This window comes from Cannabis sativa, chromosome 1, assembly GCF_029168945.1.
Source record: "Cannabis sativa cultivar Pink pepper isolate KNU-18-1 chromosome 1, ASM2916894v1, whole genome shotgun sequence".
Lineage (NCBI taxonomy): Eukaryota > Viridiplantae > Streptophyta > Magnoliopsida > Rosales > Cannabaceae > Cannabis > Cannabis sativa.
This window is the reverse complement of record NC_083601.1, coordinates 29,300,850-29,372,938: the sequence shown is the minus strand read 5'-3', so window position 1 is coordinate 29,372,938 and position 72,089 is coordinate 29,300,850. Positions and strand designations below refer to the sequence as shown.

General features: G+C 31.1%; 4 protein-coding genes and 2 long non-coding RNA genes across 7 annotated transcripts in view; 5 read left to right on the top strand and 1 right to left on the bottom strand.

The window, feature by feature from the left end:
- Positions 1-1,720, top strand: part of LOC115704252 (ubiquitin C-terminal hydrolase 12-like) — a 2,278-nt gene extending 558 nt beyond the window's left edge. The window contains exons 2-4 of the mRNA XM_061101690.1: positions 1-17; positions 377-501; positions 598-1,720. The exon at positions 1-17 is cut by the window's left edge and continues 144 nt beyond it. Coding sequence (XP_060957673.1) covers positions 1-17; positions 377-501; positions 598-675 — 220 coding nt within the window. The 3' untranslated portion in view covers positions 676-1,720. The remainder of the gene's footprint in view (positions 18-376; positions 502-597) is intronic.
- Positions 1,721-2,872: 1,152 nt separating this feature from the next.
- LOC115705032 (uncharacterized) lies at positions 2,873-5,280 on the bottom strand. The gene has a single exon (XM_030632266.2). The coding sequence runs from the start codon at positions 5,047-5,049 to the stop codon at positions 3,244-3,246; it is 1,806 nt and encodes a 601-aa protein (XP_030488126.2). The 5' UTR covers positions 5,050-5,280; the 3' UTR covers positions 2,873-3,243.
- Positions 5,281-23,532: 18,252 nt separating this feature from the next.
- Positions 23,533-28,014, top strand: LOC115705407 (U4/U6 small nuclear ribonucleoprotein Prp31 homolog). Its single transcript, XM_030632742.2, has 8 exons — positions 23,533-23,814; positions 24,522-24,587; positions 24,679-24,816; positions 25,220-26,112; positions 26,446-26,516; positions 26,871-26,973; positions 27,095-27,170; positions 27,612-28,014. The coding sequence occupies exons 1-8, from the start codon at positions 23,773-23,775 to the stop codon at positions 27,711-27,713; spliced, it is 1,491 nt and encodes a 496-aa protein (XP_030488602.2). The 5' UTR covers positions 23,533-23,772; the 3' UTR covers positions 27,714-28,014.
- A 10,849-nt stretch (positions 28,015-38,863) lies between these two features.
- On the top strand, positions 38,864-40,614 carry LOC115707527 (uncharacterized). Its single transcript, XR_004009752.2, has 2 exons — positions 38,864-39,114; positions 39,904-40,614. It is a non-coding gene; the product is annotated as an uncharacterized LOC115707527 (long non-coding RNA).
- Positions 40,615-43,875: 3,261 nt separating this feature from the next.
- LOC115715002 (uncharacterized) lies at positions 43,876-48,109 on the top strand. Its single transcript, XR_009685396.1, has 3 exons — positions 43,876-44,288; positions 44,449-44,673; positions 46,386-48,109. It is a non-coding gene; the product is annotated as an uncharacterized LOC115715002 (long non-coding RNA).
- Positions 48,110-58,633: 10,524 nt separating this feature from the next.
- Positions 58,634-61,098, top strand: LOC115707368 (uncharacterized). Of its 2 annotated transcripts, none has more exons than XM_030635312.2 (3): positions 58,634-59,168; positions 59,995-60,104; positions 60,252-61,098. In XM_030635312.2, exons 1-3 carry the CDS (start codon positions 59,162-59,164, stop codon positions 60,957-60,959), a joined length of 825 nt encoding a protein of 274 aa, XP_030491172.2. In that variant the 5' UTR covers positions 58,634-59,161; the 3' UTR covers positions 60,960-61,098. The 2 variants fall into 2 exon arrangements, with proteins under 2 accessions (XP_030491172.2, XP_060963266.1); XM_061107283.1 differs by lacking the exon at positions 58,634-59,168 and adding an exon at positions 59,177-59,864.
- The last annotated feature ends 10,991 nt before the right edge of the window (positions 61,099-72,089 follow it).

Genomic DNA, 72,089 nt, shown 5'->3' with positions numbered 1-72,089 from the left:
AACAGTTGAAAATGAAGGTATTATATATTCTCCTTTACAGCACTCTTTATTTGAATAATACCATTTGTTAAGTAAATAATATACACGTAAAATTGCAAAATAGCTTTCATTTCAATTTTGTTTAAATGTATGGTCTTTTTAAAGGATCAAATGTGTACGTTTTACTGGTTGTCATTTTTCACATTGTTGAAATTTTATAACCTTATTATATGTGTATAAATATTTCGTCACAAACGTGTACAATATGATGGTATGTACGTCCTTATAAAAACACTAATTTGATTGTGTTTGTGTGAATAAATGAGTTTTGTTGCATATTAACATATTAATCAACATGCAGTCTCTTCCTATAATTGTTTTTCTTCACAATTTGCAGCAAAAAATCACGTGTTCAATGATAATGGTGAGAGTTGGGGCTTCCATACAGTCATTCCTTTGAGTGAATTAAATGATCCTAGCAAAGGTTTTCTTGTAAGAGATGCGTGCACAGTCGAAGCAGAGGTTTTCTTCATCTTAATTATTATGTTAAATAAAACTATTATTGTTGTCAAGATCGATATTAAGAAATATTAATGGGGTTTTGGAATTACGTTGCAGGTAAGGGTGAATAGTGAAGAACATGTCAAAAGAGAAAATAGAGAAGCTGATCAGGTGATTATGCCTGATGTTTACTAACTAATAGTTTCTTTACAATAATAATACAACTAGAGATATATAAAAATATATATTTTTTTGTTTATATTAAGTCATGCATCTATAATTCTTAAGTTACATTTTATCGATCAGAAGTCAACTTCCTCAGAAACAAAAAGAACTACTTCAAAATTTGACCCTTTGTTTGTTGAAATTCAAAGTATAATAGAAGGAGGGAGTTTTAAGCCAGACAAGTTTGTAAGCAGCTTTGGCACTTCATTGACAATTGAGGAGATTATCTATTCAAAAGATATCTTCAAACAATGCCTAGATATTGATCTTGATAATGTCATCCAATTGGGTAGAGATTTTGAGCTCAAGAAATCACTTTCAATTTTGCTAAGTAGCAATGCCTTTCCAAAGAACATGGTGGATGAGATAACTAAGTTTGTGGCTAACTTTGTTCAAAGTTGTGAGCAATATGAAGTTGCCAAACAAGACCTAAGAGAGGTCCTGGAGAAGGAGAAGTCAATAGATGATCAGAAAAAAGCTATGAAGGAATTATCTTCTAATAAGTTCTTGCCAGTAAGGAAACAAGCAGAGTGTGTTGATCGAGAAGTAGACGAGCTTGAAAGTCAGCTGACTGAAAGGAAGGCGAAGAAGGCAAGACTTAGTAAGGTGCTTGAAGTTTTGGCTGATCAAGCAAATGCTTTAAAACAGTCACTTGTTAGAGATGAAGAGGATCATGTGAAGTTTTGTGTGCTTAAAAAAAACAAGGCAGAGAAGGTAATTGGTGACATTAAAAAGTCGTGGGAGTCTTTGAAACTTGGTTGTTCTAATATGCGTTTGTAAACCATTCAAACAAATATTAGTTCTTTTGTTGTTTTCTAGTTTTTTCTCATAGTTAGAATCTACTTTCACACAATTTGTTGATTGAACTATATGGTTGTGCTTAATATCCCCAAGTGGACAACATTTGCATTTTAATACATTGTCTTTTTTCATTACAAAACTCCATCTTTGTAATTAGTTAAAGAAAGGCTCTAAGAAATCCATCAATACACATGGGATGTGTGAACAATGAAAATTGTGTGCCATACTAATCTATTTTTTCTGTAAATCCTGAGATATTATTGCAGTAAGAGATGGTCAAACTCAAAGGTTATGTTTCAACCAACTTGTACCATTATTTGCATGGCCGCACAAAATTTTTTCTTCTTCTTGAGACTACTTATAAAGCAATTTCATGACAAAATGTTTTGTAAAAATAACATGAAAACTTTTATTAGCAAAATATGTTTACAAAAAAAAATTATTAACAAAATAACCTTCTATGATCGCAAAAACAACCATGAGTTATATTGTGCAACCATAAAAGGATATTATAGTCGCAAAAAGACAATTATGGTCGCAAAACAACCATGGATTTACACTGTGTCTATCATAGTGGTATAGAGTAAATTAAGTGTGATTATTTTGTAAATTTAATATGTCAAATGGTTAGTTTGGCAAATTTTCCTTCATAAGATCACTTAGGAACTAACTAGTACAAGGCATATCAACAATTACTTGGGTCTTAATTACTTTTAATGTGTGAATTGGCCTTTTTCTCTCTTCAAATCCTTTTTTCAAACTTGGCAATTCCCTTTTAAGTTCTTCTACTTGATCTAAATCTAACCAGGAAGGTGTTTGGATTTCTTCTTTCTCCAAGAGTCTTTACCGGAATAGCAATTGAACTCTGCATAATTTCATCAACTTGTTCCTCAACATGCTCCATCTTTGCATTAACCAACAAAGGATCATCATCTACCTAATGCATCATATCATATGCTCAGTTTGAACAAGTGTCTCTCATTCAGTAAAATTTGTGTTAATTTTTTCTTTACAGTACTACTATAAAGCAATTTAATAAATAAAAGGGGGTACTTACATAATTAAAGATGGACTTGAACGAAAATACAATATGATTTTTAACATTTTTAATGAAGAAATGCTTGCATTTGTGGTATCAGACAATTAATCTTTGTGATTCACTATGACTGATTAATTCTGAAATTACTATGTGACCAGGAAACAAATCATACAAAGTGAATATTAACAAAAAAAAGGAGCCTCAACTTCTAATTCACAAGCTTCTCTCCATGTAGTTACCTCTGCTTCAGTTTCCTTAATTTCCAACAGGAATTCCTCCAACCTTATTTAGCCATAGAAAATGAGAAACTAGTATAGTATAGTATAGTATAGAAAATAACCATAACATATTTTGATCAGTCAAGGAACTAAACTACATTTTGAGTCAGCAACGTCTCTCTTTCCTCCAACTCCTTGTATAACATCCTCAAATGCCAATCATCTAGTTACAGTTTAAGACTATGACCATTCTTAATTAATTAACTTTCAGTAAGGTAATCTGTCTTTGTACATACCAGGCTAACAACCTCTCTTCACACTCACTACTATCTGAGTTTGTTCCTAAAAAATTCAAAACCAATTCGCTGCAAACTTCGTTCTGCAATCTGCAAAAGGGCAAAACTCTCTTCTTCAACCTCTTCTCCACAGCTTCCTTCTCCAACAAGTACAAGGCATATCAACAATTACTATGGGTCTTAATTACTTTAATGTGTCAAATAGCTTTTTTCTCTCTTCCATCCATTTTTCAAGCTTGGTAATTCGATTTTTAAGTTGTTCTACTTGATCTAAATCAAACCCAGAACGTGTTCGGATTTCTTCTTTCTCCAAGGCAGTCTTTACAGGAATAGCAATTGAACTCTGCATAAATTCATCAACTTGTTCCTCAACAGGTTTTATCTTTGCAGTAACCAACAAAGGATCATCATCTCTCGGAATCTCTCCATTAGCACTTTCATCAGTCTCTACACCATTAAACATTTCCTTGAGTGTTAAGTTGTCTTCTGGATCAGATTCTCTACCTTTAACATTACCACATTTGGGAGGAAAACCAGGAGGCCAAGATAGATCATTCTCTTCTCTCCATTTACTTGGCTTTTCAATACTCTTCACATCATCTTTCCCACCGAGTTTCAACGTATCATTCCACCAGTTGAAGTATCTTAACGTAACACATGAATTATAAGACATAGATGGGATGTATAGCTTTCTAAAGTCAATTGGCTTATTATATTGTTTCCAAGCAGTACTAGGAGTCTCATTGAACCGAGCAACATTACCTGGCAAATCTTGATCCATGCCAAACTGCCTAGCTACACGATGTGGGAGATATTTCTCAATACAATAACCATCAAAATGTTTTCCCACCAACTCAGTTGGCCTCAAATACTTAACAAGTGACAATAGTTGTTCACTTGAATCTGAATCAACTGAAACCCAATCTGCTTTTTCTCCATAAATCTGGCTTAGAGCACAGATACTATCCATGGTTGTGGCATATGGACGCCATGAAAAGGTTCCTCCATCATAATCAAAAGGAGATGGTGGTTTTTTCACTTTATGCCACTGAGCCAACCTTTGCTGGCCGACTTGAACTAAATTTCGTTTTGGCTGGAACGATGAGAATCTCTCCCAAACCCAAACAAGGACTAGTTGAAAAGGAGCCCAGAGAATAAGTTCTCCTTCGGACTCACTTAAATCTACCATTTTTCTTTTCAACAAAGTTAAATCCCTATAAATAGTTGCCAAAACAGCAGGAGCCAGAGCCACTCTAGTTCCGTTTGCTAGAAGAATAGCAAGTGGGAAAAGGTGTTTTGATATGGTAGTTCGTGAAGGACTAGGTAAAACAAACCTGGATAGCCATAGAGAAATAAAAGCCACATGCTCCAAATCGCTCTTTTCCCCCATGAAACGCGTCATCCATGCCGATTGACAAGCTTTCTTAGCTTTCGACCTGACGATTTCCAAACGAGCTTCCTTTAGCATTTCCTCCATTTCTTCCATATATGATGACTCGAGAGGACTGAAAACAGGGCACCCCAAAACTGAGTAACCCCCACAGAGAGCTATATCTTCTAAGGTAACCGTTGCTTCACCCCAAAGGAACAAGAAAGTGTTGGTCTCAGGGCACCATTTTTTCGCTAGCTCTAAAACCACTTCTGGGTATTTGTTTATTTTGTACGTGGACCCCATAATCGCATCAAAAATTCCAGCTTTTTCCCATATTTGTCTGTGCTTGAAACTCAAACTTCTGACCCACTCCTTCCATTTATCTTGTGGGAAAAGCCACCCATCGAATGCCACCTCGAATGGTAAGTTCCCCCATTTCGTAGTGGTGATCGAAGAGTGACTATGGGTGTCTTTATGGAGGAGCTTAAAGGAAGGATCTTTAATGGAGGTTACAGTGGGTTTGAGAAAATGGGCTGTTTTTAGAAATGGGCCATTTCCATTGGATGAAATCATAAGCTCTTCTCTTGCTTCAACAATGGATTTTTCTAAATCATCCATTTTGAAGAAAAATGACTCAGCTAAGGATTGTATGTTTGTCTTTTTTAGTTTAAAATGTAGTCGTTTTGGTTCCCTTCTTTAATAGAAAATTAGAGCACCATGATCACCTCCGTCTCAGGATTTTTTGTTATATGGGAAAATATTCAGCAAAATATATATACAAATATGTGAAAATGGAAAATAATAATAATAAATAATAAATAAACATGTGCGATCAAGTAGACTATACTAGTTTTGTCAAAAAAAATAAATAAATAATAGTAATAAAAAAGAAAGTATACTATAATACGGGGGCACTGCATTGTAGTTGCTTCTTTTGATTCTATACTGGTTCACGTTTTATTTTCATATTCACTGTGTAGAGGTTCTAATCAGTAACAGTGTGTACCTTCAAGAGTAAATAATAATAATAATAATAATAATAATAATAATAATAATAATAATAATAAATAACAGTGTGTACCTTCAAAAGAAAAAAAATTCAAAATTCATGATAAAGATATGCTAAAAATTTGACAACAAAAAATAAGTAAATGATATATTTAGTCAACTCGTTCAAAAAACAAAAGAAAAAAAGATATATTTAGTCAACTTTTACAATTTTAATTCATAACCTTTAACATATTAAATGCTAACATTTTTATTATTATCAAAAAATATAATATTTTATTTTACATTATTTTTAAAAAATTTTACATCAAAAATTCAATTTACTCAATTTATTACAAAAAAACCCTTATACGCTTACATCATCATTTTTACCTTTCCTCTTTCTTTTATTACAATTATACCACTTACACATCAATTCCATGCATGCAGCCACGTCATTGATTGATGACTTATATCAATCACACCTTACATCATTCACTTATCTTTTTCTCTTCTTCCTTTTTTTTTTATTATTTTCAATTTCTTTTCAGTTTTTTTTTAAATAAAATCTCCATAGCTGAACTATTCTCCTCCCCCTTTGCCAAAGAAAAGTTCTAAAATGGGGTTGAAATCTGTAGCTAATAGGAATAAGACGATGACTCAGATTTTGCTTCTCAACTATCGAAACGTGAGCGAGCTCCTCCTAAAAAAAATCAAAGGTTGCTGCCCAGGAAAAAATTCATCAAGATAATGCTCAAAAAATGATTAAGATGGAGCTGGTCTTCGATCTCAGGTTTGTTTTCGGTTTCTTTTTCGTTTCCTCCCTTTTTGAAATTTTTTTCGTATTTGACATTAGTGTGTTTTGTGTTTATCGATTTTACTATTTTAGGTTTTTCATTTTAACATTTCTTTTAGTTTTGTTTGGTTTTTTAGGGCTTCTATTTTTTTAGTTTAATTTATTTGTTCTTTTTATGAGTTTTTCATTTTTGTTTGTTTAGTCTTAATTTCTGTTTTATTTTGTTATTTTTTTTTCTGTTTTTGTTTTTTGAGATGTTTTATTGTTTTTCATTTCAGTTTCTTCATTTGATTATTTCTCATTTTGTAATAGTTTTTTCATAGTTTTTTAATAGTGTAAACTGTTGGGTTTTATGCCCTAAATAAAACTCATTTCATATAATCAGATTTACTTATTAATAAAGATCAGAAATAACATTTTATGTTGCATGGTTCACATGATTTATTTCATGATTATATGTCTATAATGTATGAATTTTTTTTTAAGTCCAGAACATATGAGTTTGTTAAAGATTATAGTGTTGTCAGCACAGTGGAATATAATCTTTATTATATGTTCAAAAGTTTATTCCCTGATTTGTCAGAACACTGGATTTAGACTGACATGATATAATCAGCGATAGGTATTCTTACACCTTGGAAAAGTGTTATGTCCTTTCCAGGACATTGGCAAAGTTTACCAGTATCGGATGTATGGAGTATACATCGGAAGGGACCGATATTGAACTTTGATTAGATATATTAAAACTTACCGTAATATCTATTCAATTCAATATCACCTGTTGATCCTAGATCAAATGATCTTAATCCTGATATGGTTAGGTTCAATCTCAAGAGTGTTATTCGTGTTCTTTGATTTGTTAGTTAAGCCTAATTTTGTGTCAGGATGATACGTACATTTTGGGAACACGGTAGTACAATTGAGTGGGAGCGCTAACATAAATATGGAATCTATAGCTTCTATCTGGCAAATAGAAGTAAAGGATGATTTCCTTCGAGCTTAACCAAACGAAGATAAATGGTGGAGATCTCATTTCACTTAGGTGAAATATCATTTATACAGGGTTAAGTGTTTTAAGGATAAAATACATTGAAGGTGTAGCGGTAACAGTAGTGCCTTTTCAATGTAGATCATCTATATAGAGGATCATTGATCACATTAGGGTTATAACAATGGATAACTAATGACGTGTCTATATCGTGGAACATATAGAGCGTTCTATATGACTGAGAGTGCAATTCCAAGTTCTAAGTGTGGATTCAATGAGGAATTAATAAGTTAGGGAATTTACTTGGTAAATTCGGTTCGACTTATTGGAAGCTCGGTTATATAGACCCATGGTCCCCATACTAGTTGAGACCATACTGCTTGTAAGACTCAGTTAACTGATTTTAATTAATCAATTATAATTCTAAAAGTTAGACTATGTCTACTTTATGAATTCTCACAGTTTAAGGATGAAATTGTAAAGAAAAGGGTTTCTAGGTTTAATTATTAATTGAGAGACTTTGCATGTCTAAATTAATAATTATTTTAAATGACAATATTATTTAATAATCTATTTTAGTTATTAAATAATTAGTTTTGGCATTTAAATGATTAGAATTGGAAAAATTGCATTTTTGGAGAAATAGAAATAAAATTGAGGAAACTGCAAAATCCAAGTGAGGCCCATTTCCCTCTATGGCCGGCCACTCCCTTTGCTTGTTTCCCAATTATTATTTTCAATTTTAATTGCCATGTAATTGCTAATCAAAGCCTAGCAATAATAGGAAAGTGGTGGATCACACTAAATAAGGCAGTTAATCAATTACACAGTAAAAGAGGAAACTGTTTATTTGGAAAGTTGTGCTCTCCCTTTTCCCTATATAAAGCAACCTTGTTCTCTTCTCTTGTAAGCATCATAAGCCACGAAATTAAGAGAGAAAAGAGAGAAAATTTTGAAATCCTTGTGAGATGAGTAGTGCCCACACACATCAAGTGGTATCTCAATCATAGTATGTAAGACTATGGAATTTCTGCATCAAAGAAGGAGAAAAGAAGATCCAGGTTCAGATCTTGGTGATGCTCTGCTACAGAAAGGAATCAAGGGCTAGAGATCTGAACGGAAGGAGTCATATTATTCCGCTGCACCCACTGTAAGGTTTTCTAACTTTATATGTGTTTATTTTCATTGTTTTAGAATTCATATTAGGATGTTAATCCAACATACTTGTTAGTAAATCTAGATCCTGGTAAAATAATTTCCAACATAAACACCTTCTGTATGTATTTTTTTTTAATATGTTTTTTGTCTAGTTGTTTCCTGTCCATTTTTATATCATCAATGGGTAACAATGAGATTTATCATGGATGTTGATGTTCAAAGAGTTTTTCCTGTATTTTAGTTTGTATACAGTTATTTTGTAGTTTTATTATAGTTTTGCTACTTGCATATGTTATTTCATTATAAAATTAATATGCAACTATTTTGCACAAAACTTACTATGTATAACTACTATTTCTTAGTCCCTGTCAAATTAAATTCCTGCATAATATATAAACTAACATAAAACGATAATGCAACTATAAGGCAACCAAAACAAAAACAAACTGACTTATATGTACCTTAATTCGAATTTACTCTTCTTTTTGTGTTTCTAAAAAAATATATATATTGGAAACCAGTAATCAATCAAAATGCAACTGTATATAACGTAGATGTATTATTCATGAGATTTTTTTTAAATTTTTCACATCATACATTGTTTTGGATTTGGTGGGAGCTCCAGATCTGTTTGTTACAGATCTACATTTCATGAATATAGATTTCGATATTAGGGGGAGTTATTTTGATCGAATAAAATAGAAAACAAATGTGTAATTTCAGTTTCTTCACAGTTTTTCTGATTTTTTTTTCGTCATTTTATATTTAGATCATTGCAGGTCTTCTTTTCCAGCTGATTTCGCCAGAATTAATAGTTGTATTTTTATCATTTTGGTTGTTTTGCGGTTTTGAAACGATCGCGGTATTTTCACCTTCATGGTTCGCTCTGTACAGCTGAAGGCTTAGTGAATGTGGTATTTTTGTAAATATTTGTATGTGGACTGTATAAATGTTTAATGGGCCGGCCCAAAGTATTTTTGTAATTTTTTTTTCTTTTTTGTATTTTTCTGTTTTTCCCTTATTTTTAACACTTTTATTTCTAAAAATAATTCAATAGTATAACATTCATCAAAAATATTATTATAAATTTATTATTTGTTTTAATTATAATTTGTTTAACTTTATTTACTTTAATTTTCTATTAAAAAAAGATAGCATCAATAGTATTGTATGACATTAATACAAATTCCTAAAATGGTATTCATTTCTCTCCAATAATATATCAACCACATATTTTATTAACTAAGGTGGTCTTTGGTAACACTTTTTTAATCAGTTTTTTGTTTTTAAAATTGGAAAAGTAAAAATATTTTTTAAAAACATATTCTATAAAAATATTTTCATTTTTTAATTTTTTAATTAAGAATCAAAATTTTAAAAACAAAACAAAATCACTTTTAATATTTTTGTAAACAGCTTTTTTTTTTCTTAATTAATATTTTAGATTCTGACCAGATTCAGACCTAAATCCCTCCCCATGGCCCTGGCGCAGAACTCGATCTCTGACCCGAACCCAAATCTGACCCCAGACCTAGACCCGACTTAAACAAAAAATAAAAAAAAAATAAACTTTACATAACACATTTTTATTTTTTGTTTTTAAAATTGAAAAACAAAAATGGTTACAGAATGTATTTTTATTTTTCAAAAATAAAATTTTTTAAAACAAAAATTTTACTTTTATTTTATGATTAAAAAATTAAAAAATAAAAGTGTTACCAAACGGCACCTAAGTTATTCACCTCAACAAGCATCCTCTAAAATTTAACCATTAGAGATGTTAATTAATAAATGAAATAATTATGGCATAAGTACCTAAATTTTTTTTTTTTCTGATAACTTTATTTAAAACAATTCTTGTGCAATTACATCACTAATGTTATTTGGAACAGTGTCCACCGAATAACTACGCTCAGCATATAACCATGAGACTCGGGCAAGACCATGAGCCACACGGTTAGCAGAACGTTTAACAAAACGTAAACAAACATGATTCAAATCTGAAATTATTCTCTTGCATTCTGCAATGCAACAACCGAAAGGAGAATTAGTATTCACCGGGCTCCGGAAAGCTTGAACTATTATGAGGCTATCCCATTCCACATTGACATGATAAAGCTTTGACTCCTTTATCCAACTTAGTACCTCTTTCACACCAAAAGCCTCAGCAAGGGCCGGATTAACACAACCATTCCAAGACTAGTACCTAAAATTTTAAGTTTGTAACCGACATAAACTTAACATTTTTTGAATAAATATGATTTATCCTCCTGAACTATGACTCCTGTAGAGTTTCGCCCCCAAACTTTTCTGTGTTTCGAAAACTCCTCCTGAATTATAAAAATCACTGCAAAATATCCCTTACAAATGCATTCTACTCATTTTTTAAAATAATTTATTGATAAAACACTAATAACATTAATTTAGCTCGATTATAGAGTCCATACAAAAAATAAATACATAATGTTGCTTATAATTTCTCCCAAAATACGTGACAGTTCAGGAACAAGTCAGGTGACAATGGACTCCGCACTACGAGATAAGCCATCTTAATTACTCCAAGAGCTTATTGTTTCAAATGAATAATAACCTACTTGTTTTCTCCGGGAGGGTCTATCTGGACGATGGGTATTTCTTGTATTTTCCTCTCCGCGAGTGAACTCGACCTGAAGAAGGATATGGAAGGACATGCGGAGTGTAGCACACTGCTTGAGGTCAAATCATTGTATACGCATTTAATGCAGCATGAGAAAGATCACTTAACACCATACGTTGCACAGACGTGCTCGAGGGTTTAAATCCATAATTATTTGATTTCATGATGCCCCATACATCGATTGACGGCTATAATACATTATCAAATCACGAACAAGAGACAAATTAAATCTCACTAAACACCTATAACCAGCCCAAATACAACATGAAAAGTAGACAATCATGCCCTAAGATCAAATTTGAAAAATTGTGCAAATCATGGTTCATACAAACACAACAATAGTGACCTTTTACTACTATTACGAACCAATAAATACCCCAATGAAGCATAGAAAAAGGGATTAGAAAATTCTTTGCAATAAATATTCCTATTAATAACAGTGACTCGTGGATTAAAACTCATTAATTCCCAAACTACGTAAAAATTCTCTTCTCGAATACTCATTTATTGCTTCACACAACTTTAATTAATAGTGTCAAAAATCTCAATCAACACATAAATAACAGTCTAATAATGAATTGTGAGAGCATGTATGTGCATTATTAAAGTTACTGTCATGTATGTTTAATATCAACAAACTGGATTTTAGGTACCTTAAAGCTATTAAATGCCCTTTTACTATAATTATTCTTGCAACTTATAGCAACATAAGAAAATTGTTTTAAAAGATGAGCAAAAAATAACTAGAGGGGGATATTTGTAACGATTTACATAATTTAGGAAAAAGCCACTAAGACTAACTTAGTGGTGAGGGAGGGATGAGAAAAAGGGAGAGGTCATAGGTTCTAACCCAAGACCTTTAAACTATTAAGCTAATATATGATTATAAAATACTATTACGCTACACTAAAAAAAAAATACATAATTTAGGAAAAATTTTCGCATCAAAGAAAAGTTCATAAGACAAAATTCTATAAGGATCATAATTTAAAGAAAAAAAAAATCATATTTATTCTATTTTTTAAGTGGCATACCAAATGTTAATATACTATAATTTTTGTATTAAAAGTAATTGATACATTTTTCTTTTCAGACTTAGTGATTAAGAAGTTGATCCTTATATTACACGTGTATACTGACGAAAATTATAATTTTACAAATATGAGATACTTATGTCGCTATAAAAAATTAGTTGATTTATACTGTTTATAATTCAAAATTTTAATTATTTATGCCACTATTTATTCATAATAAATTAAATATATTATTTTAAAAGAATATTATATATAAAAAAAGTATTAAAATCAGTTTTAATATTAAATAACAAGGTTATATTTTAGATAAAATAAAAAATGTATAGTGATACGTTAACTTTAGCTCAATATTATTGCTAGATTAGATCCCTATATGCCACTAGTCTATATATTTTAAATTTTTTTTATTCTATTTTTAAAATTTTGTAAAGTTTTTCTATTTTGTTTAGAAAATAACTACAAAAATACATGAACTAAATATCCCACATTGTTTATAAATGATGTAGGCATTATCTATGTAGCTTATAAATATTATTCTTTTTATGTCATATTAATTCATTCAAAAGTATTTTTATTTATGGGTAGTTGATTAATTTCTTACCCTATGAATTTTTATTATTTTATTTTTAAAATCTTATAATTTTTTATCTTTCATCTAATATACATTTTATTATTTATATTTTTTAAAGTAATTATTTAATAAATATTTGTTTTATACGTTTTTTTATATTTGATGTAATATATAATAATAATATACAATTTTATTAAATTTTATTTTAAGATTTTATATATATAATTCAATATTTTTATTAGCCCAAAAAAATTCGAACTAAATTATTTTAAATGAAATTAAACATTATTGTTTTTCTCAATATATAAAGAAAAATATAAATCAAATGAGATGTCATGAACATTTTTTTACTATTTATAAGTAATATATATATTTTGTAATAGTTTCACATTATTTACAAACTATGTGAGTATTATACTTATTAACTACAAGTAAACATAATAGGAAAATTCTACAATGCACCCCCTTAAAATGGATATATTGATGCACCCCTATCTGTTTTAGCATCCGAAATAAATTTTTGGTCAAATTTTTTCTCATAGTCATGTACGTTATAGTCATTTAAGACAACCTGCAAAATTTTAAGAAATTCAGAAAAGTTTAACACGCCGAAAACTAAGTTCAAACAGTGTGTTGCACGCGTGACTATTTTATTTTATACGCGTGTAAAATAGACTGTTTAAACATTATTTTCTATATTGTAAATTATTCCGAATTTTTTAAAATTTTGTAGGATATCTTAAATAGATATAACGTTCATGAATATGAAAAAAAATTAGACTAAAAAAATTCTTCTAGATGCCGAAACAAGTTAAGGGTGCATCAATACATCCATTTTAAGGGGGTGCATTGTAGAATCACCCTATATTATATTTCATTAAAAAATACTATATTTCTTCATTCACACCGATTTGTCCAAAAATTAACATTGTTTCTCTTTGTAGAGGCAATTGAATACTTATTTATATATAAATATATATTCGATTGATTAACTTTATATAAATATCTAAAAATTAATTTTTTTCTATAGATTTGATTATTTTTATTTCAAAATTACTTTGATTATGTATTTTAATTAGTTATATACATCTTAATTGAGTTTAAAAAATGTGGCACTAGGAAAGAGAAGAGACAAAAATATTCATCAATTAAAATGATAATATTAGTCTAACTTAAAAAATTGATACAAATAATTAATATTATAAATAATAATAGTAATAAAAAAGATAACAAATCATGATTCATTAATTTAATGAATTGTTGTAACAAAAAATTAATAAATAATATTTTAAAATATCTACCTCTCATTCAATAAAAACGTTAAAAATTTACAATGTTTAAATTATTAATACTTAAATTAATATTGTTATATAAATAAAAAAAACTATAAAAAATATTTAATTTAAATATATATGAACAAAAAATTAAGTTTTGCTATAAATGAATAAATAAAAAATTGATAATTTTTTTAATTACAGAAAAATTTATACCATTATAACATATGATTCATTTAAAAGAATTATTTTTCTAATAGCTTTTAATTATTATAAATAACTTTATTCGAAATGTGCTTTTATTTTTATTGTGTTATGATTAATATTTGTGCTAATCACAAATAAAAGAAATTTTACATAAATATATTATATAATTTAATATTATTCTTAAATAAATATAAAATAGTATTAGACTGAATTGAGATTTTATTCGTAACTAAAAATTAATTTTTTTAATGTAAAATTTTTAAAAAAATTATTAAAACCGCGCGGATCTATTCCCTAGTTAATTATAAGAGAAGAATAATTAAAATTACAACAAAGGCTCGTGAATTAGTGATAACTCTAGGAATTAAAGAGCTTGTTTGGGTGTGTTTTTAGTTTTCAGTTTTTAAAATTGTATTTTTAAAAATGAGAATAGAAAACAGTTTTTTGTCATTTTAAAAATTTAATGGTGTTTGACACAAATTTTTAAAAACTATTTTTAGATTTTTTCTATTTTTTCTTAGGAAAAAAAATTAATATTTTAACACCATACCATGACATTAACCCATTCGGGTTTAAGTTCGGGTATAATTTTGGGACTAGGATCCGAGTATGTGAGCAAAATATAAAATATAATATGTTAGAAAAAAAAATTGTTTTTAAAAATTGAAAACAACATTTTGATGTTTTATGTTTTCTAATTTTTTAAAACTCAATTTTTAAAAAACTGTTTTTAAAAATTTTTGCCAAATGACTCCTATTAATTTTTAAAAACTGTTTTCAATTTTAAAAAATCGAAAACAGTTTTTAAACTGTTAAGCCAAACAGCCTCAAAGTTTTCACATTTTTTAAATCTAAAATTACAACAAAAATAAATTATATCTAAATATTATAACAAAAAAAATTGAAATAAAAAATTAAATGAAATTTTATTAAAAATATATAAAAAAAAATATACATTATTTTGAAAAATTATGAAAATAAGTATTGAAATTAACACAAATTAATGTGAGAAAAAAATTCTTTTAAAAAATTAAGAGTAATTTTTAAAAATTATTTTAAGCTTAATTTTTTAAAAAAATTATTAGAGTGTATTTATTATTACTCGCCTAAATTTAACACCAATTTCACATAAGTGTTTTTACTTCTATGCAAAATTACTAAAATAAGCATTGTACTATAAATTTTGGTGCTCCATTTAAAGATGTTTTTAGTTAAACTATTTGTTAACCTGTTGCTTAGTTACAAATTTTACACTGTATAAAAGTTAAAAATAAATAAAGTATCAGTTAAATCAAATAGTTGACAGAGTGATGAGTTAAAAAAGTGATTATCTCAAATCATTAAAAAAAAAATTGCACTTTCAATTTTATTTGTAGAGAGGGTTTTTGTATGTTATCGAAACTAGTTGAAGAAACTCAAAATTTAACATATGCATTTATATTGTGACTGTACAATAATCCATAAAAAGATTTTAAATGGAACGGTGGTTTCGTTTCCATTTCCACGTAGCAAATATATGAGAACTAGCTACAGCTAAGCTAGCTTTGGCAATATTTTATTGAGTATTGCTATTAAACACTAAATTAGTAGTAATTAGTAGTGCTTACTACTGAGTACTTTTTCAACATGTCGTGTTGCGATTAGCTAGTGATATTTTTTAAAAACTATTATATTAAACTGTATGGACCTGATACATAATTTGATTATTAAGGATATTAACACGTAAGAGAGTATTAAATACCACTAATATCCTTTAGTATTCTTTTAGTATTCTTTATTTTATTGAAGACGTTTAAAAATGTAATTAAGCATATATGGTAATTGTCGATTAAGATTTCGAAATAATTGGCTTATTTAGTCATCATTTATTTGTAAACTCGTGCATGCGTTGTCTAATCTTGGAAACAGATAAATATATTTACTCTCTTCTATTCTATCACCCTTCTTTTCTTATGATACGTGGAGCACGAAAAGCCAACCCTATCACACAAACCAAAATATTGATATTTGATATCTTTATGACACGATGACTGTATTTTCAATAGTTAAATTTTGAAAGATGATTGCTTGGTAAAATACAAGTATGGAGTTAAATATGTACTTTCATAAAAAAAAAGAAATATGTTGATGTCACTGCATACATTGATGTTATCTATTTTTTTTTAAAAAAATAAAAGCAAATAAGTAGTGTGATAATATTTATAATTAAAATAAGAGTAAATAGTGATATAAATATCTAAAGTTTTAAGTTTGTAAGTGGTATAATCTTAATAATTGTTTTTAGCGGCATAAGTACCCAATATTTATAAAATTGTAATTTTTTTTCTAATTTCGTAAGTATAAACTCTGTTATTTTCTTAAATAGACCACATATAAGATCTAGATTCTAGATCATTAGGTTTATGCAGAAATATATAGTATCAGTTACTTCCAAATGTTCCTTTAATAAATTCAAAAAAAAGTTTGTACTGACAAAACTATAGGAAAATTACAGTATTACAAACAGATACTTATGCCGCTAAAAATAAACTTTGGATTTATGCCGCTTATAAACTTAAAATTTTCGGTACTTATGCCGCTATTTAGCTTAAAATAAATAATATACTAATAAATAATGTGTGAGATTATAATTATAGTATTCTTGAAGAGTGTTATAACATTTAAGTATTTTTAGAATTAAGAGTGTCAAAAATGATGTGGAAAAAAATATTATATTTTTAGATGATGTTGAAATTTTTAGTATCTTTAAAAAAAACCACTGGAGATGCTCTTATAATTGTTATGGGACACCAAAGTATCTATCACCTTTATGACATGTCATCTTATAATTGATTAGTGATTATTTATCATTTTTATTAAATTAAAATAAGTGAGACCCGATATTAAATTACACCAATATATTTTTTTTTTTTTGACAAAGTGATTAAAATCACTCATGAATTTACGATGCCCACGTCCGCCACCGGCGCTGGAACCTCCTCGAACCAGTATAGCTCATCGTCTAACCGCAGAGCATGCTTTGCCAACCATAGGCCGCTAAAAACTTAGAGCGAGCCCCATGGGACAAAACTGCCCCCGGAAATTTAGACAATAAAGCTATAACATCTTCCAACAACGCTCTCAACTCAATAAAAACTGAAGTTCCACCTGAAAAAATATCAAAAAAATAGAATAAAACTTTAATTAGAAAATTATTCAAACTGAATAGAATCAACTAACTGCCAAGACTAAGCAACTAGATCTCCCTATAAAATACTAGAACTAGCCAAAGGGTACTAGGGAGTACCCTTTGGCTAGTAATAACTAAATTATAGCACTCTACTTCATAACCTTCCTAGGATCCCTATTCCTTACCTTTACCCTTTTAAAAACAAACATAAATAAAATTTTCCTTTTAATACCCATTATTCCTTAAATATTCAAAATATTATATACTAATTCTTTCATTTATTTCTTAAAAGTATTACTTATTTTTAGACTAAAACATGTCAAAATTCTTAATAAGTCAAATTGTTTATTGTTTTATTTATAGCGTAAAACATGGTATCTATAATCTTTATTCAACCTAAATTAAACCAAAATTGTATTAATATCCTTAAAACTTAAGTTTGTACTCTTCACATTCAAAAATACCTTTTTCCTAATACCTCTTAATTATACATTTAATTAATAATATTAAATTAATATTAATTAATCCAATTCGGTATTATGACATAATGCTTCCTTATTTATTATTTAAAAAGATGACCTCCTAATTATTATACCATTCAAATTATTATAAAAACCATTAATATTAGTATCTTCCTATACAACTAATAAGGCAATAATCTCAATACTTCATTAGCGTTTACTTTCCATTAATTTTAATATCTTTCCAAAAATAAAAATAAAATAAAACAAAATATTCTCAATTCACAATAAATGTTCCTACCTCCAATTAATTACAAAATCCCACATTTATAATTTATATACCAAAATTAATATTATGTTATTTATAATATTATGTTATCTATAATAAACTCATATTTATAATTTATCTAGCCAAAATTAATATTATTTTATCCATAATAAGCTAATAAGGCAATAATCTCATAATTACATACCATAATTGTTAGCTATTAAATTTTATAATATTTTTATAATTAATGATATCTTGTAATTTGAACCAAATTACCCTAAATAATTACGGGCCAGCCATAAATCAAGGGTGAAAACCTTGAAAGGCACCAAAGCCATAATAATGGCGCAGCTCATCCATCAAATTTGTACTTCTATTTCTTCCATAAAAAAAGCTAATACCACTCATCCAGAAATTATTTAAAAATACAAATAATGTAATAATTTTGGTGCATTCCCATAATATTGATAACAAACCAAAATTCCATAATAATTTGACTTCCCAAGTATATCTGAAGCAATATATTCTCATTAGACCATTGGTATTACCACCTCCCTTTATTACAAGATCCTCAAGATTCTTATTCTTTAATTTATTTAATTAATTATAATATTAAAATCTGAATACTAAAATTTCAAACACGAAAATTCCTAAAAAAATATAAACCAAAATATAGCTAATAGGAATTAGCATTTAAAGTAAACCCTCTTAAACCTTATTTCAGTTTAAAATATTCTTTAATTCATACCTTAACCCAAATAATCCTTTTATTCCGACTAATAAATCTGTATAGTGCATAACTTTAACTTTAAAATATTATTCTGTCAAAATTTTCTTATACATTCAATACCGGAAATCGTGAAAATTTAAACAAACTACCCTAAATAATTAGGGGCCCAACCATATAATAGGTGCTAAAGCCTTGTAAGGCGCCAAAGCCATAAATAATGGCACAAAATAGAACAAAATCAATATAAACAAACCTATAACAAAATTACCACTATATCCTATTATATCAGCTCACCCAAAAAAGAACAAAATCAATAACAAACAACAAGATGAAATCAACTATCCACCATTTCAGCCTTCAACCCAACACGACACTGACCGAGATCTCCCAGGCTCAAAACTAAATTTAAAAAATTTAACTCAAAAACTTCATCACACTGTGCAAACATTTAAGCAAAAATTCTAAAATCTATAGGTCTTTCACTAACTCAAAAAGAACCAAGCATAAATTCTCAAACAAACCAACTACAAACAATCTTAATGAATCTAAAACTAAAGGACTAGTGTTATCTAGATTCACATACTGTATGTATATACAATCTGTGGCACAAAAATGAAAAATGAAATAATATAAACTAGAGGAATAGTGTTACTATGTTTTAGAAATCCGTCTCCTATGGAGAAATTGGGGTCTCACGGGCCAAGAAAATTTAGGGTATTAAAGATTTTGGGTTCGAAAAGATATTTCTAAAATTCATAACTCATATGAATATCTAAAAAGAATGAAAGATTTAATTCAAAACAAAAAAAAAAACTCACCTCATAATCGAGTTTTCAGTCCAATCCAAAAGAGGATCTGAGATATCATTCAGATATGATCTATCTTTTGTTTTCACAGAGTAATATAGAGAGAGATTGAACATATAGTATTATATATTGATTTTATTTTATTTATATAAAGCTTATTTGATTTGATAGAAAGGTTATATATTACTGTATATCTGTTCTTTTGCCGTGGTAACTGGCAAGGGCCTCTCTCAAAAGAGGAACATTTATAAAGTATTGTATTTGTAATCAGAGAAGATATCAAGTTCACTACTGAGGTTAATTTAATAAGTCAATACAGCAGATATTACATATATAATATTATATGAATACCTGAGCATCCACACATTTCATGTTGATGATTGTTGATCCTTTCTTTTGGGCGGTCTCTAAATTTCTGGATGCGCCTGTGTTTATTGAGGCTGATATTTCAGCTTCCTTTTCCAAGTCAATTAGAGGAGCCATGATGGAGACGAATTGATCCAGAGTGATATTTCAGCTTCCTTTGTTGGAAATTTGAACAACCCTGAAAGATTATAAAAACTTTTTGTATGGTATGGGCACATAGTACTTTAAATTACACCAATATTGATATTACTTATTACACATTATAAGGGTGCTAGGCACCATGGTTGTCAATTATCATTTCTCTTGGTAAAAATATATCTTAAGTTTTTTTGTTTGACTAACTGTACTGTTGTTAACTCAGAATTTCGTTAAAAATCTTTTTATGAAGTATTATAATAACTTTTTAATTAAAGAGTTAAAGTATTAATAAATTATAATAATAAGGTTGACGCAAAGTATATACATAATTTTGTAGTTAAATTTACATAGTCCACACATTTTTATTATTTTTGAGTGTTTTGTGTTACTAAGTAGAGAATTCAATAAATACAAGCATTAAAAGATGAATTTCTTGTAGGGTGATCCCTAGATTATTTTTTTTTGGCCCCTTATACTATAGGTTTTATCCCTATTTATAGAATTTCTCATTTGGCAGTTATTCCATTTGGCCTTATCTAATTAATAGTTAATGAAGCGTGGATTATTCCCACGTTTTATATTTACAACATGAGAAATAAATGAATTAATTATTGGTAACTGTTTTTTATTCTTATCTCCAATGGTTATTTTGTCTGTCGAGAAGATATACTTGTTGTTTGCCTCGCGCATTATGGTGACGAGACGACTTATACGAGACAATGTTGGATCATTCTTCTCCCTTTGGTCGTCCATGATGAAGCTTGAACTTCTTGTATAAGCTATAAGCTTTTAAGATTGTATCGTTTGTGCTCTTTAGCTTGGGAACCTTCACACTATCTCATTTAAACCGCGTATCATCTTGTCTTGATTACTCTGTACTCTGTGTTTCCTGAGATTTACATCTTCTGTTAGTTGTTTAATCTCTCTAGTTTGTTTAAGGAAAGACTTAAACACACATGTAACTAATATTCTCTGAGATAAGTATTCTTTAAACTGCGAATGGATTATTATCTAATCTTTTTTACACGTGTCGTGGCTATATTGCTGCTTGAAATATGACATAACAACTACTTATGTTATTTGAATTATGTTTATGTGTTTTATGAATTGAGTCTTTTGTTTGACTAAAATAAAGTATTGATTACATTCTTACTGGGTAAGCCACTGAGACTAGCTTAATGGTGAGAGAGAGATGGGAAAAAGAGAGAGGTCATGGGTTCGTACTTAAGACCCTTAAGATATTAGTAAATTGTAATACCACTACGCTACACTAAAAAGAAAAGCTTCTTATTGGGTGCGTGTCGTTTCATCCTTTTGATAAATTGAAAAAAGATAAAATGACTATACAAGGCTTCTCAGTCGTGGGGATTAAAGAGAGGAGTGTGTTATTCAGTTGAGAATGGATATTTTCTGTTTCAAAGAACAACAACACAATTTTCGAGATCTCCTCACCAATACTAGTCTAAAGAGCCTTGAATTTTTTTTAGTTGAAGGCATTAGAGTCTGGACTTTTTAAATCACGAATACTAAATAAAGTTTTGTTGATATCAGAACTAGTAAAAGGCTTAATCAAATGCATCTATTTTTTAACATTGATAGTAGTACTCATGATAAAATAATCCTTCATGATATCTCTTTTGGCGGAATTTGGACTACCCATAAAACCTTTAAAGTTGTTTAAGTTATGGAAGACCACCTCATCATAGTTATCCACCAAATTATCATGTTGGTCAGCAAAAGAGGCTATATGATTGGCTTCCTTGTGTTTAATATTAGCATGAAAATAAGTTATACTTTCATCTCAAATCTGCAACCAAATAATTTTGCTTTTTTGTCTTAGATAGCTTTCCATCATTTTAGAACAAGAATTTGAGGTCACCTTTGTCTTGTTCTCTTCATTAAATAACTCCACAATCAAAGTTGGAGCTGATCAAAAAGAGTCTTAGCTAAAGTATAAGCTTGTTGGACATCCCCTATCAAAGTTTTATTAAACTCCCCAAGCACTTTCCTCACTTTGGTTACCTTGACCATAGTTTGAAATAATCCAGTACAACGAGCAAGCTGCTACCAATTTTCTAACACAGTCTGTTTAACATCTTGGTGCTCTGTCCACATATTGAAGAGTTTAAAAGGCCGAAACCCCAAATTCCCAACCTGCAAACTTTTAACAATACACAGGCAGTAGTCTGAAATAAGACCCCATTGATAAAAAGCTTCGGTAGAGGGATACAAATCAAGCCAATCTTTATTCTTAAAAACCCAATCAATTCTAGAATAAATTCTTCCATTGTCATGCTTGTTATTTCAAGTAAACACATAACCAAAACTCTTCAATTCATCAACTAAACTAAGAGATAACCAATTGCAAGAATCATCAAGCTGATCAGTGGACGATACAAGTCGACCACCAACTTGATCCTCCACATCAAAGACATCATTAAAATTACCCATTATGAGCCAAGGATCAACGACAAAAGGATGAGAAGCAAGATTCTTCCATAATCCCTTTCTCTCAATGATAGAGTTCAATCAATAGACCACATTAAGACATACTCATTTTTGATCTCAAAGTGTTTAACCAAACAATGCAAATATTGCTTATCTTCAAGTAAAATAGTAATATTTACATACTCAACCAAAAGAGCAAAATTCTACCTTTAACAGTATAACTTTGAGTGAAAATTCCAACCACAAATATTAAAATTTATCATAAAATCAATTTTATTACCACCAACTATAATTTTTAACAAAGTCTCTAGTCCCACTTTATTCAACTTGCAGAGAGTACTAAGAGTATCTCCAATGGTAATATTTTGGAGAATGCTTGATGAGGTGAAAAACTTATGTGACAAAATATAAGGATGCTATACCATTGGAAATAAAAGAATGTTATTCTTGAAATTTGCATTGATGCCACACAACATTGATGCTATGTTTTTTTTAAACAATAAAAAATTAAAAGTACAATATATAAATAATAGTTTAATAAAGAAAAAAAATTATATATATATAATAATGTGTGATATCATAATTATAGTATTTTTAAAAAATATTATACCATTGGAGTGTTTTTAGAAGTAAAAGTGCCAAAAATGATATGGAAGAAAAATAAAATAAAATATTATATTTAGGATGATGTGGAGATACAGAGCATCTTCAAAGAATGCTACCATTAGAGATGCTCTAATATCGTTATGTTTATTTCCTTTATTAATATACCCCTAACATTTTAATAAAGTAGATTACAACAATCCATTAAGAATGATGATGTGCAATACCCCTACCCTTCTTATTAATTCTAGAAGGACTCCTAAAATATGCTGGTAGCTTCCCTTAATTTTTCCTTTTAGGTATCTTCTCAATTGAAGCCTCAAGCCAGCAATGAAGATAATGATGAAATTTCTGTAATTGTATTAATTTCAAAATAGATGCTCCTTAATTTCACCATGTCAAAACTAATATTTATTTTTCTGAATGAAATTTATTCTTTTTTTTTTTAAATAACAAAAATGTGGGTAGTTTTGATAAAAAGGTGGTATGTTGTATTGAAGCCCAATTATTTATAATTTTACCAATAAAAGTGAGAGCCCAATAGCTCAACTTCTTGGCCCTCTCCGTTTCTCAATCTCTCTCTCTCTCTCTCAATCTTCGGTTCTGTGTGACTAACTCATCGGACCAACGGTACCCTAGAAACTTTATCAACCTCGTTAACTAACTTATCGGAGATCGGAGATGGGAGACCGGAGAGCAGGAATTCCGTTTCACTCACAACAGGTACTCTACTTACGCTTTTAAGGCTGCTAATGAGGATTAAATACAGAGAGACGATGCAAACTTTGTTTGTATAGAGTTCTACTTTCGTATTCGACAAGGATATGATTTTAGCTATTATTTAATTCTCTTTTCTTTTGTTCTTCTTTTTAATAATAGTTAGGTTTTCCTTTATAATGGTCAGTAGTTCTAAGATTGAGAAATTGGGTATATTATTATCATTTGAAACGCTATAATAATATGAATATTGTGTTCTTAATAATCATAAGAGAGTTTGTTCTAATATGGATGGAAAGATTTGAAACGTTAGGGCCAGGGCCAGGGCCAAAGAAACTTCCATAATTTTCTGATTTTGGTTTGATAAAAAAAATTCTTTTTCTTTCATGTGAGTCCCATTAGTATAGTATCTGTTCCAAAATATATTTTATTTCAGTACTGTGTTTGAGTTTGGGATAATTCTACATCTTGGTATTGATTAAGTGTTTGGTGACATTGAGAAACTTCTCTTCAAATAAAATCTAATGTATGGTGTTTCTTGTCAATTTGAATTGTAATTATTTTAACTATATATTCATTTGCATCTCTTCATCATTGTTGTTAGGTAGGCGTTTATTCTATACGTGATATATATATATATATATATATATATATATATATATTTATATGCCCTCGCACATACATAGACACTAATTATTGTTGGGTGATTGCAGGCGACTCTGGCGGATTCTTTTCTTGCTGACCTTGATGACCTATCTGACAATGAAGAAGAAGTTGTTGTGAGTAGAAGGTTTTTATTTTTTACGTTCATCAAGCCTAAATATGTCGACTTTGTGTTATTAATTATGGTATGTGTGGTTTATTTTCCAGGATGAAGATAATGCTGAAGCTGGACACATGGAAGAAGATATTGATGGAGACTTGGCAGACATAGAAACTCTTAATTATGATGATTTGGACAGTGTTTCAAAATTGCAAAACTCACAGAGATATTCCGATATAATGCAGGTTTGTTCCTTAAATGTTCTTGTTAAATATATATGATATGTAGTTTCAATGAAATACACTAAACATTGTCTTACATGATCAAGTTGGATTGGATTAAATTAATGCAAATGGTTGAAATTAAAATAAATTGTAATAAAATTGTTCTGCACACGTATATAATGGTGTTGAAATACATGTTAATTAGAGTCATTTTTAACTCATACTTATTTTTTATGCATAAAAATATGTAACCATTGAATATTGGTTTGTTTATATACATAGATACATATATAGTATTATAATGTGTGAGAACTGTATTATGGAATGTCATTACAAATGTCTTAAAAACTATACTCCTGGTAAAGAGTGTACACTGCATCTATAGATATCCTGATTCATTAGAAATATGCTGTATTGTTTGCAGAAAGTGGAGGAGGCACTACTGAAGGGTTCTGATGAATCTGACCAGGGAATGGTATTAGAAGATGATCCCGAATATCAGCTGATAGTGGACTGTAATTCATTGTCTGTTGATATTGAAAATGAGATTGTTATAATTCATAATTTTATTCGGGACAAGTACCGACTGAAATTCCCAGAGCTTGAATCCCTTGTGCATCACCCTATTGACTACGCTCGGGTTGTGAAGAAGATTGGGAATGAAATGGATCTCACCCTAGTTGATCTAGAGGGGCTTTTGCCATCAGCAATTATCATGGTGGTGTCTGTTACGGCATCTACAACAAGTGGCAAGCCACTTCCAGAGGAAGTTCTTCAGAAGACAATTGATGCTTGCGATCGAGCCCTTGCTCTAGATTCTGCAAAGAAAAAGGTTCTTGATTTTGTAGAAAGTAGAATGGGGTATATTGCTCCAAATCTGTCTGCTATTGTTGGGAGTGCTGTTGCAGCTAAACTTATGGGGACTGCTGGTGGTTTGTCATCACTGGCAAAGATGCCTTCTTGTAATGTTCAGCTTCTTGGTGCCAAGAAAAAAAATCTTGCTGGGTTTTCTACTGCGACATCGCAATTCCGTATAGGTTATATTGAGCAGACAGAAATATTTCAAACCACACCCCCTCCTTTGAAAATGCGAGCAAGTCGACTCCTAGCTTCAAAGGCAACTCTTGCAGCACGAGTAGATTCTATAAGAGGAGATCCATCTGGGAACACTGGGAGGGTGTTACGGGAGGAGATACGTAAGAAAATTGAGAAATGGCAAGAGCCCCCTCCTGCAAAACAACCTAAACCACTTCCAGTGCCTGACTCTGAACCTAAAAAGAAGAGAGGTGGTCGTCGATTGAGGAAGATGAAGGAAAGGTATGAAAGTTTAGGGCTTGTTTGGAAGTAATTTTAATTACTAGACATTGTAATTACACTATTATAAAATACAAAATGTGTTTAGATGTCAAGTAGTAATTACATTTAAATTCTTATTTTATGTTTGGCAAATGAGTTTTAATTACATAGAAAATTATATTGTAAGAGGGATAGCTCAAATGGTTGTGGTTTGCTTCCACATGGTTTGAGGTTAGAGTCCCTCCTAGGTATCTACTTAGTTATTTCTGTAGTTTTCCGGTTCCCAAAATTTTTTAGGGCTAGGCGGGGTTCTTAGCTTCAAAAAAATAAAATAATTCTTATGTTGATATACAGATATGCAGTAACAGACATGCGGAAGCTGGCCAATCGGATGCAATTTGGCATTCCTGAAGAGAGTTCCTTGGGTAAGCTTTTGTCTCTAGCTTCTAAGTAACATTATTTGCATCTTGCTTGAGTTCTTTTCTCTTTTAGGGTCTAGCTACATTATTATATTTTTAGGGTCTTTTCTCTTTTCTAACTGTTTACAACAAATAAAAAATTATTTGCATCTTGCTTGAGTTCTTAGATGGTATCCTCTTACTAACCTTGAATTGAAACAGTTTAGGATATCTTTTTTTTTTTTTGAACCAACTAAGTAGTTAAATAAACCATTTTGCTTTAAAATTATTACAGTAAAAGTATATTGCTTTACAATTATTTACAGATGAAGCTTAAATTCATGCATGTCTTAAATTTTCTAACTTAACCCTTGACAATAGGTGATGGACTTGGGGAAGGTTATGGAATGCTTGGTCAGGCTGGAAGCGGTAAGCTGCGGGTGTCAATTGGTCAGAACAAACTTGCTGCCAAAGTTGCTAAGAAGTGAGTGTTCCTTCTGCTTTTGGTTTATATTCTATTTTAAATAAGCTTTCTTTGTTTATGGCAAGGAAGCTCTCTTAGCTTTTGAATATTGTATCATGTATTTATGTCATCTATTATACAGGTTTAAAGAAAAGCAATATGGAAGTAGTGGTGCTACATCTGGACTCACTTCAAGTTTAGCATTTACACCAGTGCAGGTCTCATATTTCTTTCTTATGCACAGGCTATCTTGTTTTATGTTATTACTAGTTTGATTTGATTAAGGCAATTAGTTACTGAAAAGTAAAAAATCTATGGAAAATTAGGTGGTGGCATATTTTCGCATGAACACAATTATGGTTCATCTCTTGCTTTATCATTCATTGTATTGACCTGGATTTCCAGACCTGTTTAAGTGATTGCTCATTTTTTTTTTTCAAAGTGCAAAAAGGAAAGCTTCCATTGATACTTTTAGTCATTCGCTGTTTTGGCTTGTTTATCATTTATGGCATATGGAAGCTGGAGAGATTATCCTTTGGCTTGTGTTATACTTGATCTTTTCAGCAATTTAAGTTTCACTTTCATTGCCATTCCTTTACTTTTCAACTAAAACTTGAAAGAAATATTAAGTGCCCATGTTTTCATTACTTATCTTGCAGGGCATTGAGCTTGCAAATCCACAGGCACACCAGTTTGGCAGTGGAACACAAAGCACCTATTTTTCAGAAATAGGGACATTTTCAAAGATCAAGAGGACCTGAACCATGTAGGGTTAGGGTTTGTGTTGCACATTCACTTGTCATGAACCATGGTCACATTGGGTGAGTGACAAAGTGTGGGGTTTAAGTCCCTTAAATGTGAAAAATCACTTCATGATTTTGCTAAGTATATTGTGATTATAATAGCATTAATAATCGTGCCTGGACACTGTTGTGATAATATTTTCCAGTTTGAGAGTGGGCTCGACTCAGTGTACACTGCTCTGATTATTACTGCTTACTGAATTTTGTATTTTATTTTGAAATATGGAAAAAAAAGAGAAAAGAATAGAATTGAAATCAAGTGTTGGAGGCTGGAGCAGGTGATAAATTCTTTTCTCTCATTATTAATTTACCATTAAAATTAGTATTTGAGGCTACAAACTTGATTTTTTTTAAACATTAGAAAGTAATGTTGAGGATATTTGGTCACATTTTGAAGTTGCTTCTTTAACTCCAGAAATCTAGTTAAAAAAAACTTAAAAAACTGTTAATTGTTGTGTGACTCTCACTTATATTTTCTACCCTCATTTCATTATGGTTACAAAATAATTTGGGATTATCGAAATTCCTTTTAAAAAAAAAAGAAATCAACATTTTATTTATTCCGAAAAGATTTTTTGTTTCCATAAAAATTCAAACTGGAAGAGGTTTTGTCAAGTGACAAAAATTATCTTTCGTAATGCATCCGGCAAAACTCTATCTATAAAAGATGCATTCAAAAATAAAAGGAATGGTGAAGGAAATTAATCAATAGTCAATTAAGAAAAATCAAAGTTTTCTTATTAAATAATAAATAATATTATGTTTGGATAAAACAATGTATTGTATTAATTATTACGATCAAAATTTTTAATAAAATGTATGTTGTATTATTTAAAACATAATAAATGGTCCGTATTAACTTGTATTATAATATTTACAAACGATTCGGGGTCAACTCCAATCTCCGATCCGGACTCGAACCTGAACCCGAACCCGGGACCCATACCTAGTCTCGGACCCGCGACTCGGGCTTAGACTCTGACACGGGACCAGACCCGGGACCCAAACCCGGACCGGGACTTGGACCTGAGCCGTAGTCGGTGTTGGGATAGAGTGTATTGAAAATATATCATAACTTTATACAATCTATTAATACAAGTCGATACCAAACATAGTATTGTATTAAATAATACTAATACAATACAATATAATACGATAAAATATAATGTGGCGTACCTAACGAGCTTTTATTGATGTACTTTACCAACTCGCATTAATAAAGGAGATAGTATTTTATGGAGTAATTTGTGGCATAAATACCTAAGTTTAACTTTCAATTGTAAATAAATACCTAAGTTTAATTTTTGGAGGTAATAATACTTAAGTTATATTTTTGGAACTTTATAGGTTCCTAACCGTTAAATTTAAGCCATTAAATCCACGTATCATTTTCTTACTGCTATATATTTGAAGATATTTATTTGTAACTGGAAGTTAAAATTAAGTATTTATGTCGCAAATTACTCTATTTTATATGTGTTTTTTTTTTTTATCACATAAGATCATTATTTAAACAAAAAAATAGTAACACATTACTAGTATTACTATTTGGGAAAGAGTTCTTTAACCAACACTACCAAACGACAGTAGTAAGTATTTCACTATCAGTAGTCCCTGCATATGAACTCAATTTTAGTTGAAGTTGAAGTATAGTAATTTTTTTATTATTTTTTTTATGAACGTTTAAAGTATAGTATCACAATATTCTACGCATGTAAATCTGCATATGATGAACTCAATCACATTAGTTCTTTGTTAGTTTGTTGTGTAGAATGTTTCCTTCTTTTGTGAGGAAAAATATATTATCACATAAAATCGTTACATAATTTTGCTGCACATCTAGCATTTATTTATGTTTTTATAAAAAAAAGGGAATTTCCATGTATGCATTTTCCATTTTTTTTATATATATATTTTTTATTTTTATAAAAGTTGTTTACATTTTGAGGTTATGTTGTTTTCGTCTTGAGGTTATACTGTTTTTATTTTATAAAAATTATTTTTATTTTGAGGTTATGTTTTCCATTTCGAGATAGGATTTTTTTTCATAAATATCGAAAAATGTAGTAGAGTTTACTTTTATATATCATAAATAAATAATGCCAAAAAAAAAAATGATTAAAAAATAATCAAAGTTTAATATATGGGAAAAAAAACAATAAATAAATTTGATATAACTTGTAATAATAAGGTTCGCTGGAAAAGTTGTCGGTGTCGGAAAGTTAGTGTCGACGGAAAAGTTGCCGAAAAAATCATCGTCCCCGGAAAAATCACTGTCGTTGGAAAAAGTCACCAGAAGTAAATGTCTCAAATATAAATAAAAAATAGAACTGGTTCTATAACATAATGAATAAAAACAAATAATGCAAACTGATTATAATTGAAATATAACTGGTTCTGTAACATAATAAATAAAAAAATAACACAAAATAATTCAAATCAGTTATAATTAAAATAGAATCGGTTCTATAACAGTGCTATAATGAATAAAAACAAATAACACGAAATAACTCAAACTGGTTATAACTAAAATAGAATCGGTTATATATAACATAATGAATATAAACAAGTAACACGCAACAACTCAAACCGATTATAATTAAAAATAAAGAGAAAAACAGTTCCTAAAACACTGAAACATAAATTAAAAACAAAACTAGTTTCATAACAAAATACTTCATAACACATAAGACCTCAAAAAACCGAATATAATTTTTTTTTTAAAAAATAAGAATCGATTCTAAAAAATATGAAGGCATAAATATAAAAAGAACCAGTTCCATAACAAAATAAATAAACACAAATAATAATACATAATAACTCAAATATAATATAAAGAAACCGACTATATTTATCAACTAGTTAAAAATTTAAGACAAAATAATTGGTTCCGTAAAGCAACTAAGATAAAAACTCACACATAAAAACGAGTTAAATATAATAACTCAAACAAAAACATACATTCAACTATTAGAATATTTCTAATTAAGGAAATAAAATAATATTATTGATTCTGATAAATGAATATTTTATATTCATTGAATCTGGATAGAATCAATTACGTAATATTCTATATATGGTCAGATTTCTATATTCATTACCTGATTTGATTTCCTGAATTAATTGTCAAAATATTCTGACAATTAATGTGGCACAGATACTGATGGAGTATCTCACCTATAAATATAGGGTCTCGGTCCCCGAGCTCCTCACTCATTACGATTTCATAACAGCAAATTCCATCTAAAGAGAGTTGAGAGAGCGAGGAAGCCCGATTACCCATGGTAGTCAATTTCCTTTGCAGATCAAAGCTTATGTGGGTTTGAAGCTCAAGATTCAATGGCTGGAGGTATTTCGATCCTTATTCATAGTGTATATATGTTTGATTAATTCCGCACTTAATACTTAAACATATACATTTCAGTTTATATATATAAATGTCTAACAGTTGGTATCAGAGCGGATTATATATCTCTGCCTTGATTTATTTTGAGTTTCATATATATATATATATATATACTCGTATATACAGTGTTTATATATATATATTTAATTCAGTGTTGATATATATATTTATTTTCGTTTGTGTATATATTTATATATTCATATTCATTCAATCCCAATTATATATATACATATATATTTTCATACATATATACTTGTTTATTCATTCAGTTCATATATATATATTCATATACATATATATATATATTCTTCATTTCATTACGTATATATGTTGTGTATATATATTGTTTATATACCTAAATGCTATATACAAATATATACATATATACATTTCATGTTTATATATATACATACAGTATTTTTATTTTTCTGTATATATATGTATATATATTTATATATATATTGTATATGTATTAATACATTCATATATTAATATAGATTGTTCTAAGCATGAAAATCCACTTTGAAAAAACAAAGAAATCTCAAAATTATTTTTCAGAAAATTTTGGTGATTTTTAATAAGTCTTTGTTTTATGTATTTTCGATGCATAAAATCTATATGAATGTCTTAATTTTTGCATTTAGATTCATTTGGAATTGATTTCATGATTTTTGGAAGTTTAAGGAAATTTTATCATGTCGTTTATGGCAGTGTATTTTTCAAAAAAAAAAAAAAAAAAAAAAGGGAAAAAATTTCGATTTTTTTTTTATATATTTTTTATTTATTTGGAAATATAAATTATTCTCCTATTGTTAATTTAGTCAATAAATTACATCCATTAATTTCCATTTTTAATTTAATACATATATTTAGAATTAATATGTTATTTAGTATAAACTGAAAATGGAAATTTGTTTTAATATGGTAATTAATTACATGATTTATTTAGGCATGTAATAATTGTGCAATTTGTATAATTGTGCATTTAATTATTTATTACCAAATTTATGTAATTTATTGTTTAAATTAATAAAATTTGAAAAATCTGCCATTAAGTATAGTCTTTAATTTTGCATTTAATTCATTCCATATAATTAATTGTACTAATTTGTATAATTACCTTATTTATACAAATTAATTATTAGTATAAATATTTAAGATATTATATGGTCATAAATGCATAATTAATTATATATTATGGAATTAAGCATTTAATTTATTATCATACAATAATTGTATTAATTTGTATTTATTTGGCAAATTTATGTTTAATGCAATTAATTTAGATTTGTATGATTTAAATGCTATACATAAATTCTTTTATAGTGCTAGATATATTTAGAAATATTCAAACATTAAGATAGGTTGAATATTTTATATAGCACATTAAGTTTCATAAAACTTCATAAAATATTCATAAAACTTCCTAAAATGAATAAAATATGAATAAAATGTAAGTAATTTTGTGGTTTGACATAAGAAAACATGAATTTGGGACAAATGCTCATATCTAGAACGGTTTTTAATGATCTTCGGACGACCACACTAGGAGCATTAATCTCAGTGATTGTCTACTATGTTAATAACGAAATTACTTTTAGGTAGAGCCCAATACCTAATGTCAAAGTGAAAATATAATTTTATATAATTAGGGAGTAGCCACAGCATCCTTATTTGTATAAAATTATATATTAATTAAAATTCACCTTAATGGACATAACTTGTAATTAATTATATAGGTATAATAATTTTACCCCACAGGGATTTTATTATATTTGTATAATTAATTAGGATAATATGTTAAATTAAATTCTCTTAATTTACCCCACAGGGAGTTATGGGGATTTAATTTAATAGTGTTATCACAAATTTAATTAAAGATAGATAATAAACCTTCATTTTCCAAAACTAATTGTTTAATTAAATCTATCATAAAGTTCATCTAATTTTATTAAATTTAAAATTTAGCCCACATGCAATTTTGGATTTAGTAAAATTTTAATCTTCAGTTTATACTTTGGTGTCTAGTGAACCACATAATTTTAAATAATTAGGGAGTAGCCACAGCATCCTTAATTATATAAAATTATATATATTAAGTGGATTAAGATCACATAATGGACATGAATTATGTAAACATAATAATCTTACCCTACAGGGATTTTATTATATTCACATGATTAATATGTTAAATTAAATTCTCTTAATTTATCCCACAGGAAATTATGTAGATTTAATTTAATAATTTTATCATAAAGTATAAAATTTTGAAACATTTATAAATAATTAAGCGTTTCATACCTTTCATTAAGATAGAAATATTAAACTTTAAGTTTTTCATAAATTGTGTAAATCTATCATAATCTACATCTAAATCTAATCTTATTAAATTAAAAATTTAGCCCACAGGCAATTTTTGTTTAATAAGATTTCATATTTAAGCATGTTTATTCATTGGTAAAAACATGATTCATTTAAACCTCAAAACTATATATGTAATTTTATTACATCACTATTCATAAATTTCTTCCATACCAGTAGAAATTTCCAAAAAAATTTATTCTGATAACTTAATCTAAAATGTACAGTTTTTACTGTATAATTAAGAAAAATAAATCACACTTTATTATCACCAATAAATTTTAATTTATTGTGTATGAATTCATTCTAATATAGTTAATGTGATTATTAACACATAGTGGATTATTTTAGATTGTTATTCCACATTCATAATTTCTTGCAAGGTTTACAAATAAACCTAAGAAAGTCAGTAACTGTGAGCAAATCTTATCCACAGACAAGATAACTTCTCACATTTAGAAGTTTAAGGAACAAGCAATATAGTAGTGGCTTTGTTTTAAAATTGGCAAAGATCTTTATGTTCCAAGATTCTATTGAAACTTGATTTAGACACATTTAGAGGTCTTTACTACAAATGATGTCACTCATAAAGATATGCAAGTTCAATCTGACAATAAGAAATGTGTTATTAATAAGAATTCTTCTACATTATAGCACCAAAAATTATGGAACATATCTCCATAAATAGAATAAATGTTAGTAAATGGTGGGGATCTTCATTACACTTGATTTTACTAACTTTATTTAGAACTTGTGTGAATTTCATTAAGAATATGTATTCCAACAAGTCAAAATCGGTGCATACTAGAATTCTATCATATTAGAAATCATACAAGTCAATTAATTTTGAAGACATGGACTCAAATTTTGCATCTCTTTTTTAACGATTACTCACATAAATAATTTTTCTACAAAAGTATGGATTTATATGTTTCAAAGACATTTAAATCTTAAGTAGAGAAATGGTGCATTTTGCATATTAAGATAGTGAGATCAAATATAAAATGGAGAATACTACATCAAAATTCGTGAGTATGGATAAACTCCCAGTGTATTTGTAAAGTTTCTTTAAAAGCATGGGTTCATTGCCCGATACATATGCTTGGTACACCCAAATTATAGTGTGTAACAGATTTAAGAAACTAAGCATTTTTTGGACATGGGGTGGAGCCTACATAGCAAACTCCAATCTTTCCTAAATCTTTGTCTATTGATACTCAACAATGGGGTGTATATATCGAATCGTGTTCTAACCAAAGTTGTTTCTCAAACATATTTTGAGTTGTGATAAGGTTGAAAACCGACTTGATGACATGTACACATTTTATAAATACCCATATATAGTTAGAGTACAATTGTCAAAGAAAAGATCTGGGCCCTAAACCATAAATGAGCATATTTCATTTGAAAAGCTATAAGGTTTAAGGGTTACATATTTTATTATCCATCTCACAACACTACAATTGTGGAATTAAGAATTGACTTGATCAGTGGGAGTGATCAATCTAGGAACCTAGTTTACGAGAAAGATCATTCATATTTTCTCAAACTTCCACCTCAAGTGTTAGATTAATTATGATTCACAACAACCCTTAAGATTACTGGTTATTGAGAATTCATAACTAATCATTAATAATATACAAGTCATTGGTAAAATTCTAATAAGTTATGTTATTTAGTAATTGCTTACAATTTCTAAAATAACATGCTATTGAACCATTTGCTCTTTTAAGAGTTTGTTGGTCCATCCTTAAGATGACTTATTAGAACAATAAGATCAATGTTTTCTAGTGATTACATTTTGTACAATAAGAGTTCAACTACAATATTAATTTGAGACACAAATTAAATTATAGAATGATAAAGAATTGAAGTTGTAGTACAATATGCCATGAATGAAGAAATGAATATCTTAGATAGCAATAAAGTTTATCTTTAGTAAAGTTGTCTAATGGGGTGGAGAACATTAATTAAGCATAGGTTTTTTCACCAATAACATTCATTAGGCAACATTGAGAAACATAAAGATATAAAAGAATATTCATTGCTAAGAAGTTCATTTTGAAATAAGAATCAATAACAAAGGAGATTTACATTCTCACTTGTTTTTATAAAAGATTCTATTATAGACCTTGGCATTTGTTGCTTGTTTCAATTCATTAATCAATTCCAAATAGTGAACTAGAGGAGAAGGTATATAGACTGCCATAAAGATTTTCCTCTAATAGTGGTGAACATATGCAAGCTTAAAGTGTCTACCTATAGATTAAAACAAACATCTCACAAATTGGTATTATATCATCTTTTCCTTTAGGTTTGAAAAGAGAATTATGGAAATAATTATATACCAGAAAGTTAGTGGGAGTAATATTTGTTTTATACGTCGACAATATGTTACTTGCAAATGATGATAAAAGTTTTCTATATAAGTTGAAATCATTCATATCTTAAATTATTATTTTGAGATAAGGAATATAAATAATATATATAATTTTAATTAATTAGAGAGTAGCCACAGCATCTCTGATTAAATAAAATTATGTATTATTCATCTGATATAACTTTTATCTTTAAGTGTGATAAATTCAACTCGAACCAGCATCTGAAAAATGATCTGGAGTGAGAATAAATTAAGAACATTCATTCGCTTCTATTTTAGAAGCCTAATGTATGCCTAAGAGTCTGAATAAGACTTTGCATTACATTTGTTTCAGGATCGTTAAGTAGTATCAGAATAACTAAAGTTAAGACCACTTTATTTTTCATATAAAGTGATGAGGTATCTTTAAGATACTAAAAATTATATTCATACATATTTTAAGATGAATTGACCATCTGGAAATATAGTTAACCAATTAGATTCTAATGTACTTCACTGGTTGTATTGATTCACATAAATCAATATTTTATTACGTCCTTAAGATTACCAGTAAGTTATATTGTAGAGAATCTTGATTGTTATTTCCACTATAGAAGTCAGATTCATTTATTGTTTTGAGGATACATCTCGTATGATGTATTATAGAGTTTCATAGTAGGCCTAGAGTTCAGAATTACAGTTTCATTAGGCCATTAAAGAAATTTTTGCGATAAATTCAGCTACAATATTTATGGCTAATAACTCTAAGAGTACTGGTCGAAGCTAGCATATCGACATTAAGTATTTAGCCATAAAAAGGCGTGATAAGTGGTCATTAATCACGCAAACTGAATTGGGTGATCGCATAGATCCTTGACTAAAGGCATGCCGCAACACAAATTCAAGGATCATAAAGTAAATATGGGATTCAGTTAACCCATATGCAGTTTTTTTATTTGTACAACCAAAAATTATTTAATGAAACTCTAATTTCGATATTTTCTCATATTTATGTGCACCTTAATTTCATCTGAGAAAATTATCGTAAGAGGACCTGAATAAACATAAGGGTTAGGGTTTATTCGCTTAAGTACATTGCCACATAAAGTACATTGTTATATAATAAATATATCGTAATACATGGAAGATAATACTCGACTTATAATGAGGACATGTCGCTATGATTCGTATGTTTATTATATAATGAGGAACGTTTGGGTTTGAATGTTTTAGTTTAAATGCTGACCAAGTGGGAGAATATTAGAATATTTCTAATTAAGGAAATAAAATAATATTATTGATTCTGATAAATGAATATTTTATATTCATTGAATCTGGATAGAATCAATTACGTAATATTCTATATATGGTCAGATTTCTATATTCATTACCTGATTTGATTTCCTGAATTAATTGTCAAAATATTCTGACAATTAATGTGGCACAGATACTGATGGAGTATCTCACCTATAAATATAGGGTCTCGGTCCCCGAGCTCCTCACTCATTCTGTTCATAACAGCAAATTCCATCTAAAGAGAGTTGAGAGAGCGAGGAAGCCCGATTACCCATGGTAGTCAATTTCCTTTGCAGATCAAAGCTTATGTGGGTTTGAAGCTCAAGATTCAATGGCTGGAGGTATTTCGATCCTTATTCATAGTGTATATATGTTTGATTAATTCCGCACTTAATACTTAAACATATACATTTCAGTTTATATATATAAATGTCTAACATAATGAATATAAACAAGTAACACGCAACAACTCAAACCGATTATAATTAAAAATAAAGAGAAAAACAGTTCCTAAAACACTGAAACATAAATTAAAAACAAAACTAGTTTCATAACAAAATACTTCATAACACATAAGACCTCAAAAAACCGAATATAATTTTTTTTTTTAAAAAATAAGAATCGATTCTAAAAAATATGAAGGCATAAATATAAAAAGAACCAGTTCCATAACAAAATAAATAAACACAAATAATAATACATAATAACTCAAATATAATATAAAGAAACCGACTATATTTATCAACTAGTTAAAAATTTAAGACAAAATAATTGGTTCCGTAAAGCAACTAAGATAAAAACTCACACATAAAAACGAGTTAAATATAATAACTCAAACAAAAACATACATTCAACATGCTCCAACCCACCAAATAATTACACTCATACCATAACTACCAAAAAATACTCATTCATTATGTTATATAGCAGGTTCTATTTTAGTTATATCCAGTTTGCGTTATTTTGTGTTATTTGTTTTTATTCATTATAATAATGTTATAGAATCAGTTCTACTTTAATTATAACTAATTTGAGTTATTTTGTGTTATTTATTTTTATATATTATGTTACAGTTTCGGTTATATTTCAATTATAACCGGTTTTAGTTATTTTGTATTATTTGTTTTTATTCATTATGTTATAGAACTGGTTCTATTTTTGTTTATAGCCGAGACATCTACTTTTGGTGACTTTTCCAGCAACAGTGATTTTCCATTAACTTTTTCGGTGATTTTTTTGACGACACTAATTTTTTCGGTGACTTTTTCGGTAAAATTTATTATTGTTTTAAAAATATGAGTTTTTTTTTTCTTTCAAAAATATGGCATAAAAAAGTACATATAAATATAAAAAAAATAAAAAAACCCATAACCTCATGGTATTATTTATTTATACCATAAAAAAATAAAGTTTTATAATTTTTTCATATATTGTGTAATTTTTAATTTCGAGATTATGTTGTTTCTATTTTTATAAATTGCCATTAAAATAATGTACTCTTATAATTTTTTTTTGTATATTGTTTCATTTTTACTTTCGAAATTATGTTAGTTTCTATTTTTATAAATTAATGAATAAAAAGTTTATAAAAGTATAAGTGAATAAAAAGTATAAATGGGAAAAAAAAAATGTAACATAAATATCAAAATATAACCTATTCAAGAATTTAACACATCCCTTCGAAAAAGAAAAGCTATACTCAAAAACTGTTATACCTCCAACATTTATGGGAGATTCTCTTTTTATCAATTAAACCTCCCTAACAAAAAACAAATTGTAGTTACCAAAAAAAAAAACAACCCTTATTTCATTTTTATTCTCTTCTATATTTCTTCTCTAGCCGCCTCCAAAATTTTTACTCACTACCAATAACCATTTCCGGCCATTCACTACACTGCTCGCCTCTATTGTCGCCGCCGGTCAAAGATCTACTTCAGGTTTCTCTATTGTTTTTGTGTTTTTCTTTTAATTATGTTTTATTTGCTTGATTGTCATTATTGTTTATTGTCTCTTTTTCTTGAATGTTTTTATGATAATCTTGTGTTGTGTGTTTTTTCTTTTCTTATTTGGACTTTAATTTAGCTTTATGGCTTTATTTTTTGTTGTTAAAGTAACTTATCAATGCTGAATAGCGTCTGCAAATCCATAGAAATGCTTAATTTATAGCCATTGCACAGGAATAGAAACCCACCTTTAGAGGATTGAACAGTAATTGAAATGTGGCAATAGTTTATGTTCATTGGTAGAAACTGAAATTTAGGTCTTCTTACCAACCACATTTTCACTGTTATTATGGGCCTGTAAATAATCACATGAACATCATTAGTTTTAGAGTAAATTTAGGACCAAATGCTACCTGATTAAATGCATGTTGAAAGAGCCTATTTGGGAAGTCACAGACATGGACTTTTTTTTCCCTCTTTTATATATATGTAAGAGATATTAGTGAAGTGATGGAGTATCGAAAGTACTATTAGTGTGATACACATCAAATAAAATAAACTTCATACATTAGGTATCTTATTGTTGAAGTGTGGTGCTTTATGAAATTGACTATATCATTTTACCATCTTTATTGGACCTTAGCTATATAATTAACATTATTGCTGAATACATGTACGTGCACTAGTAAACTAGAGTACATGTAAATATTGCCAAATACCATTATGAAATAAAAATATTGTTACATGAATTTATATTTACATTTACAAAATTCTTTTTTGTAGAGATACCAATGCTGTGAAGTTTTGCATTTGAAGAATTCGATCAAATTTAGAGCAAACGTTAGATAGGATTATCATGAGCACTACTGCTACAGGAGAGCATGAAACCTTATTTGAGCAACTCAAGAGTACTGATGAGTCAGTGACGCTTGATAAATTTTCTGACGAGAGAAATAACAAGAGATCAATTAAACGACTTGAGAAACAAATAAAAAAAATGAAAAGAAAAAATCAAACGAAGGAACAAGAATTTGTAAAATTACTTGAAGTAATTGTTCGTCTTGTTGAGGTCGTGGAGTTTGGAAGTAGAAGTAATGACATATCTAATGTGGATAGGGAAACTCCAAATTCTAGTATACCAGATGTTATTAAAGTGTTAAATTCCTTACCTGGAATTGAGATTGGGAGCAATTTATATTTCTTTGCAACTCGCTTGTTTATAGTGAAAGAAAAAAGAGAGATATTTCTTTCACTTGAAAATCCCAATCTCAAGCTTGACTGGCTCAAGTATGAGCAAAAGATGTTTATTTCATCAAAAAATCATGAACTCAACTCAAGCTTAATTGGCTAAGTATGAACATCATGTTACAGCTATACGTCTACCGCTCTAGTATAAGTATGATGCTTAAATTTATAGTATTTGTTTTTAAACCTTGTGTTATGACTATTTAATGTATGTTTTCCATATTATTATGAGTACTAGTATTTGTTTTATCAACTTCGTGTTATATTGTTTATGGCTCTTTAGTACACATGGTTTGTTATATCATTACGAGTAATATTTGCGTTTATAATTTTGTATTCTTATATGGGTGGTTGTATATGTGTCTTGATAGAAATTAATTAATCTATTTTTTTTCCTCCTTTTAAATTGACAATCAAATTAAAGTCAGTAGGTTTTCAAACAAGAAAAAAATGGTAGATAGTGATAAGGAGATTGAGTTACAACTTACAATGGGATGTTTATGGTGGAGAAGATGTTTACGTTGAATTATAAGACAGTAGGGTTCAAGTAGAATATTTGCTCTTGAAATATAATAAAGTAGAATATTATCTTATTAAAACACTAGCGATTTCAACATTACAGATGGTTGATATTTTAATTAGGGGTGACAAATCTTCCGCGTATTTTATTCAGGTCTTAAATTTATTGAAAAATTACCTACACAAATACGATTTGCATAAATTTTGTATCGTGTTGAACCTGTAAAAATTGCTGATCAAACACGACTTGTATAATTTTTTTTTTTGGACATAGTAAGATTTGAAGTTGGACTCCTTAATGTTATGTGAAGATCTCTCTTCTGTGAATAGAAAGAGATGTTGTACCATTTTACTTTTGGTATAGCAAACTTTGAAAATTGTATTTGCAACTCCGGATTGTTATTTTTCTTTTTTACAAAAAATTTGAACTTTCTGCAAGAAAAAACTACTTGATTTGAAGGGGTTTTTTATTTTATTTCTTCTTCTTCTTCTTCTTATTATTTGGTGAACAATTTGATTTAAATATAATTTTTAACTTGGTCTACATGTCTAATATGAGGAAAGTGTTAAGGGATAATTAATTAATTATGTGTGCTAAATTACAATGCTTGGTAGTATGAGGACTTTGACAGTCAAAGTTTTGACTGTGGATTAATTTGAGTGTGCTTTTCTTAATTATTGTACTAGAGCATTGTTATTGGGCATCAGTGGTGCCTAGCACCCTTAAGACGTCTCGCCTTGCGATTGGCTAGCGATACTCCCTAAAAATTATTATATTAAACTATATGAAACCCGATATTTAATTAGATTAATAGCAATATTGACACGTAAGAGGGTGCTTGACACCACTAGTGCCTTTTAGCATTTCTTTTTTTTTTTTGAAGTATTCGTATTCCATTACCTTAACATTGAAGTGGATGAGAAATTTGATGGTTTATTTTCCATTGTATTTGTACTGATTATTTCAATACTATATTGATCATTGTTATTTTTTTTAATATATTTTAACTCAAGTTGAATATATGTTTATCTAATTGCTTTGTTCTACAAATTGAGGTTTTTATTTTCCTTTACTTTTTTTTTTTAAAAACAAAAATTAAAAAAAAGCTTCAAAGGTTTAAGTAGATCATTTAGTTTTCTATATTATGTAAAATGTTAAAGATGGGGAAATTTCTATTATCTATTGTTTGAGGCCGAAAGCCAACTTTGGGTAACAATGTCTCTTAAAAAAAAGGGAAATTATAGTAAATGGCCCCAAATTATAGAAGTATGTTAGTTTATGTCATCTTTTCAAAAAAATATAGTAAATGGCCCTAAATCATAAGACTATGTTAGTAAATGTCCTTATTTTAATTTTTTTTTTTATTATTTTTTTTAGAATTAGAAGCAAATTATTTATACATTATGGTATATCTATATTAGTTTTGTTAAAATCTTTTTTATTTTAAAGTTATGTCAATTTTTTTAATTTTTTATGAGTTGTTTTGGGTTGTTGGTATATAGATTTTGTTGTACGGTATATTTCTATTTTGTTGTATGGTATATTATTATTCTGAGATGATATTTATTTTTTATTATGATATGTATAATAGTGGTATATAATTTTATTAGCATAATAAAAATATTTTAATGTATGTATATAATTTTATTGCCATGCTACATATATTTAATTATTATTTTTATATTTTTTGATTGTATGATTATTTATTTTAAATAATATTTTATTAGTTTTATTTTATTATATACAATGGTCATGGTATATATATTTTAATTGTGGTATATAATTTGGTTAGCATAGTATACATACATATATATATGTATTAGTAATCTATATTTTTATTATTATTATTTTTTGTATATATATTTTGGTGTATGGTATATGTATTTTTTGTTATATGGTATATAATTTTTTTTAAATAATATTTAAGTTTTATTTTCTATTGTACTTTTGTTGACATTATATATAATTTTATTAGCATCCTATATATTTTTATTTTTATTTGTTGTTATTATTATATATATTTTTATTGTAAGGTATATATTTTATGCTATATGGTATATAAGTTTTATTGTATAGTATATCATTTTATTTTAGATGATGCATGTTTAGTTTTTATTTTAGTATACATAAATGTGATACATAATTTTGTTAGTATGATATATATAATTTTTTTAATAATATTATATTATTTTGTTTTATTTTTTATTGTAAGTATATACGTTTTATTGTATGGTATATGATTTTTGTTGTCTATAATATATTATTTATATTTAATATGATATTTAGTTTCTATTTTATTGTATATAAATTTTTTGGTATGTATTCATATTTTAATGGTGATATATATAATTTTGTTAGCATGATATATATATTTTTTGAGTATTAATTTAGTATTGTTATAATTTCGTTGTGGTATATAATTTTATTACTACGGTATATTAATTTTCTGTACTACGATATATCTAATACTGCTGTATATATTTAAATGATTTAATATATTTATTTATTTTTGTTACAATATAATAATATGCAATACTAAAAAAACTTATGTAACTTAATTTTGTTATTATATATATTTTTTTAAAAAATAATAAAATTAAGTTACATAATTTTTTTTAGCATTGCATATTATTATATTGTAACAAAAATAAATAAATATATTTTGTTATTATTATATATATAATAACAAAATTAAGTTACATAATTTTTTTTAGTATTGCATATTATTATATATATATATTTTAAAAAAATATGTGATAAATCTATTTTTATAATTTTTATTAATTAATTTATTAGATTTGGCCGTTTTCTTAATTTTTTTAAAAAATGGATATTTACTAACTTAGTTACCAAATTTAGGACCATTTTGCATCTCAACCCTAAAAAAAAGAAAAAGAAACACTCAATAATCCCATTTAAGAAGCCCTAATATATATATATCTATGCCTATATAACAGAATTCTTGGTTTTTTGAGAAATTTATGGGTCACTTACTTTTTATTTATATTAAAATTTGTTGGTTTAACTATTTTTTTTTACTTTCCTCTTTTTAGACGGAAGGCTAACCATTCCGTTAACCATTCTTCTCTTTCACGCTATTTTCAATTGGTCCCAATTAGAATTTTACTCTCAATTCCAATCGAGTTAAACTCAGGATTTGGCGATCGATTAAACTCAGAATTTTACCTTTTTCTTCTATTTTTATGCATCTTTTTCTCACTACTGGCACTATCAACCCACTATTTTATCGTCCTGCTCCATAGGCGGCAACTTTATTGATTTCGGCACCAATAACTTTCTTGGAAGGGTTTCGCGAGTCGATCACCTTGCCTATGGCTGAGATTTCGACAACCGGCGCCCACCGACCGGTTGTTAAATGGAAGAATCCCAGTTGATTATTTTGGTGAGTTGATAGTCTCTTGATTATTTTCTATTTAGTTAGTGAGAATAATGGTAAAAAAATGTTAATTTTTATCTATCAGAAACGATGCATTTTTCTTCTTTTTTTTGCTATTTCTTTTTCTCTTCAATAATATATGTCCCTTATAAACTCAATGTTGCAGAAGGATGGTTCTCTGAAGCTTCTATAAACAGGCAGGATAATATATATCATATATAATTGTATATGAAGAATTTAGATAAATGGGTTTTATTTAAAATTCCATTAGGTAGATAATGAGGTTTTGAGAGCTTCCATCTTGGGCAATGGCACCTTTAGATTTCACTCATAATGCGATTCTTAACTATCTTAAGCACATAAGAAGAAACTGGCTTGCCTCTGCCTCCAAGTAACTATCTTTCTCTACACATTATGCATTTTAAATTAACATGTTTTGACATAATTTTAGAGTTTATAATTTAGAAAACAATGAATCTTGGCATCCATACAATATATGTGTTTTTGTTTGTATTTATGTCATGCAACAACTCTATCGTTTCACTGTTTGCTTACCCTTTTTATCCGGTAAGTGATCTCGCTCTAGCTTTTTCTCTCTCATTCCATTTGTTTGTTACTTTACTAGCTTCTTATCTTGTGGCTTTGGTATCATTTATAGTGGAGTCAAAGTCCTAGAAAGAGTGTTCTTATTTTGATTCAAACAGTGACTAATTGCTTGTTGCAAGTGAAAGAAAAGATATTGCAACTTGGACAACCATGGTTGCTCTGCTCGGTGTGCTTTCCTTTGTAATGGGTCCTGTTCAAATCATTAAGCTAAATGTTGTTCTCTACCGGCTGCTTTTTCTTTTCTTTATGGTTAATACAGTTGCTTTTACTTTGGAAGAAAATTTCTCTTGTTTTTCAATTCTGATACCTTTCAAATACAAATTTGTCATGTGGTTGGACTTGGTCACTTACTTGCATCACTATGTGGCCACGAGGACAAACTTCCATGGTTATTGAAAATGAATACACATACATAAATAATATACATTTTGTTTTAGTACGAAACTACCTCTCTGATTATCAATGTGTTGCTTAGGTACTTAGGTTTATTAATTTTTTGTTTGAGCAAAAAATAGTTATATATATTGTAGGTGGTATATGATTTCCATTAGTATAATATAAATAGTCAATCAATATGAATATATAAATTTTTACTACTGCTAATTTTATCTAAGTTCAATCTAAACAATAAAAAATGTTGAGCAATTCAATCGACTCTTTCAACTGAGGTTGAAAAAGAAAGGTAGAGTGAAATGTAGTAGAGGAAAAGGGATGGTGTTGGCCCATTCAATGGGTAAGATGCCTTCTGGTAATATCTTAACTTTCACTTTGTTATTTAGTATTTATAGGTATTATATTGCTTTTTTTCTTTTTTGTTCTAAAAATCTCAACTTAATGCTCGATTTGAGTTTGTTAGTGAAAAGGCTTATTTCCTTAATCTAATTTCTTAACTTCTCTTAATTTAGTTGACGATTCACTCAAATGGTTGTTTTTATGTGTTTCTTAATTTGTATTGACTTTGAACTAAACATAACATCACTTACAAATTGTATCATTTCTTAATCAGAATTAGGGAGTGACTACTTACTGATTGTTTTTGAGTTATTATCAATTGTCACTCTGTAGATAGCCACTGGTTGAGATTCCATTATATCTTAGATATAGTTTTTAATATCTTTATTGAATTAATGCTTGGTAATCACTCCCACTTGTTGCGGAAATGGGTCCAAGAGCTTTCTTATTGATGAAAAAGTATAATCTTATTTTTCTTATAAGCATCTCAACGATTATACCAAGTTTTATAAAAAGAATTTAAAATACATACATTTGAACTGTTTTTGGTTCTTAATTTTCATCTTTATTTTTGATACTGGGTGAAATTTTGTTAGTTTAGATCTCCATCTCTGTGTACTACTCTGTATTCTTTGATTAAGAATGTGAAAGTACATTTGATTTAATTCATCTATTATTTTTTTGCTGAGAAATTCAATTAATCTATTATTACTTTTACTTTTATTTTTTATTGTTTGAAAATTTAAGGTTTTAATTTCATTGTAGAAGTTAAAGAGATGATAAAACGAAGAATATGCAAAGAATGAGGACCTTCAAAAGATTAAACTGACATCATCACTGCTATTTTTGGGACACTGTAAGTTTGAAATAACCCACTTGAATTTGGTCATGATTTTGATTACTGCCTTTTTGGAATCCCATATCTGATACAAATTTCAATTGACTTTCTTAGTGATTATTATTTGGCTCTTGAGTAAATTTTTAGTGGCAAGTGGTCCGAGAAGGCAAGTGTTTATAGTTTTAGAATTCTTGTCTTTTAAGTAGTATGTGGAAGAAAGAACAATTCTTCCAATAAAAGTCCAAACCCCTGTTGTGCAGATGGTAAGCTCTTTGTTTCAAACATAGGTTAAAGACGGTCATAAATAATGTGATAAAGACCATTATGTAAAGGTTTGGAGCCATTATGGAAGCAGTACACTTGGTGAATTAGTTGATCCAAGCCTAGGAGGTAATTTTCAAGCCGAGGAGCATCTTGGTTGCTCCAAATTGGGCTAATTAGTGTACAAGCCTCTGTTGAGCTACGACCATGCATTTATTGTGGATCTGCTTACCGAAAATCATGAGATTCCGTAGCCAACACAACCACCTTTTTTTGAGCTCAATCTCCACAGAAATTGGCCATGGCATCTCTTCTAACTAATACTATTCTTCTAGGCGTGAATCTAACACGCAGTCCTCTGGGAACAAGATGAAATGATCATTTATTTTCTTCTTTCTAAATCACTTTGTGTATTGCTTCCACATTCTATACATACAAGGCTCCATTGGATCAGTATTTATATAATAAAAAAGTTATATAATATTAAATTTTTAACATACATAACTCATAACATTGATCAGGTATATAAACTTAAATAAATATCGATAATTTCTTTTATGATATAATATTGAATTTTTTAACATACGTAACTCATATTTTAAAATGATATTAAAAAATCTCAATCAGGCTTTCTATAACATGTTATGATTCATGTAATACGAAAATTATATTCTACAATGACAATGAAGAAAATGAATGTGAGAATCGAAATTGCGGAAAAAGATGTCTTCTTACACCACGGTAAAAGCATTATATTTAAATTGACATTTGAACTTAAGTTACATTCATACCAACGTTTACATATTCTGTATGGATCATTAGTGCAAAGACATATGTTCAACTCGACAATGGTACTTAAAAACTAGATGCTGTGATGTTCGGAGATGTTGCAGAAAATATATTATCATGTATTGCAGTTCAATTAAAATCGTATTCAACTAAACTGCTGAGCCCATAGAAGATTAAGATAACGTTTCATTATGCTTAGTTTTATTTTTCATAAGGTTTTCTATATTGAAACTTTAACTAATAATTCTTTTTCCTTATTTTAAGATGACATTTTTTCATTCATTTCATTACATAATATTTTCTTTAAATTTTCCAAAATACATATATTGATCCTTTTAATTTTCTCGAAACCAAGAGTAAATGTTAAAGTCATGTGCTGATATGACTTATCATAAATTATTTCATCACATTAAGGATAATTATTATATGAGTATGAATATATTGAGATAAATTTACTGGTTATTATTAATAACAATATGTATATCATAGGTTTATATACACAATTATGGCATTCTTAACAACCTTACTTTTATAAAACAAATCGTTTAAAAAATAATTTACAATTAGTTACCGAATTCTTAAACAAAAACATCTTAAATAAAACTAATATTTACGTGGCTCGCCACGTAACTTTCATCTAGTATATATATATATAAAAGTTAATTAGGAATTTTGTCCCCAAACTTAGATCGATATGTACTAAATTATGTTCACTGAACGTTTGTTGAAAATTTCCTTCGAACTATTGAAATTGTTGGATTTAAATTTTTTTATTCATATAGATGAAAATTTAGGAGTCATGATTTAGTACATATCAAAGTTCAGGGGCACAATACGATAAATATCAAAGTTTGGGAGGCACATGGTCGATAGATGGACAATTGACACGTTAGTCAAATTGAATGAAATTAGAGAGAATTCTTTAAATCCAACAATCTCAATAATTCAATAGAAATTTTTTAACAACCTAAAAAATTAAGGTGTGATTTAATACATGTTAAAGTTTGGAGGCAAAAATTCTAATTAACCTATATAAAATTTTCTCAAGGTTAGCTGCATAAACAACCCAACAACTCCTCTCAAACTCTCTCGTACTCTCTCTCATCTCTTTCTCCGCCAGCCCCTGCCACCTCCCCGACCACCAGCATCCAGCATCCAGCACCCCTTCTCGCGTTCTCAACGATGACAACCTCTCTTGCACTCTCTTTCTCATTCTCGATGGCAACGACGTCATTCTCGACACCAAAGGTGGGTAGCGCCTCTCACACTCTAATAAATCTTTCATTCTCGAAGGCATGGGAGAACTCTCTTCTCGACAACGACCTAGTTGATGAGAGCCATGTTGATAATGTTTGATGCATATTGTTATTAATTTCACGACCTAGTCTTTGTGTCATCATAGGTATATCAGGTGAAAGACCTAGAATCTGTACAAGAAGTGAATTAAATTTGAGCCCTGGTATTATGGTGGTTATCAAGTGCGACTACTCGGTTTCGGATGTTGTCTTCTATGAATGGTATTGAGAGCTAGGGGTCTAGTGGACGGTGTGATATGCATTTGACGCTTGATTTTGTGATTCTTTGTGGTCTCTCTACTTTGTTTATACATTTTGATAATAGTGATTAGATATTTTATTTTTAAAAGCTAAACATGCAGAAATTTTTATTAAACCAAGGGTCATTTGATATTAGTTGTTTTCATACTGAACTTTATAAGCTCACCCCCTATTTTCTCACTTTCCAAGAACTCAATTTGATGCTAGTGGATGAGAATGGTACTGTTGAGGAAGAAAATCATTATTAGTTTAGTCTTATTCTACTACAAGGGTCAAAGTGTGACATTTGACCACCCAAGTTATGAATATTACATATCTGCCACGGCCTAGGGCTTGGGTCGTGACACAAATTGAAAGTCCTAATTTCTACCAGTTCATATTGATGATTCTTAGCAGATTAATTCTATGTTATGAATTAGAATTTAAAAACAATGAACACAGAATTTACAAGCTTCCTCTGCATTGGAAACGCATTCCAACCGAGTAGTGCTTGGGTTCCCTTGAACCGGGTACAGTAACTTTCACTAAACAATCAATTCAATTACAATATCCAGTTCTGATTCTTCAAATCAAACAAAGTAATCTAAATTGACTTTTATACAAAGTTACCTAATGCTTGAACAACCTCAAGCTTTGAGATCTAAACACATTTAGATCTCAAACACAAGAAACACACAGCTGAACAACCTTCAGCAAAGAATCTGAACTCCCTTCAGATCAAGCAGATTTGAACTTCATCTTCAACCTCAGGAAGATCTCTCGAACTTCAATCTGCACAAACAAGAACAAAAACAGAAAATATGTTGCCCTAGCAGAGCAAGAATCAAGAAGAAGATTCTAACAGAAGAGAGTTAGTTAGTACAACGGTTTTGATCGAATTTATATACTAAAGATAATAAACCAGACTAACTAACCAACCAGCAAAGTACAGCTGGCACACTCTAACAAACTAGCAGAAAGCTGACATGGCACTAAAATGATATTAGTGAAAAACAGATGCAACTAACTCCAGAACAGATGTTAGAGACAACAAATACTGAACAAAAGCAATATCTAATTTGCCACACAAAACATGACACTTACAATCTCCCCCTTGGCAAATTATGATCAACGACAAACCACATTGAAATCATCAACAGTTTAGACATACGCAATACTAAAACACAGCCAGTATCCACAATATTAACACAAACCCCAAAAAAAACTGTGTACAATGTTTATATCAAAAGGTAAGAACAAAGTTTATATCAAAAGGTAAAATAACTCCCCCTCGATGATCATAATCAATCACTGCTGGAATATGAGACCAGAGGAGCACCAAGAATCCTTGAGTCACCACCATCTGGAGCAGAGACCGGAGCCACATTGGAAGGCTCCCCCTGAACAGCTGCCACATTTGAGGGCTCCCCCTGGACTACAGCAGTGTGTGACGACTCCCCCTGAATACCAGTCCCAATATCCTCGCCTTGTTGAAACCAGGAATCAATCTCTTTGTCAATGCCAGCTGATGAAGAGACACCCTGAGCACCTTGAACATCAGCAGAGAAAGGGACGGGAGTGGCTGCAGACATTTGTGGCTGACTTTGTCCAGCAGATGGGTCTATGGCGGCAGGAGATGGAGAGAGACCAGGAGCAGGCTGATGCTGGTCAGATTCATCTGCAGAAGAGCTAGACACAATCCCCTGAGTATGAACAGCTGGAGAAGCTTCAGATTCCTTGAGTACATTGGCCATAGCAGTGAGAACATCAATGACCGATTTTTCAAAGCGACGTTGCCTGAGTTGGTCACGAGCATAGGAGGTGGCCAGATCAGTGACTGTGGCGAGCAACTGAGAATGCCAATTAGTGGAAGCAGCCCCATCTCGTGAAGAGGAAGGAACAGTTGTTGCAGCAGGTGAATCTTCCATTAGTGAAGCCCCAACAGCAGAAACATCCATGACTGATAGTGGAAGTGGTTTGCTATGCACAGGATTAAAGGATTTACCAATGGATGGAACCGGAAGAAGTTTGTCTTGCTCATAAACAACTGGAGAACCTCTTTTAACCACTCTGTTGATCAAGCTGGGATAAGGTAGGGTATGTTTGATACTTTTGGCAGAGGCAGAACTCATAATTCGATCATACATGAGTGTTGGAAGATCAATGCTGACCCCAGTACCTAAGGCATACAGAAATCTAGCTGTATTGTAGTTGATTGTGGAAATGTGAGAGGGGGCGGAGACGAGTCAGACTCAGTGGGAGGCATGGGGGAAGTGGTGGATGAGGGGGGAGCCTTAGTCGAGGCAAAGGGAATGGACATTGACCTAGTAAACCTTCTCGGAAGACTTACAGAGGAAGAAGGCTTACCTGGGATTGGTGTGCATGGAGGCGATTCTGACCTAGTGGGAGACGAGTGTGGTTGCACCGGTGGTGAGAGAGACGACGAGCCATCGCCAGTTAACGCAGACGTTTTCACGAGACGCCCTGCCTTTTTGCCCATTGTTGCACAACCAAGGCACCCCAGAAACAGTAAAATCCACAGAGAAGTTGAACTGAGCTTAAGAAGATGAATAGTTTGAGTTGACAAGTTTGGTGAAAGCAAATGATGGTAAAAACAGATATTTATTACCATTTATGGAAAAAGACCAAACTGCACTGATCATTATATAGAATGAAGCCCAAGCCCATTAACAAAAGAACAAAAAAAAACAACAGCCCAACTTGAGATAGGCAATACGTACCAAAAAAAAAACGACTTAGAGAAAAAAAAATTGTGAAAATTACCACATGTGAAAACAGACACTCAATTTGTTAAAACAATATAGCTCTTCAGAAACAAACACCCATGCTTTGAAAGACAATCTGTAAAAAGAACACCTACACAGGACAACAGCACTTAGAGCACAGGTAAGTTAGTCAATAAGATTTGAGAACAACAGGGATCAATATCATATGCATGAGAGGATAACAATTGACATATGAGCAAGGATGAATCACCCAACTACCATTTGTGTGTGAAGTGACCTCATGTGAAGCACCAAGAAGTTGATCAAGGCACTTCACTCATCTCAAACAAGACACTCAAAAGAAAAGAGAGTTGACTTGCCCCAGTTTTTTGTTTATTTTTTTAAAAAAATTCCTTTCCCTTTTTCTAATGATTGATAGACACACACACTCTGGGTTTTGCCAACCAGTTGAGGCTTTCACTCTTTCAGGGAGATGTAGCCGTCATCCTTTAAATTTTTCTCTGAGAGTGACTCGAAAAGGAGCAAACTTTCCTAGGCACTCAAAGGTACAAGGATAGCTCTTCCCATTTCATCCAAGAAAGGTAGCCTTTGCAACTGGGGTAGTGAATGATTCTTCCCTAGACACAGCCAATTAATAATCCAAACACCATGTGAACTCCCTAGACTTAGAATATTGACCAACTTACCATAGCCAGAGGTTGTTGACTCATGTAAGATGCAACTTCCACAAGATCAGATAGTGCAAACTCCAATGGAGTTGCGAAGATGAGCAAAGGTGTGAGAATCCAGAGCCTTGGTGAATAAATCAGCAAGTTGAGCACCTGTGGACACATGAGTAATAGTCAACAATTTAGATTCAACCATATGTCGAATGAAATGATAACGTATGTCTATATGTTTTGTACGTGAGTGCTGAACTGGGTTTTTAGAAATGTTAATGGCACTTGTACTATCACAATATAGGACCAATGAGTTCTGTGGAAACCCATAATCAGTAACCATTTTATTAAGCCAGATCAGTTGAGTACAACAGCTTCCAGCTGCGATATACTCAGCTTCTGCAGTGGAGAGGGAAATGGAGTTTTGTTTTTTGCTTAACCATGACACAAGGTTATTTCCCAAGTAAAAACACCCTCCCGACGTACTTTTCCTATCATCTAAGCTCCCAGCCCAATCGGAGTCACTGTATCCAACAATAGACATGTTGGTATCTCTGGAGTACCACAAGCCAAACTCTGAAGTGCCAGATAGGTATTTAAAGATACGCTTAACAGCAGACAGATGAGACTGTTTGGGATTAGCTTGATAACGAGCACACAAGCCTACACTAAAGCAAATGTCAGGTCTACTGGCTGTCAAATATAGAAGACTACCTATCATTCCTCTATATAGGGTGGGATCAACAGACTCACCAGACTCATCTCGGCTAAGTTTGGTAGTAGTACTTAAAGGGGTAGGGGCATGTTTAGTGTGATCTAAGCCAAACTTCTCAAGCATTTTTCTAACATATTTGGACTGTGAGATAAAAATACCTTGATCAGTTTGCTTAATCTGTAGACCTAAAAAGAAACTCAGATCCCCTATAAGACTCATTTCAAATTCACTAGTCATGAGATCAACAAATTTGACAACTTCCTTTTCACAAGTAGACCCAAAAATGATGTCATCAACATAAATTTGAGCTACAAAAATACCTGGTTGCAAGAGCTTAATAAAAAGAGTGTTATCAGCAGTACCTCTGGCAAACCCATTTGCAAGAAGGAAGGAGGTTAACCTGTCATACCATGCTCTAGGAGCTTGTTTAAGCCCATATAGAGCTTTCTTGAGTTTATAGACATGCTCTGGGAACTTCGGGTCCTCAAATCCTTTGGGCTGTTTCACATAGACCTCCTCCTGTAGGACTCCATTGAGAAAGGCACTTTTGACATCCATTTGGTGAAGTTTGAATTTCAAGAAGCATGCCACAACTAACAGTAACCGAATAGACTCAAGTCTAGCCACGGGTGCAAAAGTTTCTTCAAAATCAACCCCTTCCACTTGATTGTAGCCTTGAGCAACTAACCTGGCCTTATTTCGAACCACTGTCCCGAACTCATCAGATTTGTTCTTGAAGAGCCATTTGGTTCCTATAATGTTTACTCCATCAGGTTTAGGAACTAGGATCCACACTCGGTTTCTTTTGAACTGCCCCATTTCATCCTGCATTGCATTGTTCCAGAATTCATCCAGAAGAGCCTCAGTTACATTTTGAGGTTCTACCAGAGACACATAGCAAGCAAATGCAATAACATTTAGCACCTTGCGACGAGTGACCATAGTTGCATTTGGGTCCCCAATGACAATTGTGGGAGGATGAGCTTTTTGAATCCAAGACGGGGGACCCTTCTTATATAATCGAGAGTGAGGTGAGGACATTGCATCCTTGCTGATGGGCTGAGGTGCTGAGATGGCGTCATCTCCCATAGAATCAACAGATGAGGTGCCATCATTTGCAGATGAGACTGGTTGGCTGTCAGATGGTGTTATCTCTGGTGTTTCTTGATTAAGTGTAACCAGAGGGAGTGATGGGATACATGGGTCATGGGAATCGTCCTCTCCAGATCCAAACCCATTGTCTGACACCTCCAAGTCGTCAAACTTTACATTCATTGACTCCATGACTGTAAAAGTTCGTTTGTTGTACACCCTATACGCACGGCTGTTAGTCGAGTATCCAAGGAAAATTCCTTCATCACTCCGAGCATCAAATTTTCCAAGATGATCACGATCATTGAGTATGTAACAGGTACACCCAAATATATGTACATGGCTCAGATTAGGAGTCTTGCCTTTCCACAGTTCGTAAGGAGTTTGAGATGCACCAGTTCGCAGATGAACTCGATTACATATATAACATGCAGTATTGACAGCTTCGGCCCAAAACCGGATAGCCACACCCTTTGCACACAGCATGACCCGAGCCATCTCCTGAAGAGTTCTATTTTTGCGTTCTACGATCCCATTCTGCTGTGGAGTCTTAGGTGCAGAGAACTCATGGCTAATACCCATTTTATTACAGAATTGAGCAAATATGTCGTTTTCAAATTCCTTCCCATGATCGCTTCTGACCCGATAAACCTTGCCAATGGTGACACCCTTTTCATTTTGCAGCTGCAGACACAGAGAGGAGAAGGCTCCAAAGGTATCTGATTTTTCTTTGAGGAAGTTTACCCAAGTGTATCTTGAGAAGTCATCTACACACACCATCACATACCGTTTCCCCGCAATGCTTGCAGTTTGCATTGGACCCATTAGATCAACATGAACTAATTCCAGTACTTTGGAAGTAAGGAGGGCATTTATAGGAGGATGAGAGGACTTAATTTGTTTACCTTGTTGGCAGGGACCACACACCCTATCTCCACCCAATCTGAATTCAGGAATCCCACGGACAGCTTTGATGGAAACAATCTTCTTTAAGTCTCTGTAGTTTAGGTGCCCCAGTCTGTAGTGCCATAAATCAGGTTTATCCAAGAACACCCTGTGGCATTTTACTTGATTGGTCAGAACATAGCAGTGATCAGCCGTTCTGTTCCCTGTGAGAACTGTTTTCCCATCAGATGAGACTAAGCATTGTGTCTTGGTGAAGTTCACATCATAGTTAGCATCACATAGTTGACTGATGCTAATTAAGTTTGCTTTCAGTCCTTTCACGAATAGCACGCCTGTCAGAGAGAAGACATCCAAGAGATCTAGATCACCCTGCCCCATAATCTCCCCTTTATTTCCATCACCAAAGGTGACAAAACCTTCTTTGGATGAATGAAAGTTCTTAAGATCATTGCAGGAACCTGTCATGTGTCGTGAGCATCCGCTATCAAAGTACCAGCAGTTATCTTTCATAGCTGACAGGGAGGTGTGAGCAACAAGAGCCAGATTTTCACGTTTGGATTTCCTCTTCTTCTTAGTTCCGTGTTGTGGGGCAAAAGAGAAATTACCGTGGCCAGATTTCCTATTGATAAGGTTTGTCAAGTAAGTTCGGAGTTTGTAACATCTTGGCCTGATGTGTCCTCTTTTATTGCAGAAGTGACACGTTGGAACAAATCGATCAACCTGTTTGTCTCTTGATTTTTCACTCATAGGACCTCTTTTGACAGAGTTGGGCTTAGATTCATCAGGTTTTTTCTCTGGTTGATCATCCTTGATGGTAGTAGAGGCAGATACAAACTTTATTTTATCACCAGAGGATGAAGCTGAGTTATCTTCAATAGTCAAATCATTCCCTTGATTGTATAACAGTTTGTATCCAATAGATGTTCTGTCTCCATACGGCTTCTGATTTTGGAGAGCTTGATTCAGTGCAGCAGTGCCCGAGGGAACATGAGAAAGGGACTGCTTTGCTCTCACAAGTTCAGAAGTCAATTTGTATATCTCACTGTCTTTGGAACACAACTCCAATGTCATCTTCTTGAGCTTATCTTCTAGTTCACATTTACTATCATCAAGAGCTTTGTTCAGATCTTGTAGTTCCTTCACTCTCTTAGCCATATAGCCCCATTGGGCAAACATTTCCTCATAAGCCTTATTTTTCTCATCAGCTGTTGATTCAGAATCAGACAATGAGTCATCTCCCTCAACTTCTTCAGGGACAGATTCCCTGACCATAAATGCCATTACAGACTTATCATCCTTCGATTCATCACTAGCCTCTTCTTCTTCACTATCACTCCATGTGACAGCCAAGGCCTTCTTTTTCTTAAGTGTATTTGCACATTCTGCCTGTATGTGACCAAAACCTGAGCATTCGTGACACTGAATCCCTTTTCCTTTCTTTTCTGGTTGTTGGGATTGTCGGTTAGGACCAGGGAAGTTCCTTCCAGTAGAATTTTCCTTATTACCAGAATTAGATTTCTTGAAGTTCTTTTTTAAGAATCGGGCATAATTCTTTGCCAGGAGGGCCAGATTCGCATCTGTAAAAGATTCAGACAAATCAACTTCCTTAGAGTTTTCTTCCTTATGGATGAAAGCAACTCCCATTTCGATCTTCTCCTTCTCAGAACTCTTGGTTTTCTTCCCTTTCTCCCATCTCTCAAGAGTTAACTCATAATTTTGGAGTGACCCAATCAATTCGTCTAGATCAAGTGCTTCAATATCTCTGCTTTCTTCAATAGACGTTACTTTGGACATGAATCTTTTTGGAAGAACACCTAGTAGCTTTCTCACCAATTTCTTGTTGGAGTAAGTTTTGCCAAGAGCATAGGATTCATTGGAAATGTCACACAGCTTAGCATGAAATTCTGAGACGGATTCATCTTCCTCCATTGACAGATTCTCAAAGGATTTTGCTAGAGATCGAAGTCGAGCCTTTTTAACAGCATCAGTTCCCTCATTCTTGATTTTCAGCTTTTCCCACGCATCTTTGGCAACTTCACAGTTCGAAATAACTTTCAGTTGATTAGTCGAGACAGCATTGAAGAGGGCATGAAGAGCTTTGGAATTGAAATTAGCTCGTTCCATTTCGTCAGTAGTCCATTCACTGGATTTTTTGATCTTGTCCCCTTCTTCATCAGTAACAGTAGGAGGTGACCAACCTTCAAGAATCGCCATCCGTACTCGTTCATCCACAAATTTCTTCAAGAAAGCTCTCATCTTTGTCTTCCAATAAGGATAGTTAGAACCTTCCAAAGACGGGGTCTCAAGTTGATCCTCCTTCTCTGAACATTTCCATTTCAGGTAGATCTGCACACACTCAGCAAAGAACTTTGTTGCACAACGAGATGAGACTCGTGGTGGGTTAGTTTTCCAGAAAATTACAGGATAAAGATTGACAGAGAAACTTAAGGATGTGCAGACAATAGGACAAATCCAAGATCGCAATTTCTTTACTTGAAAAAGTAGGCTCTGATACCAATTGAAAGTCCTAATTTCTACCAGTTCATATTGATGATTCTTAGCAGATTAATTCTATGTTATGAATTAGAAATTAAAAACAATGAACACAGAATTTACAAGCTTCCTCTGCATTGGAAACGCATTCCAACCGAGTAGTGCTTGGGTTCCCTTGAACCGGGTACAGTAACTTTCACTAAACAATCAATTCAATTACAATATCCAGTTCTGATTCTTCAAATCAAACAAAGTAATCTAAATTGACTTTTATACAAAGTTACCTAATGCTTGAACAACCTCAAGCTTTGAGATCTAAACACATTTAGATCTCAAACACAAGAAACACACAGCTGAACAACCTTCAGCAAAGAATCTGAACTCCCTTCAGATCAAGCAGATTTGAACTTCATCTTCAACCTCAGGAAGATCTCTCGAACTTCAATCTGCACAAACAAGAACAAAAACAGAAAATATGTTGCCCTAGCAGAGCAAGAATCAAGAAGAAGATTCTAACAGAAGAGAGTTAGTTAGTACAACGGTTTTGATCGAATTTATATACTAAAGATAATAAACCAGACTAACTAACCAACCAGCAAAGTACAGCTGGCACACTCTAACAAACTAGCAGAAAGCTGACATGGCACTAAAATGATATTAGTGAAAAACAGATGCAACTAACTCCAGAACAGATGTTAGAGACAACAAATACTGAACAAAAGCAATATCTAATTTGCCACACAAGACATGACACTTACACAAATCATCCTAAAATATATATTTTTTTTTATCTTCTCTCTCATCTACATAAAATTTATCATATTCTCTTAAGAAAATACTCCAATAGTTAACAACTTTAAAAATTGTCCATCATATAGTCCCATATCAAATTAAATTAATGAATTGTTAGGTCAAAAACAACTTTTTCCTAATAAAAAAATTTAAAAAAAAATCATGTGATCATTATCTATATTAAACAACACACTTTTTATAAAATTCTTAAAATTAAGAGCAAATTGCATATTGTGTTTAATGGGCAACTCAGTTGGAGATGCTCTAAAGACATAATACGGTGATGATCAATATTCGATACAAATATAATAATTTTGATCATGATACTACAATCAATGATCCATATATAATTTAATAATGGTGGGTCGTTTCCATTTCCCACGGCAATTATAGGAAAACTAGGTTAGCCACTTCCCATAGCCAACATAGGAAAACTAGTTTTTAATTTAGTCGGCAAAATGATCATGATCATAATATTTTATTGAAGATGGTGAAAGGAAGTAATTATATTGCCCGTTCAGTTATCCAAATTGTTATTTTTCTGTTTCGTAATTAATTTTATTTATGAACCCGTGCCTTCTCAGTTCTCAGATCTCTCCCAAGTAAATTTTCGAAAGAAACATGTATTTATATAGCGTACTCAAACAAAATCGGAGATCAGTAATATAATAGCTAGTACGTACTGTTTTCTGTTTCACTGCCTCATATATATAAATGGAAGGTACGTAAGTTGTATTGGTATTTATTAATAATTCATCCATATTAATTAATTTTCTGAATCTTGTATTGTAATTTAAAAATATGTACAGTTTTACAACCAGGAATATCAACATGTATTATATATAGGTTTGGAAGAGTATTTAAAGTCTTTTTTATTTAGTTGACAATAGTTAATCTATTGGTAATTTCTCGATTATAACTAGCAGTAGCAGTATTATGGGTGCGTACGAGCTAGTCTAATTTTCAAAATTTTCATGTTATATATATATGGCTATTGTTAATTACTATAGAAATATATAATTTACTATCGGGAGAAGTATTTGATAGAACGATATAATGGGTTACTTCATTATTTATTTATTTATTTTTTTTTTTTTGTAAAGACGTCTGTAAGAGTATTGCTTTCAATCAAAAACTTACAACCTAAGCACAAGTGATCACCACACTGCAAAGATTATTACATTTAAAAAATGGTAAAACCAATTCACCCCTTTCAAACTATAGTACGAATCCTGCTACACACCTCTTTTAATTTTATCTACAATGTGATGTATTGGCCTGAGAGATATATAGGTTTTTGGCGTAGGATTTGAGTGTCAGAGATTAATATTGACTTTTATATCCTCTAGGGTATAACCGAGACTAAGAGCTTCTCGGTTTATAATCTCTTAAGTCTGGATTCTAAAATCAAGATCAAGTAAGTGTTTTGTTTTTAAAATTTCTCTTTTAATTATTTTTAAGTCTCTGTTTTGGCTTTAGTGTCATTTTACTAACATTATTTGTTTTTATAGGCCCATAACATTCTATTTTTAATATTTTTTTTATAGGTCCCAAAATTCAATTCGTCTTAGGCTCATATATTTTCATGGCCGGCCCGGCAGACAACGTTCAAAACTGGAAAAAACAAGACGAAGAGCAAAATAAAAAAACTGATCAGGTGATCAAATGCATATTAATATTAAAAATTGATATTTATTTTGCTTTTGATATCTATAATACTGATCAGGTTATGAATAAGCATTTTAGATATTTATTATTGTTTTTTATTAGTCATCTGATTCTTTTGTTATACATATTTTATCAGAAACCAATAAAAAATTCCGGAGAAACAGAATTTACTACTAAATACGACAATTTGTTTGTTGACATCCAAAATATATTGGAAGGAGAGAGGTTTAAGGAGGAGAACTATGTGAGCAGCTTCGGCCCTCCTTCATGGACACCAGAGGAGATTGACTCTGCCAAAATTATCTTCAAACAATGCCTTGATATTGATCTTGATAATGTCATCCAATCGGGTAGGGATTTCGAGCTCAAGAAATCGCTTTCAATTTTGCTAAGTAGCAATGTCTTTCCCGAGAATTCTGTAGATGAGGTAACCAAATTTGTGGATGACTTTGTTCAAAGTTGCGAGCAATATGAAATGGCCAAACAAGACTTGAGAGAAATCCAAGAGAAGGAAAAGTCCATAGATGATCAGAAAACAGCTATGAAGCAATTATCTTCAAAGTTCTTGCCAATAAGGAAACAAGCAGAGGCTGTTGATCATGAAATTGCCGAACTAGAAAGACAGCTAACCGAAAGGAAAGCAAAGAAGACACGTCTAGGTAAGATGCTTCAAGTTTTGGCTGATCAAGCAACTACTTCAAAACAGTCACTTGTTAGAGATGAAGAGGATCATGTTAAGTTTTGTGAGCTCAAGAAAGAACAAGCAGAGAAAGTGATTAATGATGTGAAAACTTCGTGGGACACTTTAAAAAGTATTGGTTATTATAAGATTATGCTTTTGTAAATATAATTTCGAAGCAAGAATACTATCACTTTGTTTACAGGTTTTCTTAGATGAATGAACTTTTGTTGTGTGCCTAGTGATTCCCCAAGTGAACAAATTAACACATTTGCTTTTTGGATATTAAAAGTTTGGATTTAAATTTGAGTCTAAAATGGTGTCCTATTTTGGTTCCACATAATCTTTGAAATGTATAATAATAGTTGTATTTAATGATTTTTCCTTTTAACAAAATAAAATTAGTTAAGATTAAAATTTATTAGAGTAGATTGCTAATGTATTGAAAATAAATTATCATTATATAATTATATAGAAGATAAATAGATTAATCCTCTAATTCTCAATTGATTTTGTGAGATAAAACCTATTAATTTTAGCTCATTCCAAATTCTACAAAATTTAACCACAAATATTAATGCATTAATTTTTTATTAACTCCAAAATTTTCTTTTAGAAAAATCAAAATTATTTCTTTAAAATTAATTTTTAAACTTAAAATATGTTACTGCTGGTCCTGCACAGTAGGTGTTCGAGTGGGACAATAAAGTATAATATTAATTAAGTAGTAATGCTGTTAAGTTAATGATATCGTTTCATTACTTTTCCCTCGTAAGCCGTAACTCATTAATTATTGTTTGGAAAATTGGTATATTACATATCGTCGGTTCAGATTACAAATTAGCTAGGATGGTTTATTGGTCTTCAAAATTTAAATTGACTGGTTTATTTATAAACCTGTGTGTCTTCTCACTTATCAGTTCTATCTAAATATAAGTATTGCGGATGAAATTCATTAATCTGTCTTGATTAAAATCAATAATACAGAGGGAGTGGTTTATATATATAAACCAGCTGGAAAAGAAGGATACAACTGTTATCCTACAATTAAGGAAAAGGTTATAACAAATATAACCGACATTGACACATAACAAACAGCTAACCAATTGGGAAGGAAATCTGAAACCTATTACCCCCCCCTCAAGATGGATGGTAGATATCATGGACAGACATCTTGGTTAAGTGTGTGGTGAGTGTAGTAGAAGCTAAAGGTTTAGTAAAGATGTCAGCGAGTTGAAGTGTGCTGCTAATAGGGATAAGCCGAACAGTGTTGTTGTTGATCTTCTCACGAATGAAATGACAGTCGATCTCAATGTGTTTTGTTCGTTCGTGATAGGTGGGATTGTTGGCAATGTGGATTGCAGAATGGTTGTCACAGTAGATGAAGGCAGGGCTGGTTTGTTGAATGTGTAGATCGTGTAGAAGATAGCGAATCCAAGTGAGTTCACTGGTGGTGGCGGCTAAGGCGCGGTATTCTGCTTCAGCAGAGCTTTTAGAGATGGTGGGCTGCTTTTTAGTTCTCCATGAGATGAGGTTGTCTCCCAAAAAAATGCAGAAGCCCGTGACAGAACGCCTAGTGATTGGACAAGAGGCCCAATCGGAGTCCGAGAAACCCCTCAAGTGTAGAGATGATGATGCTGAATAAAGAATTCCTTGTCCAGGTGAGTTCTTAAGATATCGAAGCAAGTGATGAAGGGCTTGGAGGTGTGTTGTACGCGGTTGAGCCATGAATTGGCTGAGATTGTTGACAGCGAAAGTAATATCTGGCCGAGAGTGTGTGAGATATAGGAGTCGCCCAATAAGTTGCCTGTAGGAAGATGGGTGCTGAAGTATATCTCCTTGATGATCATCAAGCTTGGTGCGGGGATCCATTGGTGTTTTAGCAGGCTTACTGCCAATGAATCCGGTGTCTTCAAGAAGCTGCAGCGTATATTTCCGTTGAGAGAGGAAAAGACTATCTTTGGTGCGGGCAAATTCGAAACCCAAAAAATATTTGAGTGGACCAAGTGCTTTGAGTTTGAACTTTTGATGTAGCGTGTGTTGTAATTGATGAAGAGCAGTGAGATTGGGGCCAGTAATTACAATATCATCAACATAGACTAAAAGAGCGATGAAAGAGCTTGCTGATCCTTTAGTGAAGAGTGTGTAATCGGCTTGAGATTGGAGAAATCCTTCTTCAAGCAAGGCTTCGGAGAGCTTTGTGTACCATTGGCGAGAAGATTGGCGAAGACCATAAATCGATTTGTGTAGTTTGCAAACCAAGGGTGTACCTGCAGCAGAAGAAGAAGAAGGAGTGAAACCGAGAGGCAATTGCATATAAACTTCCTCATGGAGATCTCCATTGAGGAAGGCGTTGTTAATATCAAGTTGTAATATGTGCCAATGGTTAATAGTAGAGATAGCAAGAAGCAATTTAAAAGTGACCATCTTGGCCACGGGGGAAAAGGTGTCAAAAAAATCGAGGCCCTCTTGTTGAGTGAAGCCTTGAGCAACGAGTCTTGCTTTATAGCGCTCTACACTGCCATCTTTATTGAACTTGATCTTATAGACCCAACGACATCCAATTGCCTTTTTATCTGGAGGAAGTCGAACCACAGTCCAAGTCTTGTTATGTATTAGTGCAATGAGTTCAACATTCATTGCTTGAAGCCAATGTTTAAAATGGATGGCTTGATAATAATTTTGTGGTTCTTTTTCTGCAGAAATAGCAAAAATAAAGGCATTATGTAAAGTGGACAACTTATCATAAGATAAAACTTTAGTAAGAGAATGAGGAGTTGAGAGTTTGGTATGTATATGAGAGTAACACTCATAGTCTTGTAAATATCTTGGGGTTTTGGTTGGTCTGCTGGTGCGCCGAGTAGGGGCTGCTGGTATGGTGGGAGATGATGTGTTCGTGGTGGAAATAGTAGGTGCATGAGGACATTCTTCTTGCTGATCTGGGGACAGCAAGGAAGAAGTGGAAGTGGCATTTGTATTGTCCTGTGGAAAATCATCAGTTGTGGAAATAGATGGATAATCTGCAATAGGTGTATTAGTGACAGCAGTAGAAGGTAAAACTGAGATAATAAAGGGATTTAAACAAGCAGTAGCTGTGTTGATTTTAGAAAAAGGAAAAATATGTTCATGGAAAACTACATTCCGTGAAATAAAAAATTGTTTGGTGTTTAAATCATATAGTCTGTATCCTTTAACACCTTGGGGATATCCCATGAAAACACATGGTGTAGCTCTTGCTGCAAACTTGGTCCTGTGGGCAGTGATAGTAGAAGCAAAAGCTAGGCATCCAAACACTTTAAGGTTAGTGTAATCAGGTTGCTTACCATATAATTTTTCATAAGGAGTTAGATTACCAAGGTTGGGAGTGGGGGTTCTATTTATTAAAAAAACAGATGTCATTATACATTCAGTCCAAAAATGAAGAGGAATGTGGGCTTGAAAACATAATGCTCGAGCAACATTGAGGAGATGCTGATGCTTTCTTTCAGCGATAGCATTTTGTTCAGGTGTTTCAATGCAAGTATAATCATGTAAAATGCCATGTTTGAGAAAGAGATCTTTAAAAACCAATTCAGGGGCATTATCAGAACGAAAGCATTTAAAAACACACTTAAATTGAGTTTGAACATAAGATAAAAATTGAGGGATAATAAAAGTAACATCAGATTTTTGTTTGAGCAAATATATCCATGTAAAACGAGAATGGTCATCAACTAAAGTTAAAAAATATCGATGATTAGAGTGAGATGTAACATGATATGGTCCCCAAATATCACAATGAATGAGATCAAACACATGTTCAGAAAAGGTAGTGTTATTAGGAAATGGCAATCTTTTTTGTTTTGCCAAGGGACATATGTAACAAGGTTCATTCTTGTGAGCAGTTTTAACAGTACATTGCAGATTATTACTAAGAAGATTTAAATGCTTTTGAGACAAATGGCCAAGCCTAGAGTGCCATGTCTCAGCAGAAACAGCAAAAACGTGAGAAGGAGGATGTGTGAGATCCAAGATGTACAGCCCATTAATGGAATCACCTCTGCCAATCATCTTCTGGCTGGTGTGTTCCTGTATGTGAAAACTGTTAGAATGAAAAAGAACTTGAAGAGAGGTATGATTAGTGAGGCTGCTTACAGATATAATATTATATTTGAAGGTGGGTACATACAAGACATTTGTAAGAGTTAACTCAGAACAGAGAGAAACTGTGCCACTATAACTAACATGAAGACAATCATTATTAGGTAAAATAAGTTTAGTTGAAGCAATTGGACTAACAGATTGAAAAAGTTTAATGTTAGAACATATATGTCTTGTGGCGCCTGAGTCAATTATCCAAGAATTGAATTTAGGTAAAATAGAATTGCATGAAGAAACAATACCAATGTTACCTCCTGAAGTACTAGGATCCAAGACAATATTGCTAGACTGTTGTGTTGCCAAGAGATTTAGCAATTGTTGGTATTGAGTAGCAGAAAGCTGAGGAAGAAAAGTATTGTTGTCGACAGGAGCAGTGACTTTTTCTTGTTCAGTTTCCACTTGATTTGCTGCTGCCTCTTTGGACTTAGCCGATTTGTTGTATCCCGGAGGATACCCGTGTATCTTGTAACACTTGTCTATGGTATGGCCATGAATATTACAATGGGTACAAAATGGTCTATTTCTCTTAGGAGGATTGTTTCTTGGAGGTTGAACATCAGATTTATTGTTGGGTGTTTTGGTTCCTTGAAAGGCAAAGGCAAGATTAGGATTGGGATCAGCAGTAGAGGTGGTGTTTCCTCTCTGGTTTTCTTCTTGAGAAACAAGATGAAAGACCCTATTCACTTCGGGTAAAGGATCCATAAGGAGAATGCTGCTTTTCACTTGCGAGTAAAAATCGGATAAACCCATAAGGAATGACATAATATATTCCATATGGTAGTGTTCTTGTAATTTCTTGACACCTCCACACGTGCAGCCATTGCAGGTGCAAGTCGGCCTGTAATTGGAGAGTTGTTCCCATATAGTTTTCAACCTTGTAAAGTACATACTCACACTCTGATTGTCTTGCCTGAGATTCATAAGATCTTTCCTGAGGTTGTAAATGTGAGGACCATTTCGTTGATGAAAACGGACCTTTAAGTCAGTCCATATTGCGGCAGCAGATTCATCATATAATATGCTAGACGAAATTTCCTTAGACACGGAGTTGAGAATCCAAGAAATCACAATATTGTTATTACGAATCCAAGCGTTATACAAAATATGATCAGAAAGAGGAGGTTTAGAGATAGAACCGTCGAGGAAACCGAGTTTATTTTTGACAGAAATGGCAAGTTGCATAGCGCGACTCCATGCGATGTAGTTGTCTTGTCCAGTTAAAGGTTGAGAAACCAAAACATTCCCTGGGTTGTCTCCATGATGCAAGTAATAAGGATCGGCAGGGTCTTCAAGAGGATTACGAGCCCGTATATTGATTCCTTGATTGTGCTGACCTCGGGTATCTGGAGGATCGTTCATGGAGGAATTGGTTGGAACATTGTCTCCAGTTCTTGAGGATTGATCTTCCGTCGACATGATGAAAGAAAAGGATGATTGCGAAACAAAGCAATCGAAAAAAAAAAAGGAGAAAAGAAACAGAAGGATGAAAGGTTCCTTCGATATCGATCTTGAAAGACAAGATCAAGGATAACGTCGCCGGAGAAGAAGGCACGGCGAGAGGACAAAGCGAGAAGAAAGGGCTAGAATCGAGGGAGAGGACTACTCTCCCGCTCTGATACCATATTGCGGATGAAATTCATTAATCTGTCTTGATTAAAATCAATAATACAGAGGGAGTGGTTTATATATATAAACCAGCTGGAAAAGAAGGATACAACTGTTATCCTACAATTAAGGAAAAGGTTATAACAAATATAACCGACATTGACACATAACAAACAGCTAACCAATTGGGAAGGAAATCTGAAACCTATTAATAAGCACACACAAACCCTCATCTAGTAGCCAAAAAGTAAAGAAAGAACTTTTGTGACAGAGCAAATTTTGCCGATAAGCTAAAGTCGTACTTGTTTGTTTAGGCTATGGAAGGTAATGTAAACACATTGAAGCTAGAGTCGTACTTGTTTTTTTTTTTTGTTTTTGTTTTTGCTTTTTGCAGTTGTTTAATTAACGGATTTCTTATTCTTTTTTTCTACTTAATTATGGAGTAACATATATATACATGTTATTCATTAAAAATGGTTTCTTAATAGAAATTATACGTATAAATAGTCAGTCAACAATTATAAAGTCTTTAATTTGTAAAGTTATAAAATTTATCAATTGCTTCATTTGAAGTACTGCTCGTATATGAAGAACTATTCCCTAACTCAGCTTCAACATTCCATGTTTTTTTGGCGGCCGCTAACCAAAGGGATTTAAAAAATTATACATTCAATATAAAACTAAATAATAATAATAATTAAAAGCAGGAGAACTCTTTAAAATGATATAATCTGCAAAACAGAATAAAAAGCACGTATAATTTCATGTTCCCGAATGATGCATGGTAGTATGTATATATTTTAGCTATGATAATACTCGATTCATAATGAGGACATGTCGCTATGATTCGTATGTTTATTATATAATGAGGAACGTTGGGTTTGAATATTTTAGTTTAAATGCTGACCAAGTGGGAGAATATTAGAATATTTTTATTCTTGAAAATTATTTTCTAATTAAGGAAATGATTTTCTATTTAAGAAAATAAATAAATAATTGATTTTCTGATAAATGAATATTTTATATTCATTGAATCTGAACAAAATCAATTATGTAATATTCTATATATGGTCAGATTTCTATATTCATTACCTGATTTGATTTCCTGAATTAATTGTCAGAATATTCTGACAATTAATGTGGCGCAGATACTGATGGAGTATCTCACCTATAAATATAGGGTCTCGGTCCCCGAGCTTCTCACTGATTCTGAATTCATTCAGCAAATTCCATCTAAAGAGAGTTGAGAGAGCGAGGAAGCCCGAACTCCAATACCGAAGCTATCGCAGGGATTGAAGCTCAAAGATCAATGGCTGGAGGTACATCGATCCTTTCATTGCATATATTATTGATATGATTAAAGTTTATTTTCCGCATTTCATATCATTGTATATGCTATATTACATACACTATATATATAGTCTAACAGTTGGTATCAGAGCGGATTTATCTCTGCCTTGATTTTATTTGAGTTTCATATATATATATACATACATATACTGTTCATATATATACATATTTGTTTCGGTTCTGTATATATATATATTTATATTCATACCATTTATATTATATATACATTTTAATCAGTATATACATATATATATATCTTTTATTGTTCATATATACATATATATTATATACTCATACATTCATAATTTCATACTCGTACGTGTATATATATATATTTTATATGTATATATGTTTATATATATATCGTATATTATATATATGTTTTGTCACATAATAATAATCATAATATTCATTTTTTTATTATGTGATATATACATGCATATATATATATACATGCGTATATATAATCACGATCGGTCCATGGTTTTGTTTTTTCCTTTTTTCATTTTTCGGTGTTTATTTTGAATTCTATATACATTACTATATTCGTATAGTATTATAGATCGATCTAAGCATTGAAAATCCATTGAAAAACTTAGAGATGGAAAAAATTTTCAGTTAAATCTTTTTCGGACCCGATTAGTTTCGTGATATTAAAGTATATATTTTTTCGTGTTTTCGTGCATAAAATCTATGTGGATCTCTTTATTATTTGATTTAGAACATTTTAGATTTGAAAACACGCAATTTGGTCGTCGGAAACGCAATTTCCGATCGGGTTTGGGTCGGGTTCGACGGACCCGCGTGCAGAAAAACGGGTCAAATTCGACCCGGTTTGGCTGGAGAAGACGACACAAACGACATGTCGTTTGTCAAAAAACGACGTGTCGTTTGTCAAAAAACGACGTGTCGTTTGCCCAAAAACGACGTGTCGTTTTCCAAAAAACGACGTGTCGTTTTTCCAAAACGACGTGTCGTTTTTCAAAAACGACGTGTCGTTTGAAAGGCTTCATTTTCAGCTGTCGTTTGAAAAAACGACATGTCGTTTTTCACAGTGTGAAAAACGACGTGTCGTTTGCATTCATTTTCAGCCCTTCAAATTTTGGAAAAACGACGTGTCGTTTCGCTTTTTGCAAAAACGACATGTCGTTTGGCGCATGGATTTTTCAAAAAAAAAAAAAAAAAAAAAAAAGAAAAGGGAAAAATTCCGAATTTTTTTATAAATTTTTATTTATTTGGAATATTAATTATTTTCCCATTTCAGTGTTAATTTAGTCAATAAATTGCATTTAGTTAATTTTCCATTTTTGTTTAATACATATATATAGTATAAATTGAAAATGGAAATTTGTTTAAATTTGGTAATTTATTACATGATTTATTTAGGTATGTAAAAATTGTGCTAATTTGTGCATTTAATTATATATTACCAAATTTCTGCAATTTATTGTCTAAATTAATTTTGAAAAATCTGCCATTAATTTCATATTAAGGAATTAGCATTTAATTAATGATCATACATTAATTGTATTATTTTGTATTTAATTGACAAATTTATGTTTAATGCAATTAATTTAGATTTGTATGATTTAAATGCTCTACATAAATTCCTTTTATAGTGCTAGATATATTTAGAAATATTCAAACATTAAGATAGGTTGAATATTTTATTTAGCAATTAAGTTTCATAAAACTTCATAAAATTATTCATAAAATATTCATAAAACTTTATAAAATGAATAAGATATGAATAAAACGTAAGTAATTTTGTGGTTTGACATAAGAAAACATGAACCTGGGACAAATGCTCATATCTAGAACGGTTTTTAATGATCTTCGGACGACCACACTAGGAGCACTAATCTCAGTGATTGTCTATTATGTTAATAACGAAATTACTTTTAGGTAGAGCCCAATACCTAATGTCTAAAGTGAAAATATAATTTTTTATAATTAGGGAGTAGCCACAGCATCTTTAATTATATAAAATTATATATTAATTAAAATTCACCTTAATGGACAAAACTTGTAATTAATTATTTGGATATAATAATTTTACCCCACAGGGATTTTATTATATTTTTATAATTAATTAGGATAATATATTAAGTTAAATTCTCTTAATTTACCCCACAGGGAGTTATGAGGATTTGATTTAATAGTGTTATCACAAATTTTATTTAAAAGATAGATTTCATTCCTCCATTAATCTAAATTAAATATTTCATTAAATCTATCATAAAGTTCATATAATTTTATTAGATTTAAAATTTAGCCCACAGGCAATTTTAGATTTAATAAAATTTTCATCTTCATCATGTTTCTACATTGGTAAAACATGAATTCATTAAAGCCTCAATTCTTTTAAACATCTAAATTTTTTTGTAATCCTACTCTTGCAGCTATTTCATCCACCTCTAAATATGCTGAAATCACTAGTGAAATCCCTGAGCTTAGGAGTGACAACTTCAAAATCTGGAAGGAACGAGTTCTTCTCCACCTAGCTTGCACTGACATGGATTATGCAATAAGAAAAGATGAACCAGCTGCTATCACTGATACTAGCACTGCTGCTGAGATTGCACTACGTGAAAAGTGGGAGCAATCTAATCGTCTTTGCATCATGTTCATTATGTCCAGAATTCCTATGGGAATGCGTGGATCGGTGGAGCCACCTGAGAAGGTGAAAGACTTTATCAAAGTTATGGATGAACAGTTTGACACTTCAGATAAATCCTTGTTCATCAACCTCATCCAAGAGTTCTCGTCCACAAAACTCACCGGTGTTAAAGGAGTTCGAGAACATATTTCTAAAATGAGGGACATCACTGCTCATTTGAAGAAACTCGACGTTATCATTCCTGATACCTTCCTGGTTCATTACATCCTTCACAATCTTCCTCCACAGTATGGGCCTTTCAAAATTTCCTACAACACACATAAAGAAAAATGGACTATCAATGAATTGATGACCATGTGTGTTCAAGAGGAAGCCAGGCTCCTACAGGAGCAAGGAGAAAGTGTTCACCTGACCACTCAACCTAAGAAACGCAAGCCATTCAAAAAGAACAAAGGGAAAAAGCCCATGGCTCCCAAGGTTGCCATAAAGAAAGATTCCATCAAATGTTTCTTTTGTAAACAAAAGGGACATGCTAAAAGGGAGTGCAGCCAGTTCAAGAAATGGATGGATGACAAAGGTAATCCAATTTCCTTAGTATGTTATGAATCTAATATGGCTAATGTTAATCTTAACACATGGTGGATTGATTCCGGTTCAACAATTCACATAACAAATTCCTTGCAGGATATTCAAAATCTAAGGAAGCCAGTGGCAAGTGAGCAAAGCATCTTATCTGGAAACAAGATGGGCTCACATGTGGAAGCTATTGGAACATGCAATTTAGTTTTAAGTAATGGTTTTATTTTAAAGTTAGAAAAGACCTTTTATGTACCAAGTTTCTCTAGAAACTTGATTTCAGATTCAAGACTTATACCCTTTGGTTTTTCCTTTACATTTTCAGACAAATATTTTAATTTATATTATAAATCTGAATGTGTTGGAAATGGTATTTTGTCTGATGGTCTTTACTGCCTTAATTTACAAAATAATACCACTAATAATGTTATGCATGTTCACGCTGGCACTAAAAGATGTGTTATGAAAGAGGATTCCTGTACATTGTGGCACCGGAGATTGGGACATATCTCCATTGATAGAATTAAAAGGTTGGTAAAAGATGGGGTACTCAATACCTTAGATTTTACTGACTTTGATACTTGTGTGGATTGCATTAAGGGAAAGCAAACCTCCAAGTCTGTCAAAACTGGTGTCCATAGGAGTTCTGAAATATTAGAAATCATACATACTGATATATGTAGTCCAGATATGGAGTCACATGGTCAGAAATACTTCATCTCATTCATAGATGATTACTCACGCTACATGTATATCTACTTACTTCATAATAAAAGTGAAGCATTAGATGTCTTTAAGATATTTAAAGTCAAGTAGAGAAACAATGCAACAAGCAAATTAAGATAGTGAGATCGATAGAGGAGGTGAGTATTATGGTAGATACACAGAAGATGGACAAGCACCTGGTGCATTTGCGAAGTTTCTTGAAGAAAATGGGATTGTTGCCCATTACACCTTGCCCGGTACACCCGAGCAAAATGGTGTTGCAAAAAGAAGAAACCGAA

Bases quoted from the DNA above. Each gene is read 5' to 3' on its own strand.
- LOC115705032 (XM_030632266.2), bottom strand. From the start codon at position 5,049: ATGGATGATTTAGAAAAATCCATTGTTGAAGCAAGAGAAGAGCTTATG.
- LOC115705407 (XM_030632742.2), top strand. From the start codon at position 23,773: ATGGGAGACCGGAGAGCAGGAATTCCGTTTCACTCACAACAG. The intron at 26,113-26,445 runs GTATGAAAGTTT...GTTGATATACAG, and splicing joins TTGAGGAAGATGAAGGAAAG to ATATGCAGTAACAGACATGC. The intron at 26,974-27,094 runs GTGAGTGTTCCT...TCTATTATACAG, and splicing joins GCTGCCAAAGTTGCTAAGAA to GTTTAAAGAAAAGCAATATG.
- LOC115707368 (XM_030635312.2), top strand. The intron at 60,105-60,251 runs GTGATCAAATGC...ATATTTTATCAG, and splicing joins AAAATAAAAAAACTGATCAG to AAACCAATAAAAAATTCCGG.